At 41.3% G+C, this 59,755-nt stretch overlaps 1 protein-coding gene across 2 annotated transcripts; it reads left to right on the top strand.

The window, feature by feature from the left end:
• The first annotated feature begins 14,104 nt into the window (after positions 1-14,104).
• On the top strand, positions 14,105-47,955 carry si:dkey-246i14.3 (ephrin A4). Of its 2 annotated transcripts, XM_040029785.1 has the most exons (5): positions 14,105-14,661; positions 34,634-34,932; positions 40,238-40,306; positions 45,450-45,476; positions 46,071-47,955. In XM_040029785.1, exons 1-5 carry the CDS (start codon positions 14,537-14,539, stop codon positions 46,151-46,153), a joined length of 603 nt encoding a protein of 200 aa, XP_039885719.1. In that variant the 5' UTR covers positions 14,105-14,536; the 3' UTR covers positions 46,154-47,955. The 2 variants fall into 2 exon arrangements, with proteins under 2 accessions (XP_039885719.1, XP_039885720.1); XM_040029786.1 differs by lacking the exon at positions 45,450-45,476 and having other exon boundaries at positions 14,106-14,661.
• Positions 47,956-59,755: the final 11,800 nt, after the last annotated feature.

Raw genomic sequence — 59,755 nt, 5'->3', positions numbered from 1 at the left:
GTAATAATAGTAATGAAAAGAACAGTCTGTTTTGGGGTTTTTTAAACATAGCTTTGCTGCAGATGGCAATTATCTGAGTTATGGATTCATCTGCGGATTCTTGTTTTTTTTCTCCAGTGTTCATATATAAAATAGTTTTTAAAAAGGGAATAAAATGCAGTCGAGATTTTGGGTTTTAAATCTGACCAGTATTTGAAAAATTCAGATCAATTCAATTTTCACTGCACTGTTAAACATAAAAGCAGCACATTCTGACATTTGGCATGATGTTGGGTTTCTGTTTAGCTATTTCTTATTTTATTTTGTCATTCATATTCTGTTTATAGTGTCAGTTTTTGAGTCTTGTCTGTTTCTTTTCCCTCCTTTGTGATTGTACGCTTCGCCCTCATTAGTCTCACCTGTGTTTAGTCTGCCACATTTCCTGTTAGTCATTAGTCTTCTTGGTTCTCTCTTGCCAGATTGTGCAAAAAGAGTGCACTGTGAGACGAGATTAATGAGTTAGCCAGGTATGTTGAGCCTTAAATCAGAGATTTCAGTGTCACTGGCTGGAGCACTATGGTAACTTATGCTGAACAAATGGTCCAAAGCAGATTACGTTTAGAGTGTCTGCTTAACATCTGCTGGAAGCGCCTCATTTTTCACTGATTCTTTTATTTAAAGCGTGCCTTTAAGTGGGATATAGACTCTCTTCTGGGGGAGTATGTGCAACCTGTAGAGCTTATACTCACCGAATGAAGCTGCTGTAAAGTTTAAAGTAAAGCATTCTCACTGGAATTTTCATGCATTCTTTTCAAAATGCAGAAAATGTGTACGTTCTTGTCCTCCTAATCCACTGCTGTGTCTATTTTACACAGCTGAAAATCAAGCTTTTAGAAAACAGCAGCATTCATAGGCTGTGATTTTATCTGATCTTCTCTACAGGGAGTGCAGAATTATTAGGCAAGTTGTATTTTTGAGGAATAATTTTATTATTGAACAACAACCATGTTCTCAATGAACCCAAAAAAACTCATTAATATCAAAGCTGAATGTTTTTGGAAGTAGTTTTTAGTTTGTTTTTAGTTTTAGCTATTTTAGGGGCATATCTGTGTGTGCAGGTGACTATTACTGTGCATAATTATTAGGCAACTTAACAACAAACAAATATATACCCATTTCAATTATTTATTTTTACCAGTGAAACCAATATAACATCTCCACATTCACAAATATACATTTCTGACATTCAAAAACAAAACAAAAACAAATCAGCGACCAATATAGCCACCTTTCTTTGCAAGGACACTCAAAAGCCTGCCATCCATGGATTCTGTCAGTGTTTTGATCTGTTCACCATCAACATTGCGTGCAGCAGCAACCACAGCCTCCCAGACACTGTTCAGAGAGGTGTACTGTTGTCCCTCCTTCTAAATCTCACATTTGATGATGGACCACAGGTTCTCAATGGGGTTCAGATCAGGTGAACAAGGAGGCCATGTCATTAGTTTTTCTTCTTTTATACCCTTTCTTGCCAGCCACGCTGTGGAGTACTTGGACGCGTGTGATGGAGCATTGTCCTGCATGAAAATCATGTTTTTCTTGAAGGATGCAGACTTCTTCCTGTACCACTGCTTGAAGAAGGTGTCTTCCAGAAACTGGCAGTAGGACTGGGAGTTGAGCTTGACTCCATTCTCAACCCAAAAAGGCCCCACAAGCTCATCTTTGATGATACCAGCCCAAACCAGTACTCCACCTCCACCTTGCTGGCATCTGAGTCGGACTGGAGCTCTCTGCCCTTTACCAATCCAGCCACGGGCCCATCCATCTGGCCCATCAAGACTCACTCTCATTTCATCAGTCCATAAAACCTTAGAAAAATCAGTCTTGAGATATTTCTTGGCCCAGTCTTGACGTTTCAGCTTGTGTGTCTTGTTCAGTGGTGGTCGTCTTTCAGCCTTTCTTACCTTGGCCATGTCTCTGAGTATTGCACACCTTGTGCTTTTGGGCACTCCAGTGATGGTGCAGCTCTGAAATATGGCCAAACTGGTGGCAAGTGGCATCTTGGCAGCTGCATGCTTGACTTTTCTCAGTTCATGGGCAGTTATTTGGCGCCTTGGTTTTTCCACACGCTTCTTGCGACCCTGTTGACTATTTTGAATGAAACGCTTGATTGTTCGATGATCACGCTTCAGAAGCTTTGCAATTTTGAGACTGCTGCATCCCTCTGCAAGATATCTCACTATTTTTGACTTTTCTGAGCCTGTCAAGTCCTTCTTTTGACCCATTTTGCCAAAGGAAAGGACGTTGCCTAATAATTATGCACACCTGATATAGGGTGTTGATGTCATTAGACCACACCCCTTCTCATTACAGAGATGCACATCACCTAATATGCTTAATTGGTAGTAGGCTTTCGAGCCTATACAGCTTGGAGTAAGACAACATGCATGAAGAGAATGATGTGGACAAAATACTCATTTGCCTAATAATTCTGCACTCCCTGTATTAGGCTATGGGACCATGTCAGGCTGTCACATTAGAAATCAACAACATCAAGAGTGCTCCAAGTTGTAAAATAAATACATAATAAACATATATCTCATTTAAAATATTGAGTTTACCATTCTGTGTGCTTGTGTTTAAATCACAAAATTAATTATTAGTTTTATTTACAGCACAAGTGTTGTATTTTATAGATCTGTGTCACCTTTCCTCTGATAACGGCTTGGATTGGAGTGGGTGTTGTTCGGCTGAACCATTTTTCTGCAGAAGGAGAGTCAGATGACAAGTCAAACACCCCATTTCATGTGAGCATACTCAGACCCTGAAGCTGAAAACAGGGGTTAAGAGTTGCTAATCAGTGTCGTGATAATGGGAATCTCTTACCTGGGCTTTACATTTTGTCAAGACAGTTGCGCAATGAAAACCTGGCTTTCAGCAATTGTTGTGATTTGGTGGTATATAAATAAAGTTGAATTGAACTGAACTGAACTGAATTGTGTAGCACTTGCTTCATAGTATTCCCCTCCGTTTTCCCGTTTATATTGATGAGTTTAACAGCGACGCTGTGAGGAGTTGAGGTAGTGAAGGTGGATGAGTTTAAATACCTGGAGTCAACCATCCAAAGCAGCAGACAGTGCACAAGAGGGGTGAAGACAGGAGTGTAGGCAGGCTGGAGTGGGTGGAGATGAGTGTCAGTGGTGATTTGTGACAGAAGTATAGCAGAAAGAGTGAAAGAGGAAGTATACAAGATGCCAGTGGCCCAGGGAAAAAAAGACAAGAAGCCAAGCTGGAGATGGAGAGACGGGATAGTGGGTACATAGTAGGTTAAATTATTTAATACTCTATTGAGTGACTTGTTTTTGATCCATACTGTACCATGTGCCTTATTTAGTATATTAGATGAGGAACATGTAAAAAAGGAAAATGAGAATGAAAGGATCCAAGAAAAGAAAATAGATTTGATTATTATCATGCCAATTATAGATTTTTTTTTTTGTTGGTGTTAATATGTGATGTTGTTCAAACATTCAGTTTTGGCTGGGAAAAACGATAATTGTGTCAGGAGTTGGCAAACCTGGAGTCTTTGACACATTTACTGGAAGGTGTTACAAAGTAACAAGGTAAAGAGATTTGACGAGGATCCATCCCCACTTAAACAGACTTTATATCAGTGATAAACGCTAAGTGGCCCAGTGTTGCTGCTGCTGTCTGCCTTTGAACGAAGATCCCCATATACAGCAAAACTCGAACTGCTCACTGAAGTGAAAAAGCCCCCCAAAGTAACAGCTAAATGCTTAAAGCATTCAGTGGAGATAGACAACATCCACCCACCCATTTACTTGCATAGGTTCGTGGTAGGACATCACAAAGGGAGATACTGCTTTTCAATAAAAAAAAAAAAACCAAACAAATATGTTTAAGTACATCTGTCTCTGGACCTGAACAGCTGTCCATCAGCAAGGGGAAAATATCGTCACATAACAGCTGTTTACCAAATGAAGCTTAGTAAACGCTGGGTGATGGAGCTTGTCAACGACCCTAAATATTAAGTAAGTTGAAAACTGCAGATTGAAAGTTGTTTGGAGAGGCCAGAATCTGACCCAAAAGAGGTTCAGTCAGTTACTAAGTCCAAATCGTTGTTTCGAGACCTCTCTGCATCTGTATTTTAACATTTGAATATAAAACAATACAAGAGAAAACAACAACTCAGGAGTCAGAAAGTGAAAGGGAAACCACTGAATTCTCCTCCAGGCTTGTAAGATGCTCTGACATGATTTACTGGTTCTGTGGCAACGTCACTTTTTTCCCTTTGGCGAGAACTTAATTTTTGCTCTTAAAACACCATCAAACACTTTAAAACCTTTTTCTCTTTGTCATTCTGTGTCTAACTCTCATTCTCAAGTTTATACATGTTATATCGTAAGGTAATTCATGTGATCATCCAGTAAATTGAAATTGTTTATGGACGTTCTTATCCTACAGTCCTAAACAAAAGGAAACTCTAAGTGAAACTGCAGGTTGCATTGAGGCAATCTGTGTTTTTTAAGAACAAAAAAAGTTTATTCAAAAGACAAACATTAATTGCAATCTCTGAGCTGTGGTCCATCAGAACAGCCAGATTGTGGCTGTGTACTTTCATTGCCTTTTGGCTTTCATGTTCCTGGTTTCTCCAACTCCTCAATAAGCATCAGTTCACAATCATCATCATGCAGCAAGGCCTGACAACCTCCAACTCACTTTTAAGCATCCACCTCTTCATTCATCAGCTTACCAGCACATTTGTCACTAACCAGGGGAAATATTTATGGTTGCCTTGAAAACCAGTCACTGACCGACTGATTTGCAGTGATGGGAAATTAACCCTGATTGGCTGGCTTGTCTGACTGTAATCAAAGTGGATGAGGCAGAGGCGAGCTTCAGACCAGCAGGATGAGACTCTCATTATTTTCCCCGCTACATTATTCTTCTCTCATCCCTTACATCAATTTATAATACCCCTCTCTCATTGCGTCTCTTCTCCCACTTTCCCAAGCCTTCTGCTCATCAAATCCCCCTCCTAGACTTTTTACATTCCCTATTTTTCATTTCCATGTTTTCTCTCTGCTTTTCTGTCTCTCTCTCTCTCCTCTCTCCCTCTCTCCCCTGGATATTTAGTTTGATTTATTGCCTCTTGTTGGAAAGGTTGGCGTTTTAATAACTCAGCTCCTCCTCACCCCAACGAAGAGAGGGAGAATGTGCGCGAAGAAGAACTTTAGTAAGCACAAAATAAATGTGCGGACAGACAGCAAGGTTTTTCTAGAGCTTTCCTTTTATCTCCCCAGCGCTCTCCTGCTCTTTCATGTCTTCCGGTTCCTCTCACTGTTCATGCCGGCTGAGGATATAAAAGCTAAACGTGCAGCTGAAATGGATGTCAATTTGAGCTCCTCTCTGATCTGTGCAGAGGAAAATACACATATGCACACACACCCAACAGCTGTAATGGACTGAGGATGTGAAAACTGACAACCACATAAAAAATGAACCATCTGGTTGGAGGCAGGGGGAAGCATGTGACACCCTCCCCCCCCAAAAAATGAAAAAAAAGACTTTAACAAGAATATTTTTATGACGACGGGACAAAATTCTGACCATGACACGCTGCGTGAAAACAGGAAAAACCTGAGTTAAAGGTGTGAAACACATAAAGACACGGATGGAAAGGCCCGATGGAGAGCTGAGGAGTGTCCGAAAACAGCCAGTCAGAGACCAAGTGGGAGATTTCTAGTGCCAAACAGAGACTTTATTTAGATGGTGATTATTCACACTGGTCATTAGAGAACCATATCACTTTCCCCTCATTTACTGAAAGGCAGCAAGGGGAGAGGGGTGGGGGGGGGTGCGATGAGAACGAGAGGGCAATCATTAGAAGATATCACTTTCACCCGTCTTCTGATGAGGGGAAGAGCAGTCTGAGAATCTGCATCCTTGAGTAATAAGACAATAACTAGCAATTAATAATTCAAATCATAAGCCATCAGCCAATGTACTGGGAGTTACAAAAACCTGTTAGCAGAGCGTTAATAGTCTTTTTCATTTTGTTTCCGGTGTTCGCGTCTACCTGATCAGCCTCACATGGTAGTCTTAGCTTCAGGCTGTGCACTCTATAGTAAAGTTAATTGCAAAACATGCACCCATTTGATTAAATGTTTGCAGATGTTCATTGTAAACCTGCCAGACATTATGTCGCGATGTAAGACCAGCAGAAAGCAGACATTATATTGGCACATGCAAAAGTCTCCCTCGCCCTTTCTCTCGGTCCTTCACACACACAATGCTGGGGTCTGATTCTGCAGTAATAACTCACAGGGAAAAAAAATCATTGATGGGGGGGGGAGCCATTGACAGGGGGAGAAAGGAAAGAAATCTGCATTTTTATCTTCAGCCCCTAATTCTAAGTGGTCCGGCCTGTTTGAAATGCTTCCTAAGGGAACAATTAACTTGCTTTTAGTTCCTATACCACATGAGCATGTCTGCCAAATCCCCATCAGATCCCTGCCCACAAAAAACCACACTCTGACAGGCAGAGATTGCATACACAGACACAAACTGGAAAAAACATTTGGTGTTTAATACAGAATGCTGTGAACACTGCAAATGGCAGTGACACAGCAAGAAATTAGCGTAAAACTGGGAAAAAGAAAGGAAGAAAACAGCAATTTTGTTTGTACAGCTTGTGTTTTATCTACAAACGTGCATCTACTTAGATGCAGATATGCACTTAGTCAGCATTTTAGCTCTTCTGTACTGATGATTAAAGAAAGACTAAACAATTTACAGTTTAACAAAATCGTAATATTCGGTGTACTAGGCCGTCCTGTCTGGGTAGACTTCCTGCATCAGAACCACAAGACTGATCCGGTATGGGACTTGTGTCCTCCAAAAGGACACTTTAACGACATCCAAAGATCGTCACGGGACAGCCACTTTAGTCACCACCCTGCTCTCTCAACTTCAGCTGTATTTAAAGAGAAATATCTTTTTGGCACTGAGGAGAATCGCTTGTTTCGAGATACCACAGCATCAACCGTGGGAGCTCCAAAAAGTGGAGTGCCTTGGCAGTAAATAGATCAAGACATAACCTTCACTCCATTTTTTGGCAGAGTATCAAACTGCATGCACAAACAGCTATAGCCTCGTTCATCTCAAAGTTAATTTTACTACAGAGAGTTCACTCAATCCATCTGAGATGAGCAGGAGGAGCGGGGAGGGAAAGAGTACAGTAGGGGACAGAAAGGGAGAGGATAAATTGTGGGGGTGTTGGGGGAAAGGATGACTGCTGGCACACAAAAAAGGGAGGAGAGGGAGGAAAAAAAGAACTGCAGCGAGTGAACTGGTGAACAGAGGGAACATAAGGACAGATGAATATGCAGAGCGACCCGTGTGTTTCCTCCTCGTGCTTCCATCTGACTTTACTAATCATCAGGGTTTGGTCAGATTACTCGTAAGTGTAATCAGTTACTGAATTACAATTAAATGATTCGATTAGATGATTTTTAGTTGTTATTAGCAATGAAAGAAATCTTATGTGAATGCTTTAGGATCCAATCAAACATTTAAAAAGTTGCACCTCGTACTACAGAATAGATTTTTTTCATGTTTTTTAAAGCTAATAAAATGTATTTTTGCAAATGTAGCATTTACACTTGATCAAATCAAGTTACTCTTACAAAAACAATACTTGCACAAACAAACTCTAGAAATGTTGAACTGTAGAAACATCTTTTTGTGACTCACGTTAAGCAAGAAGAGCACTTACTCAGAATGTTTATCTTCTACTTTATATGCAAAGAAAACTGTAAAAACTCCATTATCTATGAATCATATTTACATTAAAAAAAGAAGATTAGTCACCATCGCCTGTGGTGATTCTAAAGTCTGTTGGGGTCCTCCCTTTCCCAACTCTTACAGCAACCCTTCACAATTATATTATCAATAAATATTTTGACATTAACAAGAAAAATTATAAAATATAAACATGTTGAGATCTTAAAGTGCTGGTTGCAGACTGCGACTTGTACAAATGCTGTTATTATGTTCTCCGGGTCCAAGGATTAGCTGTCATTTGAATTGAGTGCAAAGAGAATCACGTGCTTGCAAAGTAAGAGTGCTGGGTGAAGTAGGGCCCCTTTAGAGAGATCATATATCTTCTACTGTTACCTCAAACACACATTGCTGCTGCTGCTGTAGCTTAAAGTTTGTCCGTCTGCCTCGTCTGGTGGCAGGCGGCACATCTGTCTCTTATGAAACCCGGCAAACTGACACAAGTGACTTACTTATTGAGTCATTGTGCAATAGCACAGATCAGATTTAAGACAGGAGCAAAAACGCAGCATTTCGGGACCATTAAACTGCTTTGGTCTGTGGTTCCTGGTATTGTGCATACCGACTCGCTGTTAAGTGGTCACGACTAGCAGGAGCTCTTAAATGGAACAATACTGTAAATGCATTTGACACATCTAACTGTTTCTGTGTACACTGTATGCTGTGTGGACATCATCAGCGTAAATCATCTCTGTCAATGTGATTTTTTACATAAAGTATTTATTCAAACATTAGTCATGCTGCCTTGTATTGTTTTCTCTATTTGGACAGTACTGAAGAGAACCATACTGAAGCTTTATATCACTGTTGTCCTATGAAAAATAACCATCAGTGCCTCCATTTCCTTAACTGCTTACACAATTCAGGGTTGCTGGAGAAGCACTGGACAACCCTAAACAGGTCGCCAGGCTATTGGAGGGCCAATTAAGATCGAAAAATTCACACTCATATTCACACCTGTGGTCAGTTTAGAACCACACATTAACCAAACAGGAGCTACTGTGAAAATTATACATCTCCAAAAAGCGTCTCATAAGTTCAGAAAACAGCCCTTTACATTGGCGGTATAAAGTTCACACCTTTTCCTGATCTTTTAACCACATTTCATGATCATGACAGAGGTTTGAAATGGCTTTTCTTTAGACCTGGCTGCCTACTCTTTGCAGACATCTGCAGTTTTGCATTCAGAACATAAGACCAGACTCTGAGTCTTTGAACAAAAAAAAGGGACAGAGAGACGGAGAGGAGAGGAAAAACCCGATAGGAAACAAAGAAACACAGATGGGACACTGTAAGGAGAAAGAAGAGGCACAATTGGATTGCTCAGAGCGTTGTATTCAGTGGGGGCCACTTATACAGTCAATAGTAATGGATAGCACATGCCATATCAGTACAATAAGAGACCTTGCCTCTTTATCTGCTTACATGTAGTACATGGCAACAACAATAGCCACAAGTGCTGCATTGAAAATCTATCTGACATACTCAGCTCTCATCTTTTCTTTACAAATAGCAACTATTTGTCACCAAAAAAGTTGAAGCAGCTCCCCAGGCAACAAAAGAGAAAAATGAAATCAAGGAATAGACACAGATGACTGTCAATACACAAGAGGGCAAGAAAAGAGTAAACGCAGAGAACGACAGGTGGAGTTGAAGAAAAAGAGGGGAGGCGATGGGGGCTTAAGGGGAAGTAAGAAAGTGTGGTAAAAAGCATTCAATAAACACGTCTCTATAGTAACCAAGATGTAATTTGCTTGGTGAGAGAAAGAGAACGATGGCGATTGAGGGAGAGTGATGGAGAGAGGGGAATAGAAAAGCATTTACCATCGCTGCTTGAGTCCAGAGCTGTAATTACGGAACTGAGACGCAGCGACAGAGGGGGAGGAAAAGATTGGAGGTACACACAAGAAAAGAGCTGCGCACATAGTGCTTTTACAAAAGGATAAGGTGACAATGAAAGATACACACAAGTGATGACCCCATAAAATTGGCACTGTTGCAAATAAGTGTCGTAGGCGTGCAGAAGAAAGCCGGCGAAAAAAGCAGCTCCGGTAAGAACAAAACGACAAAGACAAATCAGAAGGAAAGTTGAGAAAATGATGCCTTTTGTAAGCACGTGTGGAGGGAGAGTGTTCCTATTCATTTGTTCACGGGTCACAATTATTCCTGGTCATTAAGCCAAAAAAACAAATTAGCCACTTGAATAATTAAGCAGAGATATAAAACTTGGTGCAGCCAACACAGAGAGAAATGCAGGGGTGGAAATGGGACAAAGAAGAAGATGTGGAGTAAAAGTGAGGAGAGGGAGGAGTGACAGGCAGAGACAAGCTATCTTATAGGGGAAGAGCAGCCTTGAATGATGAGTGATAGACAGACCGAGATGTGCGTGAAACGTGCGGGCATATGGCTGATCAAAATAGTAAGAGACCAAAAATAGCAGCATTACAAAGTAGATGGAGAATGGGGCCAGTGTGTGTGTGTGTGTGTGTGTGTGTGTGTGTGTGTGTGTGTGAGTGAGACATAGAGAGACAGACAGTCTGTATGAGAGGAACATGGTCATACTGTGTGTGTGTGTCTGTGTGTATAGGGTAGTTGATTACAGCTCTGGTGAGCTTGGTGTCAGTCTGTATACGTAGAGATAACAGGATTAAGAGGCTACTGACACTACTGTACAAAAGCAATGGAGGGAGGAGAGGGAGTGATGCTAGGAGGGGAAGGGTTGCAAGAAAACTGGTGGGGGAAGAAATAAACGAAAAGGAACTTAAAGGGACGTTCCCATCAAATTCCTTTGCCATATGCCAATTGGAGAATTCGGGCCAGAGTTCAGTAGAATTTACAGTATATCCCGCTTCCAAGGAGTCTTGTAATTTTTTAAAAATGGTCTAAAGCGATACTTCTTCAGGCTTTCTGGAGGTCGTTCAAAGTTTTGGGCGGATTGTTTTGTTGAATCACTCAACACTGACGTACGAATGATTCTAGCATAAAAAAGTCACCTAACTCAAGGGATTAACCAGGGTTGTGTCGGCACATAAGAAACAACCTAGCAAAGAACCAATTTTAAACTGCATCTTAGGGGACTTTGTTATTGGCAGCCTGTCGTAAAAAGGTGTAATTTGTTCCCATTTCTTTTAGTTGAATCTATGAAAATTGTCAAAGATAACACAATCTGACAGGCATAAATAGTGGCAAAAAGGTGGCATGCCTAAAAGGAAAAGAAAAACTATGAACAGATAAACCATATCTGAAAGTCATGTGCTTACAAAAATAGGGGGGGAAAACTGAAGTCTCAGTAATGGTCTCAGTGTAAGACGGGGTTTGTTAAGAAGCTTTTTATAAGGAAGGTAAACAGGAAGACAAGGCCAAACGACACAAGAACAGGACTGAAAATCAGTGGCAACAGGTCTGATGGAGTGATTAATCCATATTTGACGGTATAGGTTAAATCATCATCCGTATGTACAGAGAAGGTCACCAGAGGTGATGGTTTGGGCCTCCATGTTCAGAAGATGATGGACTTCTGAACACAGAAAAGTACCATCAGCTTTTGACCCACCATGAATTGCTATAGGGAAATAGTAATTGGTTGGTACTATTGGTACTAAAAGGAAACTTTTAGTACAGTACAAGCATCTTTAAAAAAAAAACCCTGAACCCCCCCCCCCCCCCCCCCACACACACACACACACAGTGGAGCACTATCAGTCATTGATTGGCCTCCTTAGAGCCCAGACCTCAAAATTATTGAAGCAGTTTGGGATCATTTTGCCAGAGAATAGAAATTAAATCAGCCAACATCCAAAGAAGAGCTTTGAATATCCTTAAATGAGCCTGGAAAACTTTTCCTGAAGACTACTTAAAGAAATTACGAGAAAACTTCCCTAAGTTTCAGGTTGTGCTGAGGTTTTCGAAGGTTTTTTTTTTTGCACACTTTTGCACAGTGCTATATAAAATTACAGACACGGGGGGCGAACAATCACAGATTTTTCCATATTAAGCCCGCGTGGTCACTCAAGGGTTAATAAGAGTTATTAAAAGTCATGAAATCCTAGTCAAACATGCGGGGGGTTTTTTTCATCAAAACACCAAACAAATTAATATCTGTTGAAAGAGTAGTTTGTTTAAAAATAAACAGTGAATTCATTCTGGAAACTTTATTTGGCCTCAATAAGACTTTACCGATCTTTCCCTTTGTTTTTCACCTAGTTTATCTATGAATGCATGTGAGGAAAAATGCTAATCACATCTAAATAGATTCTCCTAACACAAACAGCGCTGCAAACATGCACATAAACGATTAAAAATGACACTTACCCCAAACACTGGCAGAAATCTTTCACGCAAAAGGCCTTACTGAACTGGTTTATAACAAACTTGAAACCTTCCTGCTGTACTGTATACAACTTTGTATAAACATACTGCAATATTATGATTTCCTGCTCAATGTTCAGTCAGTTTTGGTTATTTCCAGAGTTCTTTTAATGTTGTGTTGCTGGGATGTTCTTCCAGTTTTTAGCAGGGAGAGATAATTATACTCCAATCTGATCGGCACTGATTTGAGTGTAAATTGGGTTTAGGAATCTTAAGTAAATAAGAGTGTTATTTCAGCTACAGGGTTACCCGATATATGAAGAACTAGTGTATAACAGAGAATGTTTGCTGAAGTAAACTGTGCCAAGAGACAGGAAAAAATATATTTGGCCAGTAATGAGAAGATCAATGAAAGTGAAGATTGAGACAGGTGATGGATAGAGACTGGGGTAAAAAGAAGTAAAGGATTTTGGTGTGAGTGCTGATAATGATGAATAGCAGACAGACAGAACATGAGACAAATATTAAATGGGAAAGAAGGGAGGAAGAAAAGCAAGATTTAAGGAAGACGAGGACACAAAGTTGTTGCCAGAAGTTCTTTTCCTGCCTGTTGAGTTACAAGAAGGATTAGTAGTAGCAGAATTAATCAGCTATGCAATCAACATGTCTCTTAAATTAGTGTATCATAACTCTCGATTTTAATTGGTGGTCCCATGAGGTAAATGAGACCATTTTTCTCTCCAATCTAATCCAAGTAAAAGGAGGGAGTGGGCCAATTTATAGTGTGCAAAAGAAGAGTAAGCTGCAGGGCTCCTTAAACTCTTATGTTCAGAAGACATTCCCAAATTGAAAATTAGAAAGATTTTTTCAGAGTAAGAGTGGAAGAATAAAATGAATTTTCACAAAGTATTATTAACCTCTGGCACTATTGCAAAATTTGTGAGGAACTGTCTGGTCCTATAGATCAATCAAACAGAGAGAGAGAAAGAGAGAGACCCCCACAGAGTGAGTTACTCCTCTGTGGTCCTCTCCACGTTTGCTGAGGGAGCGCTGGCTCACCAGGGACAAATTAGCCACACAGGAGCACTGAGGCATCATGGGAAATTAATGATCAGGACCTCCAGGAAGTGAGCTAATGAGTCCTAGTGCCACACACACACACACACACACAGAGACAGACACACACATGGTAGAAGACACAGAAAGCAAGACAAGAAAAAAGGAACTATAGCCAAATGTGCACACAGCTATCAATGTAACTTTGGATGAGTGATAGCACTGAACCAACAGCTGAGTTAGTGTGACCCACACAGGCTGCACACACACACACACACACACACACACACACATTTGGAAAATCAGATAATTAGAGAGGACCACCAGTGGCTTTCGCCCATGGAGGCGTTGTGATTACTGTCGCTACACCCTCCCCTGGGGTGTTTGACAACAACCAGAGAATTAATACTTATCACAGCATACACACACACACAAACACCATCCAGCCAAGAGTAGTTGAACTAAATGTAGCTCTTGCAGACACCAGTTACGGAGATGCTGTGGCTCCCTGCTGTTATCATGTGTTGGGTACTTGAATGCACCACTTCACCATACAGTGTTGGCCTACTTGGGGCTGTACAATAAGGACTGAAAAGAAATTTCAGGAGAGGACAAAGGACGCTTTCTTTTTGTATCAGTCAGCTGCTTACCTTAGAGCAGACACCCAACAACAAAAGCGGTGTTTGCTGCTGAGTAATGAGACTGAATAAGTGAAACTATTCGGTCCACTACGAAGAACCCAGGTTTTCCTGAAAAACTGGAACAGTGACAATCTGTCTCCCCACACCAGTGGGCGCACCTCCCAAGGATTTAACTTTGCGCTGCAGTACAATAACATGGCCACACCCTTGTTGAGTGATTGGCCTAAAGTTTCCCCGGCACCGCCCTCGGCCCAGCGCATCCGCCCTTCCAGCGTTCCGTAGCCTGTTGCTGCCAAACCATCTGACAGTTTAAATTTATATTCTGCCCTATTACTGTACTCGAATACCCAAGCTTTAAAGTCAGTCTTTTTTTTTAAGTCATTACAGTGACTAGAGCTCACTCTTAAACCACGATGCGCAGTGTGGAGACGCGCTCAGCAACGTTTCTCTGTGGTGGTGCACACCTTCTTTGCAGCCTGTAATTGTTAACTTTTTTTTGTGAGGGACATCACTTCACGTAGTTGCATCATGGGAAGCTGCAGCAGCAGTTGACGCTAAAGTGTGAGTTTGTTCATGAGTTGCTGAAGCTCCTGAAGAAAGTTGTTCGCGGAGCTCCTTTGCGTCGGGTCTCGTCACCTGATTTTGCGCACCACTCCCAGCCGGTGCAGAACCTTTCCGCAGCGGCCAGGATGGGCACCTTGCTGTGGACACTCGGAACTCCGCCTGCTTGGAAAGCTACGATTGTCTTCTTCAATATAATATCAGCTGTTGTGGCCAAAAGGCACACCGTGTTTTGGAACTCTACAAACACAAGGTGAGGAGGGGGAGTCTGTGCGCGTAATGACGCTTCTCTTGGTACAAAACGATAAGGCTGTTTTATTTTCATCACTAGTGACCAAATAAATGTTCACTGTTAAAGGGTCCAGATTTGGTTTAATCTACCAGTTTAGGTGAGAATAAGCATAGCTGGTCTGAACTTGCACTTTCATGCCATTGCACAACATCTTTAATGATGCCTTGTGAATGACTCAGGCTTTAGTTGTTTAAAAGAATCTCAGCTATGTACCAGCTCACGTCAATGTTTACTTAAATGCAGTAGGGAGGGAAGCAGGTCAAACCTGCACCAAAAGCTATCAGGCTGTTTCCTTTAAATCAAGTAGTCTCAACTCTGTGAGTACAGTGGAACCCTCGGTCCACTTGAGAGAGACCTGAGTGATCTCACCTCCTTGCCGCAGCCAGTTATCTTTATCATATTGACCACACTCTAACCGTGGCTTTCACCTGTCTGCTGCTTCTTGGAGTTAGTGATTATGCTACTTATAGAAAGGCAGAAGTAAGGGTTTCTTCCTAAGTGTTTGTTCTGAATAGTGCCCTAGATAGCATTCTCAGGACACAGGTGTATATTAAAGTCTAAAGTGCTGCTGTGCATAAGCGAATATGTAGTCAGGTAAGGGGAAGCTGTGTGTGTGTAATGGGTTGATTGGGGCCATTAGCCAGGCAGAGTGTGGCTCACCTGCTGATCCAGGTGTTCCAGTGCTTGCTAATTGAAGGTTTGAGGTGGGAGACCTGCAGGGCCTGACGGGCTACTGCCCACCAGAACACATTCGCGACTCTCTTACACGTTTTTCTAGACTCTTGCTCTCTCAGAGGCCAGAGTCCCCAAACGCTCTTTCAGATGAACGACCTTTTTACTTAGCCGTTGGCCACAGAGACTGCTCTGTCAGTAACTGTTTTATCTTTATGATTTTACATTTGTAGATGCTCAAAATCTGACAGAAATGTGACTCCTGGGACTATTAATTTCCCCAAGAGCTCCTTTGTCTAGGGGGCAGGCTCTTGTAGTGGAGGTTATACCCGGTGTGTGCATGTGGGGGGAAAACTCAGTCATGTAATTGGGATCTGACAGAAATGTGGTGGACAGAAACACTGTGAGGATTAGGAAGCACCTTCTTGTTCTCCAGAGATTCAGGGATGAATGGTCACAGCCTGTGGCACGGCCACACAGTCTGCTGCAACACCACGCAATCACAATGCCATCAGCATCACGGTGGAGAGTAACCCACTGTGGCAGAGAATCACTCTCATCAGCAACACCACCCAATCACAAAGCTATCAGTGGTGCCGTGATGCTGCACCAAGTCCAGAATCCCCTGGGTTTACCACAAGGATTTTCCTCTCCTCTCCTCTCCTCTCCTCTCCTCTCCTCTCCTCTCCTCTCCTCTCTCTTCATTACCTCCCTTGTTACATCCTTCTCCTTTCATCTTTTGTCTGCACTCCCTCACTCCTCCTCCTCCTCTTTATGTCTCACAACTCCCTCCAGCCCAGTGATGGATATTGGCTGTGTGATTAGTTGAGCTTCAGTCATTTTCCCATACCATATTTTCTATTAGCTGCCAGCCAGCGAGCCAGCCAAGTTGTCCTGAGGCCTGTAAATGCAGCCAGGTGAGGGGAAGAGGAGCACAGGGACACGAGAGCCGTGATTTTGTTGGATCAACGTAGCAATAAGAGAGCCAAAGACTGCGTCTGACATTCTGAGTACAGACAGTCAGAAAATAACCACGATTGGCTTCCTGCTTTTTTTTTTGTCCGCAGTGCTGCAACAGATTACAGTGTAACTGTTATTAATAACCGTGTAAAACCTTTTTTTTTTGACATTTTCAGCATAACTTTGTGTTATTTCATCCATTCCCATTCTACATTGCCTTGTTTAACATCTTTCAGCTCACTGTTGTGGCTGAGATTTAGTTTCAGTGCTTTGATTCTTGCTGAAATGGCTCTGGTAAGTCCATCATCTATGGGCTACCTGGGCAACACAAAACCAGCAGCAGGTCAAAGATGGTGGCCAGAGGTATACTAAGTAAGAGAAAAGCCTCGTTTTCTTTTGGAGTTGATGAAACGGGACTTAAAGAGAGTTAATCTTGGATCATCATTCTCCATGTTGCCAGACGCATGACTTGAGATACCCAACACGGAGATACACACTAACATTCCTCTGTAACTGCAAATGTTGTAAACACTATAGCTTTATAAGCTAAAAACAGTTCATAGTTTTGTGTAGAACTGGCTTTGCTTGATTTATTGGTAAAATATTGATAATAAATTTGACCCCATGCACCAACCTTCTTTGGAAATGTAAGAAATTGTATTTTGCACATTCATGAACTAACAATAAGTGATTGAGTGTATTCATGGCAACATTATTCCTGTCACATGTGAATCTGGGAAAGCATCTAAAGACTAGCTTAAAACAAATGCTTAAGCTGCTTATAACAACCGTAGCTGGTGGAAAAACGGACTCTTTTTAATATGAACGACAGGATCCCATCTCTGGCCTTCACCTTTCCCTACAACATCTAGATTTATAGTTTTAATGAAGCAAGGGCAGTGAAGTGGCGACTGTAGGGCTTCACTGCTCTGTTCTTTGCTGGCTAATATGCTTGTAACAAAGGCTCAATGAAACACTTTAACTGGCACACATTTAGCACCCCCTATATTGAAAAATGAAGCTCTGAAATGAAAGTGATAGACTGACTGCGGGGTCGGCGTTGAACATTGCAGAATCGGATACCCCTGCCTCTTTCTTTTGTGGGGCTCCAGTGGTTCGATCGCCCTCTTTTATGATTTTTTATGAACACGGTTTACGATCGCTCTCCATTTTATAACCGTGTCTCTCTCAGAGCAATAGTTCCTTATTAGAAGAGAAATTATTTTTTACTTCCTGGAGCAGTTAAAGGTTAGTATAATAATATAACCCCAGTGCTCAAAGCTTGAGTGTGTGTGTATTTGTGAGTGCTGACAGTTTACCTTAGCTCTCCCCTGAGCCACAAGCTCAGACTGGTTTATTGGTGTATTCAGCTTCTTCTTGTGTTCCACGGAGAGCTTTTAAACCTGTTGGGCCAAACACGTTGACCAGCCTATTTGCAGATACAGCTGTGTCTGCTTTTTGCGCTGCATGCATCCTCATAAATTCGCTCAGGAGCCGTCAGGAAGTTTACTCAAAGCATCAAAACTTTAGGGATTGAATTACACTTCTTAGGGGACAAGAAATGGCTTGAAAGATTGGGCTGCTCATACATCTGTAACGAGAATAAATGTCACCCATACCTGGAGCTTTAATCACCTACTCCATTTTCTGGTTCTTGGCACTCACTTGTACTATTGCTTTCCCTCCTATCTGCCCGGAGAGGATGAAAATTTGTTGCAACAGTTCCCCTGGATCACAGCTCAAGCTTCAGTCTCTGCTTGCCAGCTCCTTTGCTTTCTCCGCACCCCAATTTTTTTGTTTCTGAATTTGCGTAGAGGCAGACAAGCGTAGTTTTAATTGTAAATGACATTAACATTTAAAACCCGCGACAGAAACATCGTAACCAGTTTTCCTTACCTGCATCCTCACTTGCTCAGACTTGAACTCACTCTGAAAGTTTGGACACAAACTTAATCTTTATAAAACATCAGACCAGACCCCTCTGAGCTCTCGCGCTCCCTCTCTTTTTTTTTTTTCTTTCTTTCTTTCTCCCCCCGTCTCTCACCCGCTCACACAAAGACCTAGGGTGAGCTCTAAGCCAGTGAAGCATGTTTAAACGGGGCATGAGGTGATGAATATTTGTATTGGTTTTCTGTATCTTTATTGAAAGCTGCCCTCATAAGTCCTCCGTGTAATCTCTGCTCTGTTTATGCATCATTTCCGTCTGTGTGCACTCGTGAATGATCCAGTTTAAATACCAAAGTAAATCACATTCTGCATACCATAGCTGCACTCACGTACACACACACACGTAACTGATCTGTGGGATTGCACAAACAGACACATGCAATATACAGTAAAATCAAAGCAGATAAGTTGTAATTGTGTCTTGTCAAGGATGATGATTGCACTTTTAGACTGATTTCTTTCTTCTCCTTATTTTATTCCTTCATCCAGCGATCTGTCTGCATCTATTACCCCTCTGTAGATTGGACATGCAAATGAATACGTTCCTCGGATTGCTTTCTCTTCTCTCTGTGTCTGTCTATGTACTAATCTCTATCTTCCCCTGGTAAATGATTAACATGGAGAACCTGGCTGAACTATAATCAACAAACCCACAGTGAGGTAATTACCACTTTATTCCCGGTCCTGCTAACAAAGCAGTCCCCCTCTCTCTCGCACTCTCTCTCACTCACTCTCTCACACACACACACACACACACACACACACACACACACACACACACACACACACACACACACACACACACACACACACACACACACTCTCTTCCTCGTTCTCTGAATATCACTTCATGTCTCTCTCTCTTTCTCATCTGTCATAGCTGCATCAGTGTCTCTCTCCCTTCTCCGTGTCAGTGCCTATTGTCTGACTTCGCCGCTGCGCTGTGGTCTGTGCAGATATAGAACCGCCTTTGCGAGTGCAATTGTGTGCGTTATCTGTCTTTGTAAATGCGCTTTGTCTGTTTGTTTGTGGTATCGAGTCTATTATCTGGAGGTAAACTGTGGTTGAGTTAACTTCTGTGTACACTCGAGCTTCTTCATCTCTGTCAGAAAACAATGCAAGGCAGTGATTTTTAGTGATTTGAATGCCTGAGAATTGACGTTGGGTGTCGTCGTTGTTGTTGGTTGAAGTTCATTTCACTGGAACAATAGCTCTGTCAGAGGTGTGTGCGTGCCTGTGTGTGTGTGTGTGTGTGTGTGTGTCTGTGCGTGCAAGCTTGTGGCTCTTACTGGCTGGTTAGCGTAAAAGGGAAGTCTTTGTTTCCTTGAAGAGATGCAGTGTGATAAGTGTAAGTTCTGGAAAAACAAAACCCAGAAATGCACGAGGATACCCAGCCCCATTAAACCACTCAAGGCTTTGATTCATTTCTGATCTTGCACATAATTCATCTGGGTTGTTTTTCTATTTTGGGGGGGTTGTTTTTTTTTTTTACTTTTCTCCAAACTTCCCTTCATCTCACAGCAAGTAGTGAAAATGGTTTAACAGGAAAAATCGTCTGTTCCGGTCAGCAGTATGTAGCTGTGGGAACATTTACCGACCACTGTGCCTGCCAGCCTCGTATCTAAATAGGTCATTGTTTTGTTTCCACTCGTTAGTTGATTTTAGGTGTGACTAAAGTGTTCGAGGAAAAAGGCATAATATTGTCTGTGGATGCTTGGCTTTTTTTTTTAAGGTGGGGCTTGCATATAAGAGTATTGTGCAACTTTGAAATGCCACATGGCCTAACTATCTCCAGCAAGTCTTTCCAGAAATATTTAGAGGTATCTACCATGCGACACTGCTTCCTTCACCTTTCATGTGTACATCTGTGTGAAATCAGTAATCCTCTATTTCACTGTTTAGTGATATACCTTAGAATGAAACCAGCATAATCGTTGCACGACAAAACTAATCTTTGCATTTGAAGTGAACGCTGAGATACACATGCATAGGAAGACTCGAGCACACTGTGCTGAAAATGAGGTTTGGGGCCTAGCAGTGAGGATGTCTGTATTAAAATGGATCAGATAGTCACAGTGCAGCTTGGAGCAGTCGGAGCAGACATGGTGTACAAGCATGAAAGGATGGCCGCTCTCTCCTCCTGGTCAGGATATTTAGTCAATCGATACCAATTTAACACCCAGATATTATCGCCGGCTTCTTGCATTATCGCTAGACTGCATATGGACCCATCTCTTTCCCAATTTCTCTCCCCACGCTGCCCTGTTTCTCTGTGTACACACATACATCAATATTAGGTTGCATTAAGCTGTAATAAGTTGCATTGTGTGAATGTCTCCAAGTGGGGTGGAACAGCTGTGGAATGAAATGAGGTTCAGTGATGTCTGCAGCTCAGTTGGCACGGTGCAGCCCAGCTTTGGCACAAAATGGCTGCTGTGGCGCATGTGTGTGAAGAGGGTGGTTATGGTGGTTAAGGGCCGTTGGTGAGCACTGAGCAGGAGCGCATTCATTCATTCACGACACACAATGAGATGTCATTGTTGTAAGTGTCAGGCGAGCTGTGTATTCCTTTGACGTACAAAACGCCAATTAAATTGGCACGCAAGAATTTGTAAACTGTGGGAAACGCCGTCACTCTGAGCTTGACCAAAACAAAGCAATCTGCTCGCTGTTTGGCTCATATGTGCATTTTCGAATATTTCATTCTCATTTTATTACGCGTGCAGGCAGAAACGCGTCTGCATGTACCTATAACCTCTCGCTGTACTCTTTCTCTCGGCTCAGAGATCCTGCCAAGAGGCAACTTGGGAATTCCCGCTGACAGAAATTGAATTAGTATTGACCGAGGCAAAGCAAAAGGCTGTAGCTGGAATCAGGATTATTGTACCAGACAAGGTCCTCACTACCAGGAGGGCACTGAGACATGTTTGCCATCATATCTCTATATTCTTTAAAGATGCTTAAGGACATTCACTCCAGAAGTGTTTCTTGATAATTGCTTAGATGTTCATACAGAATCTCCAAGCCAGTTTCCTAGAAATTGCTCCTGCTTTTGTGCGTATTTCCGTGCAATGACTCACTTGTTTTGGTCACTAACTGAGAGTCACAGTCATCAGGTGCAGACAGGACAGCCATTTTTCTTGCAAAACTCTAACTTTTTGCCTTGTTAGCGGACAACTTTTGTGTTTTCATCATAAATCTGCGACTTCAGGAGTGCTTCTCTCATGTGTCACGTAACCAGTAGATGGCTGAAAAGCGACAGTAGAGGAGTAGAGGTCTATGGGCTTGATGTCTTTTTAAAAGTCTTAATATTCATGTGTTTGATTTTAACGCTGCAGTGTGTCACTGGATTAAAGTAAAGAGCCCCACAAATCTGTCTCAGGTTTAAATTCTCTCTTTCACGTGTCACAAAGTGTCTGCGAAGTGGTGCTTTTAAGCTACATTTATTACGATTTGGGGAAATATCATAAATGTGCTTGATGTAATAATAATAAGGCACTCTGGCGTTCTGTCGTGGGGGGTGTATAATAGAGGATTTAAAATAATTTTCTTTTATATAAAAATGAATTCTGTTACAGAATGTGTGAGGAAAATGCTTAAAAGCACAGAATAGCATAAATTCCCATATTCTGATTACGGAGAATGTTTTGTGCAAGCTGCTAACTCGCAGCTTTTTGATAAGTATTAGCAATTATGTATTCTGGTGGTATGTATAAAGGATTTTTTTTTTTTTTAAGCTATAGGTGTGGCTGTGTACACTTTATCTACACACAACAAAGAAATCCTTAGATTTAAAAAGATATGTAAAGGGGTGTGAACATGCGTGTGTACTTATGGGGTGTATGTTTCATTTTTGCTCTCTTTTTATAGTTGTTACAGAAAAGTTTCGAGTAACACTTTCAGCTACACATATACAAGTATTCCTATTTCCTAAAGCCGCTTTTTATCCCGTCCTTTGAGATTTCCAGATAGATCACATGACAAATGTTGTGCTGTGTTGATATTATGACTCTTCTGTATTATTAATTAATTTATTTTTAGGAGACTTTTCCATGGTGGAACAAAAACTAATATTATTTTGGTATTGCCTCCCAGAAGTGTGGTAGCACAGCATACTGTGCAGCGCTCCCCCCAGTGATGTAAAACGCGTGCACAAACATTTCGCTTCTGTTTCTCTTTGCGCTGCCACACACACCACAAATGAATATACACGCTGCCTTGCCTGCTTCATTTTTTTTTTTTCGTCAGCCCCGAGAGATGGTAAAAACATTAGACCTGCAGTGGAGAAAAGTGAGGGATGGAGAGTGCGTTAAGGAGACGATGGTAGTGAAAGAGTCAACAGATTTCAACTCCCAAAACAGCTCAGGGAGGCCCCCAGGGATGGAGGGATGAGGAGAGAGGGAGAGAGGGAAGAAAGGATGTCAGCAGGTATTACTATCACTGTCACAAGAAGGCGTGAGGAGCAAACCCTCTCTCCACCCCTCCCTCCACACACACACACACACACACACACACACACACACACACACACACACACACACACACACACACACAGGGGCTTACTCACACACTCACCGTGACGCAGCCATGTATACAGGTGTCGTAGAGAGGCTCACACACGCTACCGTCACCCTGCCTGCATATACGCTCGCTCATGGATGCTCGGACTCTGGGGAGAAGCCATGTAGGGACCACGCGGCGTTTAGACCTGACGCTGCTTTCAGTTTGCGCTACAGTCTTTACCTGATTGCCACCGAGACATAATATAATAACACTTGCTTATTAAAGAAATAAACACCAGCAATTCTTTGAGGACTTCACTAAGATGAAGATATGGTTTTTGTTCTGTTTTGTTCTGTTGTTTGTTTTTTTGGGGGGGGGCGATGTGCGTGCATGCAGAAAAGATTTGCTTTTGTTGTTGCAATAACCTGTACCACATGATTTTTTTTTTGGGGGGGGTGCAGTGATGCACAGCTTGATGCTTGTCTCCGGGTGCTCTGACTGCTATTTTTCTCTCTTGCTCCCTTGTTCCTTTTTTCCACCTCTTTCCTCAACATTTTGTTCCAATGAGATCTTTTATTTATGAGTTCAAGGAAATGTGGGCTTTATTTTTCAGAATTCCTTATTTGATCAACTCTGCTATGTAATTGTAGCTATATAATTGCCATCGGTTAACCCCCTACTGTGTTCACTTTTTAAATGTGCACAAGCACATATGTATCTCTTAATAATCTGCATGTTATTAGTTTGGTATCTCGCCATGTTATGTTACTGTGCATAGCGTGGGGGGGGGAGGGAATACTGTGAAAACCAACTCAATTTTAGTTATGCTTTATCCGCCACTTAGTTTTTTAAGGGCTTAACTTGTGTTTTCTTTAATCCTTTAAGTAAACTTTTATTTTTTGGAATCGTTGATAGTCTAGGAGTATCGGGAATGGTGGTTGCGTTTTGTGCTGAATGGATGGAAATAGCTTTGTCCCAAATCTCCATAGTTGTGGCCTTGTAGCAGTAGAACTCATGAATCTCATTGCTCCCCTATTCAGCTGGAAATGGAGTTCTTGTACACGGTGCGCTTCTCAAAACACTGTAGCAGATGCTGCGCGTTTATGATCGCAGAATTAATCTGTGCGTTCCCCTAAAATACACCCGGTGACAAATGCCTAGTCATAAAAGCCGCAAAATCACTCACTCGCTGCGTTTGTTTATTGCATTTATCGATGTGATGGATTTGCCTGCAGAATGGAAATTTGGTGAGGGCCTTGTTGTTCTTCATCAAAGGTTCATAATTAACACCTAAACAAGTGAGTTTTTGTAGTATTTGTCGCAGCGCGTGTCGCTTTGCTGTTAAGAAACAAAGAGCACTCACCCACAGTCACACATACCATGCCTCCTGTGTGTTAATCTTGTAATTTTGGGTCATTCTGGTTCATTACTTAAAGTAGCGACCAGTCATCTTTAATCCCAAATTAATCAGTTAATCCCAGTCCAATGCCAGGCTGTTATTAGCACCACGTTAGCCTGGCGTCTGCACCGCTTCTCTTGACCCTCACCATTTCCTTCCTTTCTGCTCCTAAATCCTCACCACCACCACCACCACCCCTCCTCTTATTGTGTCTGAACCTTTCATCAGTGTTGTGGAACACAACTGGCCCCTCTAAGAAATTCAGAGGCATCCGGCTTCAAGGCAGACTTTTAAATCAAGCTAAGTGTCAAGAGTATAAATTTTTATTTCACACTCTCGAGCTCATGTACTTGAGCTAAAAATGCTGTATATGCTCAGTTTAATAAAACATATTCAACAGTCTTATCCAAACCCTAGCCGAAACCCCATGCAGACTTGGCAATAATGTAGTATTTTTGTTCTCGGCTCTTTTGATTGTATCGGGCTCTGTAAGTGTCCTACCCCTGGTGTGAATATGTGTTCATGAGTGTGAGGGGCAGGGTGGGGCAGGGTGGGTGGCTGTGCGTGACTAGAACAGGACAAAGCTGGCTGCCTTGAGGGGAAATAAAGGGGACCCTCCATACCCCCGACACACAGAGCGATATGAATCTTAACCGTTGTGACGGAAAAAGATGGAGAGGGAGAGAGAAGCGTGGATCGGCTGTGATGGTGGGAAGGGAGAGGGAAGGGGGCAGTTTAGACTCCTGGGATTCCAAAGCAGTGACCGTGAAAGTGCTTAGATAAACAGAGAGGGAGGGAGGGCAAAGTGGGTAAAACGAGGATGGAAGAAGCATTCGGAGGAAGAGGAATGGTGAAGAAGGTGTAGACACACTGACTGGTGAAGGAAATGAGACCTGCTGAAGATGGGGTGAAAGACAGAAGATGAGAGTGAAACCAAGAATAGAAGTTTCTAAATAAGTTCACCGGGAGACAGAGAGACTGAAAGGGACCAGCTCACTCTATTTACTCCTTAACTCGTATGCCTCTCCAATCCTTCTCTCTCCATCGTCTCCCTTCCTCTCCTTCCCTCTGTTTAAATTATTCAAGCCTGTTGGTTGTATTAGAGCAGGTTTCCTTGACATGTCTTAACTGTGTATGTATGTGTGTGTGTGTGTGTGTGTGTGTGTGTGTGTGTGTGTGTGTGCATGTGTGTGAGTGACAGACAGAAAGACAGCTCTAGGCCTCCAACTGGCCATTCCTAAGGTAACAACCACCAAATAATCAGACACTGGGAAAGTGAGAAGGAATGCACACCTGGGATAAATGGACTAGGCTGCCTATCCAGCATTGACCTTCTCATCATGGCGAGGGAGGGGAAAAAACAGAGTACACAAATGGGAAAGAGTGTCTACAGCATCAGAACTGTGACCTACTTAGTAAATGATGGATTCTTAAAGCCAAGTCTGATTTATTGGCTGAGTGTATGTGCTTTATGAGCGCCCTTTTCACTATATTGAGTGCATCTGAGCAAATGTGTGTCTATGGGGTGTCGCTTGCATGTCCTCCTTAACCCACTTACACAGGTGGGCTGAAAGACCCGGGGCTCATGTAAGTGTAGTTAAGTATAGTTAAATAATAGATGAGAGTGTAGAGCGTATACTACAAAGACTGAATGGAAGAGAAGAAGTCAGTAACAAAAAATTACAAAATATTGGTTTAACATTGTTCGTTTATGCAACATGAGAAATGGCACCAACAGCAGACATCATCACAAAAAAAACCCACATTCACTCCAAATACTGCTACAAAAATGGGTCACATTTGATTGAATGCCAATTTAGAGCATTTGAGTTTCATAAAAGTGGCACAGAAACAGAACCTTTCTATAAAATTTCAAAGCAGCCTTCACCTTCAGAGTTGTCAAATCCTCGTTTTATCATTCAAAGGACAGACAGAAACTCAGAATGTATGACAGCCTATGGATGCGGACAGTGACGATCCAACTATGGAGTCATTCTGACTATTGTTTCCATTTTAAACACATGTGTATAAAGCAGACTAACAGATACTTTTTCTTCCTTTTCTTGTTTTTTTTAAATCTGTTAAGAAGCTTGCCAATGTGCCCTTTTACAATGCACCGTACAGTCTATTGGCATGGCAACACTGGCAACTCTGTATAACAAACCTTTTTATAGTCCATTTACTCAACTTTAGCATGACGGTTTCTGAATATAGATGGATCTGTCTGCTCTGGAACTGTGCAAATCCGAAGGGCCCAGCCAGCAATACATAAATATTAGACACATGATGTTGACACAGCAGATGAGCCCAGCTGCCACTTTGTAGCAATACGCTTTGATAGATATTATAAATAGTTTGAATCATTGGTCTTGGTGTCCACCCATCATAGTTGTCATTGTTCCCCACCTCTCGTCATATGTCATTCCTGTCAGCGTCTTGGCGGTGAGGTACTGTAGCTAGTTTATGTGTCTGAGCCTGGCACCTGTACAAATCAGCCCTGTATTTATTCTGCAGCTCCATTTAGACTGCAGAAACATGGAGAGCACTCATTACTCTGAGGTTTAGGCTGTCCGACCGAGAGATGCAGGAAAAGGACGGCTAGAACGACGGATGGATGGGTGGGGCGTTGGCTTGGAACCAGTCCCAGCTCCGGATTGGTGGTTGTCCTAGCAACGGCACGACTGACCTTATTTACCCCCCTTTGTACACCCCCTTTTCGTCCATGCACTCTGCTCTCGTCCCGTGCACATTTTTTTTTTTTTTTTTTTTTTTTTTTTTTTTTTTTTTTTTAGCCGTGCGCGCGCACACTTTCACCATCACTCTTCTCTTCACGAGAGCTCAAACTCTTCGCCTTCTGCCTCTTTTCTCCCTTACACTAATCTTAAAAGTGTGGCCGCTACCGCTCAGGGAAGGTGAGAGAGTGGAGCCAGACTTTTAGCTGCTGCAGCGCTGGTGGGTACAGTGAGGCAACATTTCGCCATACACTGTTTCTGGCCAAATGGTGAAAATTTAAAAGAAAAAGGACCCATAGACTGCCAGACTGCACTCTTGGCCATTTATGCTGTAGACCGTAATTTCATACCTCAAAGGAAAAAAATCACTGGAAAGCTTATTTTTGGATCAGACTGGACCACACATGGCGAGTTGTGCCCGTGTATGAGAGAGGTCTGTCACAGAAGGGGATGATGGTTTCTGCAGACATCCTGCCATATCAAAATGGCTCCGATGAATTGGTTTCCATACTGATGGGTCCTCTGGGCCTGAATTGGGCAATTTTCTTCAGCTCTGCTGGCCATAGCTATGCATCCTGTTGTGCTGCTGAGTCTCATAGAACAGACACATATACACAAACTGAAGAGAACCTTTGCCGTAACAGGCAGAAAATAGACTCTGTCTTTACCTGAGGCTGAGAGTCCTTTAGGCCTGAAGCAGCAAGGCTGTGTGTTTGTGTATCTGTGTATTTTATCAGTGTCTGGGAATTGATAGCGAATGTGGTTCCATGAGGCAACCTGCTGATTCACACAGTTTGAATGAGAAGTGAAGAGGTATGAATACCCTGTGCCTTCTGGTCATTAAATAGAGCCTGGAGGGCAGGAAAGGTGCAACCAATCACTTCATCTAGTTTACTCACATATGCACACCCACAGCCATCATAGTAAGCGCTTACATACTCATATTAAAGCACAATGCAGTGTATTTGAACATGTGGACACACATATCCTTTTGAGGACGGAGGTTTTTTGCCTGGGTGATGACACAGGAGTTTCCTGGGAAATGTTGAGCAGTGGTGGAAAGCCACCTAGATCCTAATGCATATTAATGCAAAAGTAATCAGAACTTGCATGTGAAGATAAAACAGACAGAGACAGGAGAGGGGAAAATGTAGCAGGAAAGTTCACGCAGCACTCACATTTGGAGATTGGGAGTTTGTAGAAAAGCAAAAGGTCTGGTGGAGAGGAGAGCAACACTTCCTGCTGACCTTGAACAAAGCAGAGACACACAAATGCATACACACTTGTGTAGAGGCATACCAGACAGGAAAGGGTAGATAAGCACGGCAGCTTATTTCCCTTAAGTCTCTCTTTCCTCTCTGTGAGGAGTGGTTGATCAGTGTTTGGCCACAGTTTGATGACACTGTGAATCTAAAGAGGTGGGGTTTGCAGAGTGTTGAGGATGTGGGGTGGTAGGAGGGTTGTTTAAGGATTTCTGAGCCAGCTGGGCAGGCGGGGTCGTGGGGGGGTCCAGATGGTCAGAGGTGGGGGGTGACATCCTTGTTTGTGTGCGTTGAGGGGAGTAAGCACCAGGTTAGACACAACATTGGTGTTTGGGCTCTGGACACAGTAAGGCTTTGTGTGAGCATGGAGGGGGGCACGGCTTTGGGAACGGGGGGTGGAGGGGCCCTCATTCTGTTTTCTTTTACGTTTATGTAAAGAGTAATCGACTGGGAGAAAGGGACATGGTGAACAGCAAGGTTAGAACCATGCAAATTCTAACAAAAAGTATCGAGTATCAAAGTACTGCTCAATCTGCTTGAGTTTCTTCAAGAAGTTTCGCCTCTCAGGCTTCTTCAGTTGTTACTGACTGGGAAGGACTCCCAGGCATCCTCCAAACCAGTTAGATAGAACTGAAGAAGTTCATTTTAGATATAACCTACCATGACCCAGCTGACTGAGAATCTCCACAATTTCCTTTTGAAAATAGGATAGCCTGTAGAGTAGGAGTTAACTGAAGCTTTGCAGACCTCAAGGAAAGACTCTTCAGTTATCTGGCTCATTCCCTTTTCTCTACTGTACTGTCTTTGGGCTCTCTTTGTCATGAAATCTCCCATACTTTCCATCAGTTGAGCTGCATTGCAGCTCGTCCTATAAAAGTCTTCCCAAAACAGACATATTAACTTGAAAAATGTATTGGTATTAGTTGTGGTCACTTTTAGTCATCTTTCATGTCTTCTGTAATCAAATCTGTCTCTAGTAGCAGTTAATTGTGATTCAGTGCCTGGTTGTTATCATTTGGTACCAAAACATATTGAAAAAAATCAGTTTGTAGAACGATATTTAGCAGCAATAACTTGAAGCAATAATTTTGGGCATGACTTTATCAGTCTCTCACATCATTGTGAAGGAATTTTGGTGTTTAGTTCTTCAAGGTTTTTGGGCATTTGTTCATACACAGATCTCTTAATGTCCCATCAAAGCATTTTCAGTCAGGTTGAAGTCTTTAACTGGCTTTAATTGGGCCATTGCAGCACTTTTCTTTTCTTCTTCAGTCATTTTATTGTAGATTTGTTGCTGTGCTTGGGATTATCATCCCGTTACATGACCCAATTTCAGCCAAGATTTGGCTGTCAGACAGATGTGCTCACATTTGACTCTGGAACACTTCGGTATACATGATCGAGTTCATGATCGACTCAAGAACAGCGAAGTGCCCTGGCCCCGTGCCTCAAAACAAGTCGAAATCACCCCTCCACCACCACGCTTCATAGTTGGTATGAGGTTGATGGTATGATGTGTTTGGGTTTCTGAGAGTTTTGGCTGAACATCTCTGCTTTGGTGTTGTCTCTCCAAAGCCTTCACATAAAGACCTAAGCTGTGTTGCCATGTGACATGTAGCTCTTTGCTTTTTGGGTTTTTCCTACAGTTTCTGTGGGCATTGCATGGGCTGACCTTGGGCTGATGGGACGACCACTCCTGACTAATGCTCAGTAAATCAGGATTAGCAGCACCTGGCTGCTACTTACTTTAATTCCGGTGGGGGCAAAATACAGGACTACATGCAGCAATGCAAAAATCATTTTTACATGACTGTATGTCTTTGTGAAGCCGATAGAAATTAGAAGTAGACTGTATGTAAAAGATGCATTTTCAAATTCCTGTTTTAACCCTTTAAAGTCTAAAACAATTGCCGGGAAATGTTATAAAAATGGAGTGCTTAGTGAAAGTGTTGATGGGAAAAAAAAAACTAAAATTATCATGCATCAAACATTTTTTATTTTTATTTTTTGCAAAATAAAAATATACATAAATTAAAAAAAAATCCAAAAGTAGCCACACCCTAAATATTAGCTCAATTCATTGTTTTTGTTTGTTAGTTTGTTGTTAGTTTGTTGTTTGGTGTTGTTTTTGACTGTTTTTGGTGACTTTGGTGGTTTAAGAAACACTGGAATTATTTTTCAGACTCAGAGGCTCAGTCCATCTTTTACATACAGTCTGTGGGTTGATTACATATTGGGTAGAGCTAATTGCAGAGCTGCTGTGGCTGGTGGGGCATTGGTAATATTTTTCCGTATTTCAGTGACACCGGTTTATGGGTGAGCATCTGACCACATGCTGTATGGCATGGCCATGGTTTGAGTCCGACCAATCCTTTGCCGCGTGTCTTCCCCTCTCTCTTTCCCCGCTTTCCAGTCCACCTCCACTGCCACTATCCAATTAAGGCAAAAGCCCAAACAAATTTCAGTATATTTCAGCCCCTGCATCCTGCTAAGCAAGCTTGTCAGATAGCTCATTCGCTAATGAGTAAGTTTGCCTGAGAAACTTTGTATCATCGACTCCAGTGTCAAAACTGACTGCAAATTCTGTACTTAATGGAACAGTTTATGCTACAGCAGAGTACAGTTGCATTAAATTTTATGGTGCAATAAAGCCAATATGACTCCATGGGTTTCCATTCCCTTCAAGGTTATGAGTCGCAAGACAGTTTGTAGCTGGTCAGTGTTTGTGTTAATGTTCATTAACAGTAACAATAATTAAAAACTATGACAGTCATTATGGTTGTATGTGAATATTGAAGTTGCGTTATTCATTTTGAGTAATGACTCACCTTGAATCCACTCATCTTTCATCATCAAGGTGATTTCCCACCCATCCTGCAATGCACAAAGAAAAGAAAAATGAACAACATTTTACAAGCGTATCTTTCTTGAAAGCACCAAAGATCTGTGTTACTACAGTATCCAACATGAAGACTGAAACTGTGTCACGCTATGCCTAGCCAAGGTAGGGTGACCATGGCGTGCTGTGCCTAGTCAGCGTAGTGCCCAGAGTTAACAGTCATCCTGCTGTGATTGACCAAAGAAGGAGTGAAGCTAGACCAAGCCTTCTGGCCTCCTATTGTCACCTGAAGGAACCAATAAGCTTTTATTAAGGGCTTTGTTTATTTAATCTACTGTACTCTGACTGTATATATACATTTCCTGCATTCATTCGGCATGCACAGTACAGTGTAAGTATGTTATTAGCATTTTCATTGTAGCAGAATATTTGTATCCCCGGTGTTTATGTGAAGTACTTTCGTTAAGTGCTCTAGTATATTCGAGATGCATAGCATGCAGCTGCTGTGCGTGATCAAGTATCCTTTCTGTATTCCTGAAGCTGTGTTGCAAGATTGTTGCTCCTTTAATTATTCTCTCATATTAAAGGATCAAAGGTCTCTGCCACAGTGAACTCCCTGCATTTCATTATTATCGCACACGCACACTTTTGCCTTTTGTCTGCACACATTTACATGGACACATCCGCAGCATGTCAGCTATGTTCAGTCTTTCAATTCCGCATTTGATTTCCTGTGATTATAAAGGGATAAATGTTGGTCTTTTCAAGTTCTTCACTGAAGAACCCAGCATGTTATTTTTGATTCTGCTCCTCTGTGAGATTTTTCTTTATCAACCACAAGCTTGCACCAGTCCTGAGAAAGGGTGTCATTGATAGCCCTGTGGCATGAGGGACAGAGCATGTTTTATTCTCCTGAAGTACTTTCATGTCCTGGTGCTTGTGAACATGTGTTTGTGTGTATTCCCGCCAACGTGTGCCAAAATGCAGTGAGTGTGTGTTCTGTGCCTTTTCCCTCTCCCTTTGGACCCAGCCAATCCTCTTTGTTACTTCCATAGGTTTCTCCCACCGATAGGCTGCTTCAGCGCTCTGTTCTATGACACCCACAGCTCCACAGTGCTCCCATGATGCCCCTGTGCTGTCACCACTCTGCTGCATGGCGGCTGGCAGGAGGGGAGGATGCTGAGTGTAATTAGGGCGTACCCAAGCCTACTAGGACCAGAGAGGGGGGGTGGAAGAGGCAAGAAAGAGGGCTGACAGTTTGACATCAGTACAGCACACCAACTCTGTAATTGCTGGCATACATATGGTGCAACCCAAGGTTGCAAGGTTGTGTGGGGTAGCGAGTGGGGTAATATGGGATAGAGAGAAGTCAAAAATAGGAGGGAGAATGCAGGCTGAAGAAATAGATGGAGGATGGGTTCACATCATCCAGAGCGGAGAACAACAAGGGAGGAGATGGAGTAGAAGCAGGGAGTAAGGAAAAATGCGTAGTGGGCTTTTGGGTGGGGAAAACAGGACCTAAGGAATGCAGAAGAAGCTGGAGCTGAATGACATGTATAGCAGGGGGTGCAGCGTGTTGACACAGCACACGTCTATTATTACATGCACATACACGCACACACCTGCACACACACTACCACAGCTGGCGCACCTAAGCAAACATTTCTCTGCCCCAGAGGGGCTTTAAAAATCACCACGGGTAGTATGAAGAGTAAATGTAGTGTTGTGCTTGTGTGTATGTGCTTTTTTTTGCGTTAGCGTTCTCTTAACTAGAAATTCAAGTGCTTTTCTATGGCTGTAATTAGAGCGCACAGGTAATAGAGCTGTCGCACATAACTGCGCACACAAACACACGTTCACAGAGGGGATATTGATCAGGGGAGAGTGTGTGTGCGCGTGTGTGTCCTGAGCGAGGGATCCTGATCGATGGTGTCCTGTCCTGTGGATAGATTGCCAATTCTGCACGGTCGCTATTGAGCAGGAAGCAGCTTTGGTGAGATTTGCCTCCAGGGTCTCACCTGCATCCCCAAGACACACACACACACACACGCACACATAGTCGCACATGCCTTTCTGCTTTTGTGGTCTCGCACAGAAATACACACCTGCTGCACACGTGCTCAGCTTCAGAGTTAACACAACGCTCATTTCTATTCTACTTTTTGAGCTTTGGCCTCCTTCTCGCCGACACTCTTGTCATTTCTCCTCTCATTGCTCCATCCATCTTTGATACTCTCTGCAGATTTGTTGGACCGTCTCAGTCTCTTGCTTCCTGTCATTTCTATCCGTTTCATTTTGGCTTGCATCACTTCTGTCTCATCCTCCTCCTTCTCCACACTGATTTCTTCCTCTTATTTATTCTTTTGGTCTACTCTCTGTCCGCCTACTTAACTTCAGAGTACTCTGCCGTGCACCACCACCGCCATCCCCTCCCCATTCCACGCTCCTTTTCCCTCCCATGTTCCCCTTGACTGACTCCCAGCACTCCTTCCTCTCTCCTCCGCTCTGTCACCCCTCTATAAAGACTCCCACTGACGGACCTGAACCTTCTGCCCAAGCCACATTCTGCCCCTCATTCTTTGCTCCTGCACTCCATGCGAAGAGGAGACCAATTAAAGTCCGTCTCCTCTCTTCTTCCACTCCGTTGTTCTTCTCTCTGTGTGTCTGCACTCAGGCTCTCTGGGGTCACTAATTAAAACACTTTACTTTTCTCTTTACTCCACTTTTTGCACCTGTATGTCCAACTTCTTCCTTTGGCTTCTTTTTAAACATATTTTTGTTCCAGCTTTTCTTCATCCTGTCTCCAAAACTTTCTTTTCACCAACCTCCTTCTGTCTGCCTGTGGGACTCGTCTCATGTCTCTTCATCACTCACAGGCCTTTCCTCCATTAGTCACACGTTTCCCTTCCTATTTCTTGTCTCCCTCTTTGTTCTTTCATGAAGTCTTATGATATCTTTATGTTAAGTTAACCTCTCTTGCTTTGTCTTACGTCTTCTTCCCTCTGACTTTATTCTCATTCTTTCATTCACATATTAGCTTGTACATGGGAAACTCTTTATACTGCGGGCTGACAGGAAGTCAGAATCCTCGCTCTGAAAGATCGCACATTATGCAGCTCCTCTGTCCTAATGATGCTGTCTTGTCCAGAGTTGTTGTTATGCCAAACTCCAGTCAGCCTTGACTGACATGGTTGTACATGCACATGCACATCCGCTTACGTTTGTACACACATCTATCTGTCTATCTGTGCTGTGCAGTGGGAGAGTGGAAAGGAGAGGGAGTCGAGTTTATTTTACGCTGAACTCCCCTCAGTGGTCTTAATTAGCATGTGAGGAATTTTTGCTCTCTCTAGCTGACACTCAGCATCGTCACTGGTCCAGAAGTGTAGCTGTAGCATTTGAATCCCACCAAATTCTTGTATTAAAAAAGATCAAAATGTTGTTTTATTGCCTGTCACAAGTGTTGGATGTGCATTTGGAAAATTGTGGAATTCCTGTCCTTTCTCTCGCTCTTTCTCTATGTGTCTGCAGTCTATCACTGCCTCCCCCCTCCTTCAGTCATGTATCAGTCTCTAATTGCTACATGCAGTATTAATGCCGTTGTTGTTCTTCCTTCCAGGTTAACAGCAGGTGATCTGTCTGTCCAGCTGAATTTCAATGATTACCTGGACATCCACTGCCCCCACTACCCCAACGAGGAGGCCGTGGGTCACGGGCAGCCGGAGACCCTTGCCCTCTACCTGGTGGGAGAAGAGTCGTTCCAAGGCTGTGTAGAGACCAGAGGGGCCATCAAGAGGTGGGAGTGTAACACCCCTTTTGCTCCATATGGACCAGTGCGCTTCTCAGAAAAGATCCAAAGGTTCACGCCCTTCTCACTGGGGTTTGAGTTTCTACCAGGGAGACACTACTACTACAGCTGTGAGTAGATGATGTGTATGTTTTTGTGTGTTGGGAGAGGGTAAACCGATTTAGAGAGTCAAACATATCACAGCTTGAGCTCAGTGTTATATGAAATTTTCTGACATGCCTGATGTTTGATGATCAGTCATGTGACAGATATAACAAATAGATACACCGTTAGTTATTTAGCAGCCATACAAAAGATTCCTAACTTAATTGTCTGTTTTTTAGAGATATCAAAAGTCAAACATGTCTTAATATGCAACAATTATGAAGCTTATACGCAGACAAATCGGTCTGCAAGTTGTTGTTGTTATTTGTTGCTTTGATTCTTGTCAGTTTCCAGAAATATGAATAAATGGATACAAATTTTTCCATTATATCAGTGCCCTGAGATTTTTTTTGTCCAGCCCACAAACGCCATCTGATTTTTAGTTTAGCATAAGAAGAATGTTGCCTTGAATCTGAAGTATTTAATATTAAATAAATGTTAAGTATTAATATGAGTTAAGCATCTAAAATCATTAGTATTAATCATTATTTTGTTTCTATCTAACTCCTAATGGCACATTTCAGGGCATTTCAGCACTACAGTTGGCATTTCAGAAGCATCGATATGGTATTGATATTAATTCCCAGCCTTTGTCACGTGATTATTTAAATAAGATCAATAGTATACGTTTTTGCTGTGCATAATCTGTCATCATTTTTATGATCGTGTTTAAGTGAAACAATGAATATTCTCTCCGGCTCCTTACACCCTAATAAAACAGCCCCAAAAGAAAAAGAAATCTAAATATTTAATGTTTCAGTTCATCAGTCTGTGCAAAGACACCTGTGCAGGAGATGATGTGGTGTCCAGAAAGCCTTATTTAAAGGATAAAAAGGTTTCACTGTTGCTTAAGCCAGCATGTTTTTTATGAGTGTCGGCAAACTGCAGCTTTCTGAACGCCATTAATGTTATCCATAAATTCATGCTGAATGACATTAATATGATGTTTTCATAAACCTGTAGGCTGTTGCACAATTTAAGTGATGGTTTCTCCGTGACATCCTCCTGCAATCCTCTCCCCTCACTCATTTATTTCAAACCACTGGAGGGAAAAAAAGGGAGGGAAAGATACAGAAGATGGCTTAGTGGCTGTAAAATCAGTTGCCTTTTTTTTGGCTTGCTTTTTTACAACTTCTGGTGTAAGTCCAAGAGGGGGGAGGGCATGAAACGAAAGCAGAAAATGAAAGAGTCAAGCGAATGCATAGTACGGAAGGGTGACAACAAAGAGACAAAAAAGTGTAGGTGGAAGAAATCGAGATCAATACACGGCGACAGCGAGGGAGGAAAAAAAAGGCAGGCAGAGAAGCAGACGGAGGTAGAGAAGCGTGGAAGAGTGACACGGGGAGAAAAAGAGCAAAAGATGGACACAGTCTCACAGTACGGGAAGGGTGGGGGGAGAAAGGGATGGGAGGATGGATGAGTGGAACCCAAATGGGAGAGAGAAAAGTGGGGAACAACAAAAGTGATGGATGGAAATGAAGGAAAAGAAAGAATCTTTACATAAATTACTGCTGCGGTCTGAGGGACAATGGAGCATTGTGAGGGTATGAGACACGCTCACACACACTAACACACACACACAAACGTATGTATGTACGCACATGCACACTGGGCTATTGTGGTAGTTCATGCCAGTTCACAGAAAAGCAACAATAGGTCTTACCCCCTGGTTTGGGCCACATCGGGCTCTGGGCGATTGTGTGTGTTTTGTCCACATCAAAGATAAGGCGTAAAGTTGGTCCAAATGTCTGGCTCTGGGGTGTGTGCACTGAATGGGCCCGCAGCACCGGAGACTGCATAATGGCATTAGCCCGGGAGAACAGTACAATGGTATTAGAAACACTAATGGCATTAGTTGGCTGAGTCTGAGCCGGGCTCAGCTCATCTCTCCCACAGACTATGACAGTGACAACCCACTGCCTCCTGGTCTCTGCCCTACTCCTCACCCTGCTGACCAAGACCCATTGGGTCTCCATATCTAGATCCCCAAAAACAGGAAACACCTTTACATCCTCTGATAGTCAGCTCTTCCCAACAGTGGCCAGAGTAATGGTGACAAAGAGAGCTTAGAACAACAGATCTCACTGCTTTGACAACAATCACAAGAAATTTGAAAAATGCGGCAGATAAAGGAAAGCCGAGGAAACGAACAAAGGACTTGACATTTGGAGAGTCAACAGTAAATTATTACAAATAGGAAAACGCAGAAACACAGAAACAGTTAACAAAAGTTTTGAGTTGAAACACTATGAACTGATGGACATAATTCAGTGTCATAAAATTGCAATGCATTTTTTTTTCACCATTTAACAAAAAGACTGGAGCGTGTCACTTTGTCCACTATACAGGGCCCTCAAAAACCACAATGGAATCAAAACAGCGTTGCTAATAACAAGCACACTCATTCCATTTACAGTTTTTACTGCTCTTTACTGGTGGCTCCCTTAATTCTTCGTGGCACATTTTCAACGAAGTGCTAAGAATGTTTTGGTTCATATTGACGTGATAGCGTCACACATGCTGCAGAGTTCTTGTCTCTGTGATGTGAATCTATCGTTCCACCACATCCGATGTTGCATTCAGATCTAGTGATCGTGGAGTTCATTTAAGTACACCAAACAGATTTTCATGTTCAAGAAACCAGGTTAAGATGATTTGTGCGTTATCCTGCTGTAGTCATAAAGGGATAGACATGGCCAGCAACAATGCTCAGGTAAGCTGTGGTGTTTTAAACAATGTTTGTAGTAAGGTGTCCAAAGTGTGCAAAGAAAATATCCCTCACCATTACACCACCGCTAGCTTGAACTGTTAATACAAGCAGGATGCTTTTATTTTTACACCACATTCTGACTCTAACATCTGAATGTTGCAGCAGAAAGTCCAGGCAACATTTTTCCAAGCTTCTGTTGTCCAGTTTTGGTGAACCCGAGTGAACTCACTTTCCTATTCTTAGCTGACAGGGCTGGCGCCCGCTGTGGTCTTCAGCTGTTGTAGCGCAGGTGCTTTAAGATTTTATATGGTTGTGCATTGCATAGCTTTCTTGTAACAAGTGAGTTAAGTTACTATTGACCTCTGACATCGCCTCGAGAACTGTTGCTCACTGGATGTTTTCAGTTTTTCTCTGTAAAACTTCGAGATGGTTGTGTAGGAAAATCCAAGTAAAACATCAGTTCCTGAAATACTCACACCAACCAGTCTAGCACCAACAACAACCATCCCATATGGAAAAGAAATAGTAAAAACTTATAAAAGACTTGCATAAGATGTGGCCTACTTCATATAGTGAAACATATCAGGCTTACATGATTTACTCATGAAAGTGGCCACTTTCTCATTACTTTCATATATTGTTTTAGTAAGTATCCAAAACTTACAAGTTTCATTTATATAATTTTTCAAGGGATCTTATAATTGTTTTCACTCTTGTATGCTTTTCATACAAGTTTCACACAAGACAGATACAAACTTTATAAGATTTATATATATCGTTTCCATATGGGATGCTACGTTCAAAGTCACTTTAATCGCCTTCCACGTTCTGGTGGTCAGTAGAAGCAGGTTGTCTCAAGCATGTCTACGTGCTTAAATGTGTTGCACTGCTGTCATGTGATCAACACAAATAGCTGATTAGATATTTGCATTAACAACGAGTTGACCTTCTGTGCCTAACAAAGTGGCCAGTGGGTGTAGATGGTTGTCACTCCATTTATTCCTATGAAAGTTGCTAAAGTAGAGATTCCCACCAGCTTTCTGACTTTGTGAAATTCGTTTTATCTGGAAAAAATGTACCAGCGTGTGACGAGAAGCTGCTGCAATTTATTCATTCAGTTTGACCGTTTACATGTCTGAATGTAGATCTAGAGGGTCTGTTAATAAACTCTGGATCCTGCCAGCTAAAAGTAGAACTTTAGAAAACACATTTGATGAAAAAACTGAATTAACATTTTGTGTTAAGATGGGACATGAATAATGATCATAGTGAATTGTTTTGAGACTGGGCTATGGAGTAATTAACAAACTAGATGATCTTTTTTTAACCATTAACTTAACATTAAGTTGCTCAGTTCATTTGAACCTGTGTTGTGGCAGTGTAGCTAAATTTAATCTCCCAATGTGCTAACATTGGTTAGTAGAAACGTTTTAATCTATTGTCATTTCTGAGTGCCCCTTAAGTAATAATGTTTTTGGGAAAGTGCCTTTTGTCTTAGACTTACAAGTGCATGTAAGACAGATTTTATAACCGACTTAGCTTTACAGCATATTTGGGTAAACAGAGCTCTGGTTCTTTGGCTTAGCAGTGGTAGCACACCAGCTTTTTCTGCTATGACAAGTTGAAGTGGCTACTCTGTGAAAAAGGCCCATTATGCTAGCACAATGGAGCAGCATATTTTGTAAACCTCGTTTCATTTTCAGTATTATTTGTTTTTCTATGAACACAATAAAAAAAAAAAAAGCTTTGAAAAGCTGGATAACTTGACATGTTTTAGAGAGGTGAAACATGGGCGAACGAAGAGCGTGTTACATTTCTGTTAAAACCGCAAGGTTTGAACAAATTTTGGATTACTGCGCTTTCAAATTGCCCTTCTAGTTCCTGTTTGTGATGGAGCTGCTTCAGTCGTCATAAGCATAACCCAGTTCTGCAGCTCCACTGTCACTCTGTGCTGTACCACAGACTTCTCGGAGGACTTGCTGCGTCTTATCAGTCGAAAGTGTCGGTACAAAGTGAGACAAACTGTTGGTAATCGTACACTCGACTTGTGTGTTGGGTCTTGAATTTGTTGCCGTTTTTATTCAAAGATAAAAAGCCTTTAACTGCAGTTTCCAGACACATTTGTTTTGCAAAAGCAGCGTTAGAGTGGCAGGTAATACCGCTGATGTTTGCCTGTGTTCCCATGTGAGCCATAATCTGAGTGGATCGAAAGTATTGCGTTCTGTAATGGTTGCACTCTCGATTGTGTCGCATTGTTTTTTATTTAGTTGCGTAGATGAGTCTGATAAGTACACACAGGGAGTGTTTTTTGGGGGGGAGATGTCATGAGTTATTGATATGGTTAAAACAGAAAACCTAAAGAAATAACCTTGCTGTTCCTTAAGCTTATAATATGAATTCACCAGCAGGAGCACAGGACTTCTCAAAGAGTACATTTTTGTTTTGGAAGAGTTTCATTCAGCAAGTGTTAATTACATTTTTTTTTAATATTGGCTAACCGATTGTTGGATTTATTAAGTGTGAAGCTTATTTACATTTTTTCTTTTCCTTGTTCTTTCCAGCTCTACCCACAGATGAAGGCCCTCCTCTGCCATGTATGAAGTTGCGCGTCACAGTGTGCTGTGCGCCCAGTGAGTACACTCCTCTTTTCATCTGTTGTTTCTTTCATGCTCACCCCCCCTCTCCCCCCCGCCCCACTTTGTACACCAAGACACTCTTTTCTCTGCCTCTCACATCTCTGCTACATGGGCTGTATAGCATCATGTTTAGACTTCTGCTTATCCCCTCTAATGTACCTTCTGCTTTCTTCTCTTTTCTCTTTTTTAAAAATCTGTGCCGTAATCATTGCAACCTAACGCATCTGTACGCTTCAAAATATTTATCTTTACCATATAAATGAGACAACATCTTCTAAAACACATTTTACCCCTCCCCTACTCTCTCCCTCGCTCTCTCTTTTTTTTTTTTTAAAACTACCTTCCTCATTCTCTCTCAATCACTCTGTCCCCATCTGAAATTCCCAGAGTTGATCTAATCCAGAGCCCGCCTGGAGTAATGTTAGTCTTCCAGTCCAGTGAGCTGCCTATTCCGGTTGGGAATGTTGCCCAGTCACAGTGGGAATCCCTGTATAGTTGTCAGTGTGTGCGTGGGAGCCTTTCTATGTGTACTACCAAGTGCGCTTTTTTTTTTTTTGTTTTGGTGGGTTTCTGCATCTATGGGCCTTTGCGTGCATTCTTCTGGAGTTCAATTTGTACAAGTGTAAGTGTGTGTGTGTGTGTGTATACGCCCACATGCGTGTCTCAGACGCCCGTCCCAGTTCCCATCCCAGTGTTATCTGCAGGGGGTTTGTTGCGCTAACACGCACTTGTACTAAAGAAACTGGTGTCGTGGTTGTCTAATCAATCAGCACTGACTAAATTCATCAGTTTGGAAAAAAAGAGAAGACAATTAAAGTGGAATAAAAGGAGCTCCGGCCGTCTCCGAATGGTTCTCACCGTCCTGGTGATACGGGGAGTAATTTGCTGCGTTATTACCAGAATGAAGGCTGATGACTTTTTTAATATGCTAATTATCCTGCTGTCATTAATTAGAAATACCACAGATAGTTGTTCAGTGAGAAAATGCTAATGCAGTCTTGACCTTCTGACAGCTTTTCCCTGATCAGCCCGTCTGAGCCAAAAATAATCAAAATATTTGCAATCACCTGGATCGTGCATGCAGGGAGACATGAGTTTGACTTTACTGTAAGAATCTATTTACTTCATAGCAGAAAGACTTCCCCTTCAAAGATACACATATGTCAATGTACTGTTCCTTGTCTCATTTTTTCCCCTCTCAGCCTCTCATCCTATTTCTTAACCAAAACTAATCCCGACTAAATTTCAGGATCTCCGTCTCCTTGTCTTTGACTCCCCCCACTACTCCAACCTCCTGCTCTTTCTTTCTTCAGTCTTCTGTCATTCCTGAAGTGGCACTAATCCCCCCCTTCTCTCTGTCTCTTCAGCTCTCTCCTCCCTTCCTCATTTTTTATGATCTTTCGCTACTGGAGCAAAACTAATCTAGGCACCATCCATGGCAGTGTCTTACACGTCCTCCACCCAACTCTCCCACCCCCCCCCCCAGACCCCGCCCCACTCCACCTCCCCTATCTTTCCCGTGTTCTCTCTATCTCTTTGTTGTATCTCCATATCTACAGTTATTCACCGACTCCCCGTCTTCCCGTTTCTCTTCTTCGCTCCATCTCTGTCACGCACACGCTGTGCGGCGAGTGCGTTGGGATGAGCATGCATGAGGCCGGCGAGATGGGAGCAAATTAGATGGATGAGAGAGGAGATGAAGGAGAGTTGTAGGATTTCTCTTTCTCTCTTTGGCTGTCCATTAGTGGCGGTTTACCACAGCTGTTGTTGTGTTGTTCCCTGTGGTAACACCTCGCATACTCCCTAGTTCCTTCCTGCTCAGGTTCCCTTTTATCTGACAGGTAGCATGGCAGCAGGGCACACAGTGCCTTTATACTCGCTGAGTGTGTGTGTGTGTGTGTGTGTGTGGCCGCTGGTGATGGCAGCTCCTGTCCTTCAGCTACATCTCTTATCTAAACTTCAAAACACGCACCTCCCTCCCTCCTCCTCCTCTTTTTACAGAAAGAAGCCCATATAATTAAAAGTTCAATACGGGGATGCCCCTGTTGTGGGTGTTTGAATTTATTATAGGAGTGCACACACACACACAAAACGAACCACTGCCTCACATCGGACTGAAGGACAGAGTGGTGACAGTGAGCGAGTCCATCAGGTACGCTGTCATTGCTCCAAGGTCAGCTACCACTCTCCGGTCCCTCGATCTCCTCTCCAGTGTGTGAATGTGTGTTTATCGCCTTAATTTAACCGAAGAACACAACAAACTAGGCAGGGCAGACTCGTTGACACGGGAGGCTCCTAATGATGTTGTGCACACATGGCTCTCCGCGACGTTGTTTCCCTAACTTGTTTTTTGTCGTGTTGTAAAGCGTGTTTCGGCTCTTTAGGCTTCGGTTATGAATTTTAGCACAGCGATGTGTGCGATGATGTGATGTTTAATTGAGCAAAACTGTCAGGAATCACACAAGAGAAAGGACTTTGCTGAAAGCCTGTGTTGCATCAGAAAACAGGGCTTTGAATCGGCATCAGCAGACTGCTGTCGTGTGAAATCTGTGGCGCCCTGCAGCCCTCAATTGCATCTTTCATTGGCTCGCTTTGCCTCTTACTCTACGCTCACCTTTTTTTTTTTTTTTTGTTACGCTGCAACTTTTTCCCTAAAACTCATCCTGTTGTGTTTATCTCTCTTGTTCTTCTTGTCACTCTGTCTCGCTGCCTTTCTGTTTTTCAGCCGTCCTACTGTGAGAAACCATTACAGACCAACTCTCCTCTCTCTCTAATTGATTCCCTTTCTCTCTCTGTCTCTCTTCCCTTTTTTTCCTGCCGTTCTCCTGCTGTGAGCAGTCCGTTACATTCATTTCAGTTTACAGAGCTTCACCATTTTCCCCACTTTCTTTCTCCCTTTTTTCCATCCATTTTTTTTTTTCTAATTTCTTACTCCAGTGCCCTCCTTAACCCCCTCCCCTCCTGCCCAAATACCTTTGTACCCTCTGAACTCATTATACTCAGGGACAAGACTCGAACAGCGACGTGCACAAACCGCTCGCCCAGCCGAGCTCGCTCGGATCCCGAACTTCGGACTCAAAATGGACTTTCCCCGTCTTCATCGATTTGCGCGTTTCGTTATTCGTTCGCGATTTTATTTTTGTTTTTCAGTTAAGCGATTAAAAATCAGATTTGGTTAACGTTACCTCCTGCTCGTGTAAAATGGCGGCATGAGAGGAGAGGTGGGATGGTGGAACATTGTCTGTCTCTGCAGTGGGGCGTTATGCTGACTGAAGAACACACACACACACATTTCCACCGCCATACACACACATTCACTTAACCATGGTTGTGCATGTACAGTTACACATGCGGCTTGTTTCTGACTGCAGTGCAGAGAGGGCACTCTTCTTGCAGTCACGCCACCATGGGCACCATTTTGTCGCGGGGAGCTCGCCATGACCATAATTGTGATGTTGACACAAACGAATGTCCGAACATTCGGCTTCTGCGCAAATGATGTGATTAAAGTCGGATCAAAACACACATATCAAACACACCCGGGCAAACACAAGGCATTTATGAGCAAATTTTATTTTCCACCTGCGCGTTATGTGCGAGTTACACGTAACGCTAACTGTTAGTGTACCGTTGAGAAGTTTTACTCTTAAAATACAGGTTTTATTTTTTTTAAAAATACCATGAATAAGTTTTCCCATCCAAATGTCCACCTGTATAAAGATATTAATATATTTTCATTGTACAATTTCAAGTTGAGAAGCAATTTTGTGGTCCTTGAAATGCGTTTAAATATTTTTATTGTACATATTTTAAATAAACAATTTTGAGAACATTTTCATGGAGCGCAGAAAGGCCGTTTAGATAGGAACTCTCTGCTACTTTTGTCTGTTTGCTTTTGGGGGGGGGGGGTTCCCGCTGTTTCTCACACACTTACACACACATACTCACACAAGCTCTGCACAAGGCCCAGACCTCTAATCCTTTGTTAACCCTTAGATGGTCACTGTTTGCACAGAAATAATGTAGTGACTTGTGTCAGCATAACAGTCACACAGGAAGAAACTGTGGGATATGGCGTTAGTTATCCTGGCATCATCGATACGCATTCTGCCTGTGTGTGTGTGTGCGTGTGGTGCAGGTATTATTAATGTTGTGGGGTCTGAAATCTGCAGTCACGTTATGGGGACGCGTCTTCCTTATGGGTGCACACAAGCAGTTAAGTTACGGTTACATCTCCAGGAAATAAATGCAGTTTGTGTCTTGTGAGCGTTCAGGGTTGCAGTTCTCTGAGGTTGGTTCAAGGCCATAGATTCATTTAATAACACCTGCAATTGTGCAAGCTCATCCTCGTTCCCTGACCCTCTGTACGCTCTCACTGGTATTATATGGCGCTTCTCTATCAGGAGGGATTTTTAACCGTTTTCAGCCCCACTACCTGTATTTTTTTTGTCCTTTCTTTAAGCCCTCCCTGTTCCTGCATCATAGCATCCTCCATTCTTCCCTCCATTATTTCCTTTTAGTCCCCCTCCTGCTGAGAAAGTGACGCCCAGACACAAACAGCCTCTTATCCCGTCTCTTTCTCTCCCTCCCTTTTCTCTCTGTCTGACCTTGTTTCAATCTTTCCAACCTTCTTCTTTTTTTTCTTTTTTTTTTTGCCGTACTTTCTCACTCGAGTCTCCACTGCTCTCCCTTTCATCTTCTGTCCACTTCTTGGTTTCGCTCTGTCATTTTGAATTTTCTTTTATTTTTCCCTCCCTCTTTTTCATTTCCTGTATCCCCTCTGTATAATTTTGATCATTCTTACTCTTTCTAATTTACATAACACTATCTTTTCCTGTTGCCATGCTTCTCAAGCTCTTTTTTTATCCGACCTTTAGAAGAATTTGCATAGGGGACATATTTAGGGTTGCACAGCCAGTCAGTACTCATTTTTCATGGCGTTAGTCTTTGAGTAATGGTAAATACCTTCCCCTGGTCATTTGTCTGTTTCTTGCTCCTCTTGTTCCACAAAGCAGCAGCTTTATTGAGAAAGTTAAGCATGGAAAAAATGACTAATCAGCAACTTGTTTCTTTGCCTCAACTTTATCTAAATCTTTTCTCTCCCACCCCCACCCCCCATCCCACTTGCTTATTCCAGCATCAGAAGGTTCAAAACAAAAACAAGGTGAGATGCAACGTCTTAAACTGGAGTTACTTACAATCTTTCCGCCATATGTGCATGCTTACACGATTAACAGACAGGTCGTACCTCTGTGTCTTCTCTCATTTACTGCAATGTTCAAACACGCTTTAAACGTAAGATAAACAAGTCAAAAGAAGTGGAACAAAAGCGATTGCTGAATTAATGGACATTGATGTGTCGCTTTACCAGCCTCCACTGGCCTGGGAAGTTTCCACAAAGAGATTTTAACCAATTCGACCACAAGGGCATTAGTGATTTGTGGCGCTGATGTTAGTTGACAAGATGTAAAACACAATCAGTGCTCCAGTTTGACCTAAAAGTGTTTAATGGGGTTGGGGTCAGGGCTTTGTTTAAGCCAGTCAGTTCATCTAGTGCTACTCAGAAAACCCAGAGGCTTTGCGAAACTGTTGCTATTAATTTGAAGGCGAGTTGGTATCTGAATTAACATCGTATCCTGTCACTGTTTAGATCTCTCTTGACACGCAAGGACAAGCCCAAATCTTAGAAAACAGATTTGAGCAAATTTGTTTATATGTCGTGTACGAGTTGAAGATTTTTCATACATCTCTGTTTCAGAAACGGTACCTCTAAGTAGTGGATCCTCACTCAGGACAGCGTCACCGCCGCTCCTCCTCATCGTGCTCCTGTTGACTACCTGAACTGTCCGTCCTCATCGCTGACCTCCCACCAGTTCTCCGTGGGAATGTGGCGTACAAGTACGCCTCTGCACTACTTGTGAATTACACAATGCCATATTTTCTAAGCTATTGCAAAATGACACTTATTGCCTCGTGGCTGTTTACGTGTGAAAATCTGGAAAGAATCGGACATCTTCTCCAAAACGGGGCCACGGTGAGTCAGGAACTGACATTATGAATCACAATGATTCATTTCTGATTATTTTGTTTTCCTACCTGTTGTGTAAGTAATACCACTTAATATCAATTCTACAGCTAAGCCTGACTGTAAGACTCATATCCCAGTCTGATTTCAGAGGAATAATGAGTCAGTCTGGACCCGTACCAAGTTTTTCTTTGTTTCTTGTTTTGTTTCTCATTTTCAACCTGGTGAAAAGTGGCCAAATAAACACATACTACTGTACTTAGCGGCTCAGGTTAGAGGTCACTCAGTTAGCTGGTGACTTCTTTACTTTGTTCTGACATGCTGTACTTTGCCATGCGCAAATACCTGAATGATCCTTCATTGCCTCGTTTCTGACGTGATCGAGACACATGTGTTCTACTTTTTTTAACTAATTAGATTTTGAAACAAAAGGCATTTTCGGAGGAACTGGGGAATATTCTCGAAGAGGGAGGCTGGGCTCCTGCGCCCCCTGCTGGGATTAAACTGGTTGTACTGGAGTTGAACTGGGTTTACCGTAAACCCAGAAACTGGACACTAGAATCTGGTGCTGTATGTTAATAATGGGACCTGGGACAGCGTTTGTCCTCTCTGATTTGCCACTCCACTGTTCTGCATCTGCACCCTTAATAAGCAGAACGGAGAGGTTTGTGGGTAGCTGGACAGCATCAGCTCATCTCACTCCACTGAACACACTGTGGAACTGATTGGTTGATTCTCCTGTTGGTCCAGCAGTTGTGCAGATAAGGATACAAACTATTTGCTCCTTTAGTTGTTCTTTGTTTTGTTTTGTTTTTCACATGTTTTCCTTTTAGCTATTGCTGTATAGTTAATATAATCTGCCAGAAAAAAAAAGATGTATTGACTATACAACACATTTTAGTGAGAACTTACCTTTTTTATTTAACAACAAAAATTTGACTAAAAACAATGATTTTTTTTTCCATATATGTGTGTATTTACTGGTATATTTTTCAGTACGCTCTGCTGTGATGTAGTTTCTCAAGCTAAATGATTTAAATGTTGTTTATTTCTTATTTTTGCTTTTTTGTGCTTTTAAAGAAAGTCCTTCCAAATTATAGACACTCGTTTAAAAAATCCTAACAAATTAAAATTCATTTTTCAAATTAGATATTTTTAAATTAGAGAAGACGTACATGTGTATTTTTCATTGAAATTAAATTAAGGTAATATATTTATTACATCACAAAATTATCTACCCAAAATATTTGAGTGACTTGTGTTAGAAAAATCTATAGGTTAATTGTACATGTTATCCTAGCTTTACATATATATATTATTTGAGTGTCAACTTGAGTGTCAAAATGCTGTAAATCGCACCAATCATGTCAATGTTTTTTTTTTTTATATATATCATTTTATTCTTAAATGGGTGACAAATGTTTGAAGATTTTTTTTTAAATATCCTGGTCAGTGATGTAGTTCTTCCCCCAACATCATGTAGTCTACTACTAGGCGGTTTATGTGTGTTCTGCTTTCACATTTTAGTGAAGAATGTAGCTTCTTCTGTGAAGAGCCAACTGCAATCTGAGCCTTTTTTATGTGGCTAAACAACAAAATAAATATGATTGCATTTAAATGTTTTGAGTACATGATTATTTATCTTTTAAACATATTGAGTTGTTTATGTAACCACCGTCTCAGTGACGACACACACACACACACACACACGTTTTTATTGGTGGGACACACATACATTCATTCAGTGCAATACACCAGAGTATAGAGATAAGGAGACTTCTGGGACTTGAAATGACCTTGTGGTGTAAGAGGCCGTTGTAATGTGAGTAACCTAGTGGAATATCGAGCAGAGTTTTTATCTGTGGGGCCAAAGCCTGATAAGATTCAGATACCCAATAGACTTCAAGTATTAATAGACTTTGTACCATCATAGCCCATACATTGACCTTAAGGTAGTTATTTTCGGTCAGGTCGAAGGCTGGTTTTAGCCCTAAAGGAGATGTTTCTGTTTTATGTTTTTTTTTTTTTTTAAAACATAGAGGTGTTCATCCAAATAAGCTGTAAATGCATTTCCATTTATATAGGCTGTAATATAGAATGTGAAGATTGTGAAGCTAGGGAGGCAATTTCCTGGATAATGGGACTAATGCTTCTATTTCATGGTTTATGATCTCTTCTGATGACATGTTTGGTACTGTTGAGGCATGTTGTTGTGAAGTGGCTTTGATTTTTGACCTTCACATTCCAGAGCTCATGCTTGGATTTTTATTTATTTTTTTTTTTACCATTGAGAATGATAAAGTATGCATACTCAAATCAGCAGAAAGAGAATTATGCTTTTAGAGTGGTGTAAAAGGACTTTATAAGCAGTAGCACCTCTCTGTGTGTTGCGTGTTAAACTGCATGGATGTTTACTCCTGCAAAAGCATGCACACACCAAAAGCTTTCGTGTAATAGTTCTAGCTTTGATTTAAAACCTGAAACACTGGAACAATCATATCAAATATTACAATTCTGATATTTTATTCCTCACTTTATGGATGTTGACTCTTGTTGTGTGTTGATATGCAAATGCTGGAATTGAAGTAAACGTCCAAAACGAAGTTTATAATTGTAGACAGATGTTGCCGTATAATATAAATTTAGAAGATCGTAAAAATCCCACCAAGTTTCCGCCGAGGTTTTCCGGGATGACTGCATTCATAAACAGTTTATGCAATGCCAAATTTACTTTTTAACTATGTCTGACAAAAAAAAAATTCTTACAAGATGAAGCAGAGCTCCGCAAATAACCCTGTAATTACAGTGTATGGAATTTCGGGACTGCAGACTCTGTTGTCACATGTTGACCCACATTTGATTGCAGCTCGGCTGAATAAGAAGGCTTGCATTGTTGGTGTCGATTACATATTTTGAAATAGAAGATGTTGGATATTAATAGAGACAAAGAATATTTATCTGCATTAAAATTTCAATTAATTTTATGTGTTTTACATTTGTGTGGTTATAGTTTAGTTACTCAATTCAGGGCTTTTTCATTGTTTGTTTTAAGGGTGCAGTCTTGGTTTTTTCACTTAAATTTTTTGGTGTATAGATTATATACTTTTTTTTTTTTTTTTTCAAGAGTCCCCTGAATTTGCTGTAGTAAAATTACGTCTGGGATGGAAGACGCTGTAATGTTTTCCTACTTGGAGAATGCTTTTCAGAGCCTCTCAGCATGTAATCAGCACCTCGATCGTGTATATTTCACATTTTTCAGAACCAAAGTGAAGTCAGATGAGAGAAAGCATGTCCCTCCTGAATACATTAGGTTCCTAATAAAATGTGTTTCAAGATCTGAAATGTGCTGGTTAGCTTTTATTTCAGTCAAAAACTAATATCATCACCTCTGGGGAATCTGCGTTCCCTTTCTTTGGTCATTCTGTCGCTGGAAGCCTTCATCTGGCACCAAACCTTCAATGTGTTATTTCAAACGATGTTCATGTATTATGTATGTTTTCGTCAACATTTCTTGTAGGGATATTTTTTTCAACCTTCACTATTCAGCATGATTTATGTATATAATGTATATATTTATGCAAGTTTGACAACAGTCTGTAAGTATCAAATTCTTCTGAAAGTGGACGCTTTCACTGGACTCACCTGTAAGCAGAAGTTGTACCTACGAGTAAGATTTGAGAAATGGTGGCTTTCTAAGCCAGTCTACACGAGCGTGATATGAAAACTGAAGCTCGGATTGCACAAACACTAAGAACGATTCTTTAGTGATAATCGTGGAAGCATCCAATAATTCAACTTTTTAAAGAAAAGTAGCGTATTTGTTACTTTTTTGTACATGTTAGTTTAGCGATTTATATCAGTAATTTAACTGTTTTATGAGAAAAAGAAACCTATCAGACAAATTGTTATTTTAAAATGTGTTTTCAGACACATGGAAGGGATTTTTAATCTCATTAACTCATTTTGATGAAGTCATTAAAGTGATATTTCCCAACTTTATTAAAGTAGAGTTCTTAAAGGTTCCACTGAGATGACTTTATACGTTTTATTGATGGCTTGAGCCAGTTAAACATGTCATGGGTGCCAAAATAAAGCTCCACTGATCTTTCCAGCTCACCAATCTGTGGTAATCTTTAGTTGTCATCTTTGTGCACATCTGCCCGCTTCCAAACAGAACAGCATTTTGCATCAGGAAACGGGACTAAATCGCAGTTTGAAATCTCCTTACCTTTCAATCTCGCAGCTCAGGACTTCCAGCTTTTCTAACATGAGGAAACAGAAGCTGCGTGAAGGGGGAAAGTCTTTTTCTGTCGGGTTCAGATGTCTCTAAGCAGCATTCGGTGTTATTTACTCCTGAAGGCACTGCCTCAGCTGTGTGTGCAGTATTTTAGCCCTGTAAAATAGCTCTCACTAATATTTGGATAAAGGACTACGTTAAAGTCGAGTGCAATCAGAAAAATGTCACTTGACATCTCTTGCACATATTGCGTTTCCTTTTTCAATACTTTATAATCCAATACAGTATATATTTCCGAGGGTGAAAATTTTGCCCCTTTATGCAGTGGAGAGTAAAAGACTTAAGATGCTAAATCTGTGAAGAGGGTTATAACAAGCAGAGTTTTTACTTAGAGTTCTCAAAATTCAATTCGAGGATATCCTCCCTTTTTTCTCTGACGTTTCATTTCGCTTGATTTGCCAGAGATGCATTAAGAGTATTTTCAATAGCTCTCAAAGTCTATAGTTAAACCACACTCTTCCTTATATATAGTTGGATGTAAAAGTTTGGGCTCCCCTGTTTTCCACAGATTTCTACATATTTTATTGAAGTGAAAAGACATAAAGGCGCTACAGCGAAGAGAAATGAAAACGAGCCAGAAACTGAATCCTCATCTGACTCTGGGAAAGTCAACAAGCAAGCTTACTGTACATTTTGTTAAATCCTGGCATTATACACTTGAGTCTTTGAATTACCGGCATTGTGGGAAATGTACATGACTCCTTTTGTAAAAGGGCTAACAATAAACACACCAGGAAATATTTGATACAACTTTGATCCTCGTTAACTGCCCATTATGAGTCTGACAACACTGTACCAGTTTAAAGCGGACTCTCCGGAGCACTGTTCATTTGAAACACTACGTTGATTTGGGCTCTGTAATGCTTTTGATTATGTTAATGCACAACTTGAAATCAGGGATAAAATAACATGAAATAATGTTGCAAGTTTTAGCAGCCGTCTACTTGCAAAGCTTCAGAACTTCTTTTAATTGTTAGACCTTAATCGACTCACTTATAAGGCAGGTCAAGAACTGTGATTAGGAACTGTCAGCCAACAACTTTTCAAACCTTGTGGTAATACTCAGCAACCATAGGCTGAGAAACTGACTGAGGTTCAGAAAAATTAAACTAATTGATGCCTACAAAGCAGGGGAAGGCTATAAAAAGATATCAAAGTGCTTCCAGCTTGCAATTTCCACTGTCTGAAATGTCATTAAGAAATGGCACATAAGGGGAACTCTGGAGGTCAGGACAAGATCTGGAAACCCAGAAAACTTTCTGATAAAGATACAAGACTGCCATGCAAAGAAGCAAAGAAAAAAACATAGGGTTTAGTTGACGCATAAGTGGCGGTGAACCACTGTGCAGCACTGATGTACAAACAGGGGTTTATTTTAAAGGAAATTTAACCTCTGATCTCATTATAAAAATTCACATCTAAGGTTTGCTAAGCACCTTGTTGAGCGGCTTTGAAAACAAGTGCAATGGACAGATGAGTTAATCTTTCAATGACGAGAAAAGGAGCAGCATTTGATTAAACCAACACTTTGGCACCAAATAGGTAAAAATGGTTTGTTTCGGGACACTGAAAACGCTGCATAGATACAGAAAAAAGTAGATTCTAGAAGGAAATTTGTATATTAATCTTCTTCAGTCGGCCAAAAAAAGGAAACTGAAATCAGGTTAGCTTCTACAACCGGACAATGAAGCACAAACATAAAAATCAACTACTTCAAAAAGCACCACCAGAGACTTTTGAATGTCTTTTACTGTCCCGCACGATTCCTTGACTTGAAAATCATTCAAAATCCATGAGTAGATCAAACATTTGTTGTGCAAGAAAGGCTCAGCAAACAGCAAAGGAAGAGTAAGCTCCTAAATCAAGAAGAGAAAGATTCTTGGTTGGCTACAAAACGCACTTGCAAGCTTTGATGTATAGTGTGGCGTGTATTGCCTTATAACAACCATAATAATGGCAGCTGCTAATTTGAATTACTGATACTAGACAAACAAAAAGTTCATTCTTTCTTATTATTTTCCAATAATTTATCATGTTACAAACTCAAAATGTCAAAAAAAACCCACAGACAACCAAACAATCTGAAATGAATGAGTCTATTGAAATAACACATTTGCATTTATGCACTCATTAGACTACTGAAGATGCTGCATCGCAGCACAACCAGCTGCGGAGAGCTGCGCCTCTCTAAACGCTTTTTGATTTTTTAGTTAATTTGATTTACTGCGTCATTTATGATAATAACTGTGTCTGAAGCATTAAAAGACAAGCACGGTTTTATGTCTTTATCTGTGTGGGGGCTTATTTTGTTTGTTTGTTTGTTTTTTTTATTTTTGAATTAAGTATTTTCCAGCTTTGATTAATCTGTTTGGCATTTCAATTTCCAGTTTATGAGTAATTATTTTCGCCGTGGGTGAAAGCAAGTAGTTTATTCTAAACGAAGCGTGCTTATGTGCACTGGGTGTGCTTATGACATACTCTTTTTCACATCCATTTCACATGTCAGGTAGCCAATAAGAGAGTAATTATTTCTGCTCAATGCTCACAAAGGAGGTACTTACAGTGTGTCAAACAAATAGTGATAAATGTGGAAAGGTTCAGATGATGACAAAGAAGGAAAAATAAAATAGATGTTTTGGTGTTTTGGTAGATTAAGCCAGATCATTTGTCAACACACAGACATGTGAAAAAATGTACAATGTAAGTGTGTATTTGGACAAATCAGCTTTCAGTTACACGTAAAACGGTGTCCGTTGCTAAACTCGACATACCTGAACAACACCACAAGGAAAAACATGTTTAATGCTGTGAAATACGTCTCACAAACCATTTAAATGTTTTCAAAAGTTGTTCTCATGCAGCTCAGGACCTCTAAACAACATGTACGGAAAAACACGTTGTAGTTATGCTTTGTTTGTCTAATAATTTCATATCAAATCATTCAAATCGTGGCGTGATGCCTGTAACAGAACTAGTTCATTATAAAAAGATTGTTTGTTTTTTAACTGTCATTACTAAAGGTACCTTTCAGGTCATTGAACATTTCTAATGCATTAAAACGTGTCTAATATTATAGTTAGACTTTTCTGACCCCATTTATTCATTAACTTATTTGTCACATCAGGGTTTTAGCAACAAAATAGTTAAATGAACACTTGTTTTTGGTCTATATCTTTTGACTTACTTGAGCTACCCTAATAAGTCCAAAAGAGGACATCCTGGCCTTTCCAATGAAATCTCATGTGTTTGTGTGGCCTCTTTGAGCTCCAAATATGCAGGACATAACAAAAAAAGTTAAACTGAAAGATGCTTGTTTCCTCTGTTCTCGGGAGGATATGGCGTTTCTGTCGGAATAAGAAAAAAACTGTATTGATCTGCTCAATTAATTTAGCTGTTTATCTTTTTTTTACTTGTAGTTTTATCATTCAATTTAAATCATAAAAAATGTCAAATCCATTCAATTATTATAAAAAAATTGTTATGCAACAATCCTTGCATATTACAGCTAAATACACTACACCTTTAGCTGAGACATTTTTGTTTATTTTAGGTACCTTGTATCAATTATCCATCCTATTTCAATGTCATTTATTTATTTATTTGTTAATTTTATATATAGATTTTCATACTATTGAATCAAATATGAACCATGTATACCAAAACATGAAAAACAGAAATCTTGGGGAAATAAATCTTACCCCTGGAGGTGCATTCAAAAGAGTTTTTCACAATTTCAGATCATCTTGATACTCCCCTGGAGTGTCACAGCAGACACGCTCAGTTTACAGAAGGAACAGACAAATTTATACAAAAATCTGAAAGTCACATTAACAGCGATCACTCTCTCGCTGCACATGGGTCTGTGCCAAATGCCAGTAAATTGAGCATACTGGGAAAAGGAAACAAGGTGTCCCATTGAGGCAGACAATCACAGTCAGATCCTACCATCATCACTGACAACACAAAGCTGAGGATAAAGTTCCCTACATAAGACTCAGGTTTGTACTGCTACAGCAGCAGCACTGCCATCATAAAGCAGTCTCAATTATTTTTTGTTTTGTGCATTTTGTTGACAAAAAAATGTGAAAAAAACCCCAATTTGTTTAGAGTTCAGAAATGTGTTCAGGGTGAACCTTCTGTTCTCTATTTCCTATCATTTTCCTTTGAGGAGGAATAGCTCTGAGTTCTTATGGGTTCATTTTTGTATTATTTTTTAATCTTTTAATTTCTTTTAATAGAAAAAGCAAGTACATCCTTGCAGGCTTGAAGGCCCCACAGTAAGTGGGCTTGCTGAAATCTTTGACCATCTTTATTTTTGCGTGTAGTGCCCTGTTCCAAAACCTTTACAACACTGTGTCATTAAAAACTCCACTTTCACAATAGTGAGAACATAACATCAGATTTCTTCTTTGTAAGACATTTCTGGGTGTGTTTTCTAATTGTGTACAAGTTTGAAACATCTACTTGTGGTTCAAACAGCCCCCAGGAACTTTCTTGATATGATGCAGAAATCCTAGTTGAGCCAATGTTTAGCCCATTATAATGTTTATTCATTCAATTTTTCAGTTCAGTTAAACCTTTTTATTTAGTATGATGCCAAATCACAACAACAGTTGCCTCCTGGCTCCTTATACTCTAAGATAAAGTCCTACAATAATACAGAGAAAACGCCAACAATCAGAGGACCCCCTCCCCCGTGAGCAAGCACTTAGGTGACAATGGAAAAGAAAAACTCCCTTTTAACAGGAAGAAACCTCAGACAGAACCAGGCTCGGTGACCAGTTGGGGTTAAGGGAAGGAAGATAGAGCAAAGACACGCATCCACCAGTTTATCCATCCATCCATCTTCCTCCACTTATTGTCCCCCCACCACGACTCTGAGTAGGGCTGCCATAGAGCAAGAGGTGTTTTAACTCTGGACAGTTCACCAGCCTGTCGCAGGGCTATGAGTCAGATAACCATTCACACCTATGCACAATTTAGAATCACCTGTTAATCTAAAGCAGGGGTCCCCAATCCCAGTCCACGAGGGCCGGTGTCCCTGCACGTTTTAGATCTCACCCTGGGTCAACACACCTGAATCACATGATTAGTTCATTACCAGACCTCTGGAGAACTTAAAGGCGGTTATTTATCCATTTAAATCAGCTGTGATGGATCAAGGACACATCTAAAACCTGCAGGGACACGGGCCCTCGTGGACTGAGATTGGGGAACTGATCTAACGCAATCGACTGCATGTCTTTGGGCTGTAGAAGGGGTTAGGGTTACTGGAATACACAGAGATAACCCATGCAGACATGAGGAGAACATTCCAGCCACACAGAGAGACCCCGGGCCTTCTTGTTGTGAGGCAACAGCAACTGCACTAACCACCACACCTGTTTCTGTTTATATTTTGGGGGGGTTGGGGTCATAAACCTGTGGCTGATAATACCAACAGTGACATGAGTTGGCTGCAGATCCTTCTGGGGTTCTCTGAGACTGTTTCAAATTCTGTTCAGAATTTGGTAAGGTGGCCAGTTCTGGACAAACTGGCAGTGATTTAATATCTACACCACTTGATACACTAATTTTTGTTACAGGTAGAATGATTTTATTCAGATCATTTGGAGATATTTCCCAGTGCCTTGGAGGATTTTTTGACATCCATAGATATTAGAGAGCTCTTTATATCTGGAGCAAATAACACCGTCCATACCTTGGGTCAGAGACAGGTTAAATATGACAGAATCTACCTGTTACTATGATTGCACATGACATGTAATTTGTTTCTGTGTGTAGCATTTTTATCTATGAGGAAAGAGGAACAGGTGCTTGCTTGCTCAAATATGTTGAAAAAATCTGTTTCAGTTGGAGGTACTTATCTCGCCACATGACTGTAAATCAGAGTATGGTTGCCTATTATCATTCTCCTCCATTAATTTGCACATAATTTGCACACATTTCAGTTTTTGATACTAGAAGCTGAAGAAGATATCAGCTGAATGAGGTAAACACGGCTGAATTTTGTTTTGCTGCCTGATTAGGGATATGAAATGATACATTAAATTGGGCTTAGAAAACACATAAAATGTTTTCATAATCTTTCAAATCCAGTTCAAAAGCAGGAATCGTCTGACATCGGCTCGGACTTTCTAGTGCTAAACATCTCTCATCTTTCTACCGGCCCACATCGTGTTTAAGTTATTGCTGTTGAGTGCAAATGAGCTCCAGTCGGCTTGAGCTGAGCAGAATCTTTCTCATCAGTTTTCAGTGTGCTGGCTGAAGCTTCACAGACCCTGGTTCTTTACATTAAAGCGAGTCCGCCTTATGAAAAGCATTTCTGAATGCATCCCGTGTGTGTGTGTGTGTGTGTGTGTGTGAATATGAGCAGGGGGTCTTGGTTCTGTGTACTGGCCTGGAAGCTGTGACAAACTTAGGATTATGAAACTGCCTTTTATTTGAACATACCAAAACCAAGCACAAATGAGCTAAGTCAGTCACACTTCACATGGCAGCAAGCAAAGCCGCCTCCCTCCTCTTTCTCGCTCCCAGTCCCTCCCTTCCTTTCTTTCTCACTTACTTTCATCCACTTTTAATGTGTGACACTTTGATACTGAACATCCTATTTCCCGTGTTCTGGTCGGTTGGCTTTACATGCAGATGGGCTGGTAATTTGCATAGACTCAAAGGTCTCCCTTCTCTCCTGATGCTTTCTGACAACGGTCTGTCTATTCATCCTCTGTGTTAAGCATCCCTCCTAGGACATCGCCTGAATTGCTGTCTCATGGTGCTTCAAGTCTCGTTTTACACTGCAGGAGCTGCTGAGGAATTGGATTAAGAACATATTCCTTTAGAGAAAAGCATCACAGTCACCTGAGCATCAGATGGATAGTTCACTCTGATATCAAAGCTTGCCACATGTTTTGTACAAAGTCACATTAAGTGTCATTTTAAGTCATGCTGAGTCCATATCACACACACTGTTAGCTGTGTGGATCCTCTTATAAGTCAGTCCCACCTGGGGGATATGGAGAGAAACACTGGAGTGTACTGAGCGAGCAGCAAGATTAGCTTCTTATCCTCACATCACCTTAAGCGGCTGCTCTGATCATACTTCTACCCCACCCACCCTAAAACCTGTCTTTGGAGGACCAATTAAGTTTAAATATGCACAGGGGAGAGGGTGGGAAGAAAACCACTTTATATTCCTACTTGTTCCCCTTTGTCTCAAATGGCAGAAAAGTTGCTTTATCAGAACGTCAGGATTATTTTATTTGAAGTTTTCTGGCTTTCAGATAAACCCCGTTCCTGGAAAAGTATTGTGAAGTACAAAATAAGATATTTATAAATATGCAGTTAAGGACCACAAAAAGGAAGAGGAAAAAAAGTATTTCACTCCAATATGTTTTTAGGTCCCTTGTAGTCAATATGCATATCCTCTCACTGTGTAACCCAAGAGGTTTTTCTGACTCAGGCTTCTGGGCCAAAATCAAAACATCATTTTGAAATTCATAAGAAAGACTGAGCAAGAATTCAGAGTCATAATACACAAGAAAGGAATTGAGTAAGAAACTGGTTTGGCTACAGTGGTGGATTGGTGCAGCCAAAACAAACATGACAGCTGAAAAAGAATGAAAATGAAATTTGAACCAGTGGAGGAAAAAGTACAGCAGTGATAAACTTTGGAAAAACACAAGTTCATTTTATATTATTGCCCATGTGGTGGAAGAACTTTGATTTTCTGCTTAACTGGAAGTCTTCAATCGAAGTCCTGTATTCAGAATTTATGTGGTAAACTACTTAGCAGTTCAAGCGGCTGCCTTCCTAACGTTCAGGGACCCCTCTTAGGGTCACAAACCTAATCTGAGGGATTGTGGGGTGATTAATGAGAGTGGGAAGAACAATGGCTCTGCCACACTTCCCTTCCAGCAGTCACCAAGTGCTTGTTCATAGAGGGTTGTGTGGTTGTTGGGGTATCTTTGCAATTTTGTAGGGTTTTACCTTACAATATAAAGAGCTATTTTTGTTCCATGCATCCTTGTGATCGCTCATTTTTTTAATTAATTCTTTTATTAGGAAGACTTTGCACTTTGAGCCTTTACAAAGTTAACAAATGATTTCATCTAAGATGTTTATGGGAAAATTACAGAAATGTGGCAAGAGGCAACAGCTTCTTTTCTAAATGAGGTCAGAAAACCAAATGAGTGGAAACCACTGGTTAGATGTGTTTAATTGCACTGTATTTTATCTTTAACCAAAGATAAAGACAACGTTATTGTAACTTCTACAATATTTACAGGATATACACCAGATCCAGATATTGTTTCCTCCCAACACACAGCAAGAATTAATCAAAATAAAATGTTTTTTTTATAAAAAGAAGCCGATAGAAATATGAAATACAGATATGCAAGTAAATAAGTTACACAAGATACATTCAAAACGAATTATTATATACAATTGTTGCCATTAATGTATAAAAGTATGAGATATACAAGGATTTATATACATTTTTACATGCATAATTAAGGATTCAACCTAAAAGTAAGGTGGATATGTGCTACAAACACACAGGAGAAGTTTAAATAAATAAAAGCACAAATTAGACCTATTTAAAAGTAAACCCCTCACATTATATAAGCTGCATATACAGCTATAGTTAGAAGTGGCCTAACACAGACTGTAACTTAATTTTCTACCCCAAAAACATAATTCCAGACAATGTCCCGGTGTGTTTACCGCACCACCAAAACACACACCATTACATCGGTGCTGTGATTATAAAGCCGCTGTTCATTGCCTCTTTTATTACTGTTATTATTAATAAATCAAGCAAGCCGTGAAGCCAGGACAGATATGTTAGGAGGGGGGTGTATGAGGGACGGCCTAGAAGTGGTAATTGCTGGTGTAACAGTGTGTGCAGCCCCGCGGTGGCCTCGTAAGCGACCCGCTTTATTAGATCGGCCGGTATTGATCCACGCTGCGCGGTGTTGACTAATCTCCAGGCGGGGAGAGGGAGAGCGCAGATCGATGAGCCTGGATTCAATCATGTCTGGAAACGGAGAAGGTAATTTATTATAATCACGGGCACTAAATAGAAAACGTGAGAACAACGCGCCCGTGAGGGCTTCAAAGA

This window comes from Simochromis diagramma, unplaced genomic scaffold (assembly GCF_900408965.1).
Source record: "Simochromis diagramma unplaced genomic scaffold, fSimDia1.1 OVJJ01000361.1, whole genome shotgun sequence".
NCBI classification, from domain to species: Eukaryota; Metazoa; Chordata; class Actinopteri; order Cichliformes; family Cichlidae; genus Simochromis; species Simochromis diagramma.
This window is presented reverse-complemented; position numbering and strand designations above follow the sequence as displayed.

Bases quoted from the DNA above. Each gene is read 5' to 3' on its own strand.
- si:dkey-246i14.3 (XM_040029785.1), top strand. From the start codon at position 14,537: ATGGGCACCTTGCTGTGGACACTCGGAACTCCGCCTGCTTGGAAAGCT. The intron at 34,933-40,237 runs GTGAGTAGATGA...TGTTCTTTCCAG, and splicing joins GAGACACTACTACTACAGCT to CTCTACCCACAGATGAAGGC. The intron at 45,477-46,070 runs GTGAGATGCAAC...TCTCTGTTTCAG, and splicing joins AGGTTCAAAACAAAAACAAG to AAACGGTACCTCTAAGTAGT.